This window comes from Drosophila montana, unplaced genomic scaffold (assembly GCF_035044405.1).
Source record: "Drosophila montana isolate Dmon_TW-CO22-7 unplaced genomic scaffold, ASM3504440v1 contig_3733_1, whole genome shotgun sequence".
NCBI lineage: Eukaryota > Metazoa > Arthropoda > Insecta > Diptera > Drosophilidae > Drosophila > Drosophila montana.
Genome location: NW_026998620.1, coordinates 121372 through 193460, shown reverse-complemented (window position 1 = coordinate 193460; position 72089 = coordinate 121372). Strand labels below are relative to the sequence as shown.

Sequence of the window (72089 nt, the reverse complement as noted above, 5' to 3'; positions counted from 1 at the left end):
ATGTAAATATACGAGAGAGGTCAAATACCCAATCAGAAATCACAATCGATAAGGGAAGGGGGGAGGGGGCCCATTTCAGTCTAGCTATCTCGTCATTGGCCTGTTGTGATAACCACCGCTATTTATAGAACTACCTACGAAGCAGATACCCTAAAAGTTTTCAACGTGTCAATAGGTGACAGCTGAAGCAACCTTGGACAATATACGCTGAGAGGTGTCACAGCGATAAGCTGAATGTATGTACTAGTTCACAATGCCCTGGAAATCTGATAATGCAAGTCATACCTTGAGATATTGCTGCCAGTTCCAGTACACTTAAAGAAAAAAAACTGAACATTTCTTTTCATTCAAATACAATTGTTATTAAAAGAACTGCCAAAAAGGAAGAATGTTCAATAAGAAAATAGTAAAATTGCCATTATATATGCATATTTACTTTCTTTATGTCATATTATATAAATTCATGGTGTATGTATGAGCTGTGCACTTAAATCTCATTGAAAATTATCAAAGGCAAATTACGCAAAACCGTTGAGCAAAACGACCTTATCGTATAAATTAACTTCATGTACAACAATAACATAACGCGCATTTGTAACCTATGATTACAGCAGAGACGTGAACACGTGCTGATGTCTAGCTATCTATATATGTACATACATACAAACAGACATGCATATGCGCAAGTATGTTCGTTTATTTGTAATTACAAAAACCTTAGCAATGGCAACAACAACAACAGCAACACATTCGCACAGAATTACAAAAGCTTGCTTACTTCCTAGTGCACACACACGCACACTCACAAACGCAAACACACACACTTACTCACACACGCATTCACAATGAGCGGCAGCATTAAAAATATCTTCAACAATCATTGTCTCTTTTGAATCTCTTTGCCGCTGTCGACGTCAAATGTGGCGCCATCCTTCGCACAACATTTTCACTCACCAACAGCCTCCTCTCCCTCTCCCACATCATTTGCAGCCACGCCCACTGCCACTGGCAGCCTCTCACCTTCGGTCAATCAATCGACACGAGCCTTGTGCACATCGCTCTCTCCCTCTCTCTCTTCCGCTGTGAATGTAATCGTGAGCGAGTGCTCGCTCTGCTGCTGCTGTCTACTTTCTCTCTATAAATAGTTGAAATCGAGTTCCAGGCACAAATTCAATGCAAATACAAATACAGATCGCAAGGCGTGAAAGTGACTCGGTTCGCCGCTCACCTCGCAACCAGGAGAGAGTCGTTTGTCCCTATAGGAAAATATAGCCCCGATAAACATGTGTATCGATCCCGCCCTCTCTCGCTCTCTCTCGCTAAGGTTGCAATTACAATTACAATAGTTGCAATGAGTTTTCATGGCAAGGAAATTTCGTTTTATTTCATTTCATGATAACGATCAGCCATAGCCCCGGCGGGGTCAGTAATATTTAAATATTTATCTGTCATAAGCGCTTTTGTAGTTGTTGTTGTTGTTGCGCCAGAGCATAACGGTAATTACGTCTAGGCACGGCATTGGCCCTGAATTCGAGCACACACACATACATACATACAAACATACATGTATAAATATATGTTTCCTATTAGATTCAAGCGATTAAACTCAATTTAAAAAGAATTCAAGTACAAATCAATTTTTTTGTGTATTTCTGGAATTCTTGAAAAGGAAAAAAGATTGGATATAAAAGTAGAGATGTGCGCTCTAGTTTCTTATAGTTAACATGCAAGTGCAAGACCGTTATCTTACCTGGCTAAGGCCATTCTAACATGAGAAAGCCCTCCGAGAGGCAGCGCAATTGCATCCACTTTGAAAGATTTTCTTTGACAAGCGCGCCCAGCACAAAAAAACAAATCCAAAACAGGTTGCGTCACGTTTAGTTATGTATATATTTATAAACTTGTAGTTCACTGCACTATTTAATATGTGGAATTTTCAAAGTTAAATTCTTTTCAATTTGCTGCCAATATTGTTTTTTATGTTTATTTGTGTGTGTTTCAAATGAGCGTCATATTCATGCTGAACAAACATATAAATACAGACAGATATATGTATGTACATATACACATGAAGCCTTCGAAAATGCTTTGGTCTTAAGCGGAAAAGCTTTGATCAAATAACAATCATAACAATAACAACAACAGCAAGAAAGGGGGGTAAAAGTGAAAAAAGCACACATCAAATTTATCACAGCCAATTCAGGGGAGTACGTGTGTCATCATATTAAAGCCAAGCTGATACTCCCGGTACTACGTGATATTTGTGCGTGAAATTGTCAAAGAGCAGCAAAAAGCCAAAGCCAAAGCAGCAAAAAAGCACACATAACAAATACACATACATATGAATATAAATATAAATATGTATATGTATATGTATAAATGTATAAAAGAAGGGTGAAGAAACCAGAAAGCAATGTTCAATGCCATCGAAACAAAAAAAAAAGCAAAAACAACAAGCAAAAATATGATTCGAAACAAAAAAAAGAAGCGAGCGAACTTATCAGTATTGTGTGATAAGCAACGAAATTAAACAAAGGCAACGGTAACGGCCACAGCAACAACAAGAACAACAAGAACAACAACAACAAGAACAAGAACAACGGCAACAACAAGAACATGAACAACAGCAGCAGCAATGGCAGCAGAAATTGCTGACTCTACTGTGCTGCCCCCCCCCCCCCCCCCCTCGGTTTGTCCATTTGCACATGGCCCGGCAAAGGGATTGAGAAAAGCCTCCAAAGCAAAAAGAGAAAAAAATAAACAAGGAACAGCAAACTTTGGGATGCCAAAGTTTGAATACCCTTGCTGACGTCTATCAGATGTGCGGTAAAATGTACCGTTATACAAACGTATACAGTGCATATAAGCGATAAATCAATATTCGTTTATTTCGACTGTTGTTGATTATGAATTTACATACATATATACTTCATTGAGTCGGAGATGTCGCCTCCACGTTACACAATTGGTAAAAAAGGGATTATACCTTTTGCAAGGGCATACAAAGAAAATCAATAACTGTGCACCGGGCACAGCGAGGTCAACATTGACACCCAGATGAGCCAGATGAGCAAATGTACAGATGAGCACCTTCACATTACCCCATGGGGCAGGAAAGGGACGATTGGAAGGTCTTTTGGGCATCTTTGCATGTGACTTTAGAATAGGTGCACAGTGCACCCAAACAAAACGTAATGTGAATGCGAATGTGAGTGTGAATGTGAGTGTGTAGTAATCACAGCAGAAACAACAACAACAACAACAACAACGGCCACAGCGGGCAGCATTGAGAAGTGCAAACGAGAAGAGAGGAAAAAACTACTAACTAAATTCCATTCCATAGTCATGAGAGTACACAAGGTTCTTCCTATATCAGTCGAATTGACTTCAATGTGTGTGCGTGTGTGTGTGTGTGTGTGTCTATATACACATATGTAGCGTACGTGTGTACGAGTGTATACAAAAAAGCTAAAGCACAACGAAAAGCCAAAAACCTGCGCAGCAATAAAAAGCTTGCGTTTACTTTTGACTTTGCACAAGCACAGAAACTTGAAGCGCTCACTCGCTCACTCTGCCGCCACCCGCTCACTCACACTCTCTCGCTCACTCACTTGCTCACGAGCAACGAGGCAAAACCTGCACCGGCGAGGGTCGTTTGATAGCAGCAGTAAATAGCGGTGGGTGTTTCGTCTTTTTGACTATTGAGCGCTGAGCATGACCTCAGCGAGAGAAATAGTGCAAAGTGGGGAGAGCGCAAGCGAGCGAGTGAATTAGTGAGTGAGAGCGCAGCTGAGCTTGATAAGTGCGCTCATTTATAAACAATAAACAAAATAGTGGCGCACATGTTTTTAATTGCATTTTACTTTGCACGGCCCCAGCAAGGCAAAATCAAAACATGTGTTGTGTGCGCGAGCGAGACAAATCGACTAATACATATTTACGTACATACATACATACGTACGCAAGAATATACATATATGTATATGTATATTAAGAGAGAGAACCAGCTCGAGAATTTCAATGCTGACTGCAGTGGCTATTACTGTTGTTGGCAAGCGTTTATTTTATTTTGTTAAAAAATTTGCACAAACCTGGCAACGCTTTTAAACAAACAACTTTGAATGCGGCGGAATTTTTTATATTCATTTCTGTTAGCAATATTCTATAAGAATGAAACTGTTCATTTGCGTCACTCAGATTAAGAGAGAGCAAATTACTCTTGAGTGCGATTCGTTTAAAGCCGCTTGAGGTAATAAATTTAATGTAGCCAAGCATCAATTGTTGTTGTTGTTATTTGATTTGTTTTGTTGCCTGGTGCGTACTTGAAGAATGACCTCAAACGACCAAAAATTCAAGAGTACTACAAAGTGGTCGTTGCCAGATTGAGGAAGTTATCTATGTAGTTCTCATTGCTCTTCTTCTTCTTGCTGCTGTTATTGTTGTAAAGCTCTCTGCTCGTTCGCTTTTTGTGTTTAATTGCGCGTGTCTCTTGTTCGAGGCTTGCTTGTATTTAGCTCTGATATTATTTGTTTAAATTAAGGTCACAGTTATACAGCAATGGTAAAGCACGCGCGCTCAGGTCACGCTATGGCCGGCAGTTACAAATTGATTGAAAACGTAAAGCGACGCCCGTCCGCCCGACCTTTACACACCTTGGCAAACCGAAATCAGCTTCTTCCACAACGGATTACGCGTAGTTTATAGTTTTTAGCCAAATTGTTTAGACTGGGTTAGACGCGTTCTGCGAGACAGCGACAGCGACAGCGAGAGGAAAAGCACATAAACTTCACGCTACGCGCAGCAGCTGACGACTGAGGGAGCTTTTTTCTTGGCTTTTTCGCTGTTGTTGCCGCTACCTTTGCGTTTGCTTCTGTCTTTGTTTGTCTTTGCGGCTTGAGCTTTTTATGTTTTCGCTCTCAGCTGTCGCCGCACGTAACGAGAAGTTCTCCAACACAGGGGGAGAAAGGATTTTTTTATAGTTGGAAAACTGCTTCGATTTGAGGTGATGGTCCACCCATATAGGAAATCATCTAAAATATAGCTCGACGCAAAAAGAAATTACAGTGAAACCTCCCCTGGGCGGACAACTCAACAACAAATCGATAGCCGGCGCAATCAAACAAGCACTAAAACTATTCTATTTCCTTTTACAGGTATGAGATAACTCACCTTCTTTAACTGTTGACAGCCAGCGCTGTCCCGTAACCGAGCAACCCAATTTGTATGTAGATTGTTGTGTAAGCAGCAATCGGAGTCTGTAAACAAATTAAATAAATTTTAAATACGAATCAATTAGAAATAGATATTCATTTAAATGCGGAGCAGAAGTGCACATCAACTGAAATGGAAAAAGCCATTGCAACAGCTTTCCATTTCCATTCCATTCCGTGCATTTACTTTGCTTTTGCATAAAAATACAAAATTAACGAATTAAAAATGCGCAAATCGGTCTTTGACTTTTTGCCGCGCTGTTGTTGTTGTTCCCTTTGTGTGTTGCATTCATTCCCCTCGGAATTTAAAAAGATTCGTAAAAAAAAAAAACACCAAAAGTAAATCAGCCGAAAATACGAGTGAGTCGAGAGTGCTCGACTACGAAATACCCATTACACAGTTCCAGGTGAAAAAACCATCACCAAAGAGACGAATACTAATTGCATTTGACCCCGTTTACCAAAATATAATTAAATAAAATACCTAATTTAGAAGGTAATGTTTTCTGTAGGTATACAATTTAAAACAAATTATTATATATGCCGTATAAAACGAAACAGTGTAAATGTAAACAGTTTGCCAGACATTGCCCTGTTGCCTATCGATATATATTTTTTATTGATATCGATTAATTTTGTTTTCCAATTTTGTGCTCGATATATATTGAAATAATATAAACAATCAACCCATGCAACAGACAAGGGGGGGGGGGGGCATTAATCAATTTGCATGACCACAGAGCATGGAGACAACGATTGGATTCCTGCATTTTCCGAAAACACACACACGCGCGCGCTTGCATGCAAGTGTGTTGTAGTTTTGCCTATACGTATATATGCACATGTATGCATTAATACACCCAAAGAATCTCACGTACCTTTGTAGATAGTTATTTTTCTTGATTGCGTACCGTCAATTCGATTTACATAAGTCGACGCAATACGAAAATTAGCTAAGCATTTGTTTTGTTGACAAAATTATATGGATTTTAGTACACAACACAATATGGCGATATTGCTTCTTTCACTTTTTTTCAGGCCAACTTGTATAAACTGCGCCACACACGCACACACGTTCGATGACAACGACAACGACGACGACGATGGGCCGAAATGCATCGGTTATTGCACTGCACTTGACTATATTCTTGATACGCGGTATTTGGGATTATTGCATCGCAGATTCTGTGCGCCTTCTATTATTATTTTTTTATTATAAATAAATACGAGACGAATTAAGCCAGCGAACGCGCTGCGCTTTTCATTCCATGCTGCGGCGCTCACAAACACACACACACACACACACACTTACGTACGGCAAATGTATTAAAGTCTAAATGTAGTGGGCGATCTGGCAGCACTCTTGGTGAAAGCAACCCTGAAACCAGCTGTCAGAGGCAATTAGAAGTTATCGAATCAATAATTAATGTTTATGCACATCACCATTATCAATTTGTCAACAAGGGCACACACACGAGATGTGCCCAGCAATATCAAATTGTTCGCAATAAAATTATTGCAAGTCAGTGTGCGCTTTCACCTCACGTCCAGGCCGATAGATTATGGTGGCACGGCGATAGATCGATAAATCCTTTTGCAAAGTGATGAAAAAGTCAACGAAACGCAGTAAAATCAATTAAATTAGAGAGCTGAGCTGGCCGTCTAGTTAATATAATATAAAGAAAAAAAAAAACTGGGTATTTAATTGGCCAGGCAGCTCATGTGCACTCTTAGATTAAACAAACAATTAGTAGCAAAAAACTGCTAAAGACCACGGCAGGCTGTGTGTGTGTGTGTATTAGTACGAGCTCCAAAATCGTCTGTGTATTTAGTATACCAATACACGCGCAAATCTCAACTATTTATTGCACCTGCATAGTGCCCCTTGACCACGTATCAACGTGTCGACTAGCACAACTACAGCAGCCATGGAGGGCAACAAAGACGAGGCGCAGCGATGTATCGATATGGCTGAGCAGGCGTATGCCGAGGGGCGGACCGAAAAGGCGGAAAAGCTGCTCCTAAAAGCGGAAAGACTTTACCCCACGGAGAAGGCAAAGCGTGAGTGTGGCAAATTTTTCGCAATCAATTTGCATACAAAGATTGACCAACTTTTCAGAGCTGCTGACGAAGGTGAAAAGCTCGCCCGGCAATGCCGGCAATGGCAAAGAGCGTCCCGCAGCTGGTGCAGATGCGGACACTGGTCCGCGAAAGCGTGTCAACTCGGATTCCAGGAACCATGCACCTGAGTACACCAACGATCAGCTGGAGTCGGTGCGAAAAGTTAAAAAGTATGTGTGCGATAGTCGCTGTTCAATTCGATTTTCTTAACTGAATAATGTCTGTTGCAGGTGCAAGGACTACTATGAAGTGCTGGGCGTGACCAAAGCGGCCACAGATTCGGAGATTAAGAAGGCGTACAAGAAGCTCGCCCTGCAGCTGCATCCGGACAAGAACAAGGCTCCAGGTGCTGTCGAGGCATTCAAAACCTTGAGCAATGCTGCTGGCGTTTTAACCGATGTCGAAAAGCGAAAGAATTACGATCTATATGGCATCAACGAGTCGCAAAGCGGACACGGCAATAGGGCAGGACACCATGGACATGGCCAGCACTACAATGATTATGGCGGCTTCCAGGCCGACATCAGTCCCGAGGAACTCTTCAATATGTTCTTCAACGGCGGCTTCTCCCAGCAGAATGTCTACATGCGGCAGCAGCGACGCCGTCAGCATGCGCGTGAGGAGAGAGACGTGAGAATATACTATGAAATAAAGCAACAAATTAATAACTACATTTATTTATTGCTTGCAGACGAACAACTCCTCTGCCTTGATCAACTTGCTGCCCATTTTACTGCTCATCGGCTTGTCCATGATGTCCTCCTTCTTCATATCGGATCCCATGTACAGTCTGACGCCCTCGCAGTGAGTTTTAGTTGATCCATTTTCTTGGCTTAAATTAATTGATTTGCTTAATCCGCCAGTAAATACTCTGTGAAGCGCGAAACAAACGGCCTGAAGATTCCGTACTATGTCAAGGACAATTTCTATTCGGAGTATCAGGGCTCAGTGGCGCGTCTAGAGGAATCGGTGGAGGAAGATTTTATCAATCATTTGAAGCACTCCTGCAGTCGAGAGCGAAATTATCGTAATTATCTTTAACTTTTTTCAAATTGATTTTGAATTTGAACTGGAATTTTTGCATTGCAGGCGACTCCATGCTGGCCAAGGCTCGCACGTTTGGTGACCGGGATCTGTATCGAAAGGCTCAGAACATAAATACGCCGTCGTGCGAGAATCTGCAAAAGTATTTAATCACATGATTTCAATACGCTCCGCCATACGCTCGCTATGAAATTTAAACGTGATTTAAACATTTATTCGTTTTGGTTCTAGTTTTTTTGCTGTCTGCCTAGTTGTTATAAAATGAGTTTTGTTTTAATTAATTTGTTATAGTTTATGCCTTTTTTACACACAGACAGACAGACAGACGGACACCACATCAAATCAAACTAATCATATTTATGCATAGATTTAATGAGGAACAGCTGACTTCGGAAAATCTTAACTCAAGCAATATCCAAATGTCAATTTCGGATTATGCTAGCTAGACTAATTATTTTCATTCATATAAAAAAAATTGAACGGCATACAGTGAAAACTCGCTAAAGATGAGAGCTTTCACTGTACATTGCTGGATCGTTAGTCAAATTTGCAAAGGTTTTACCAGGACCGGAGAGAAAGAAGCAAAAAATGGGCCGTGCTCTAAATAAATACATTAAATATAATAAACAAAATATGAAACCTTTTTTAATGGAACCCCCTTAAAATGCGTCTATGATAAAATCGAGTATTACAATTAACTAGAGCTCAAATTAAGAGGCCGGAAATATGTTAATTAGTTTAAAATTCAACTGTTTCCGGATGAACAACTTGAACATGGCAAAATCGCTCTACAAATAGATATTCCTTTTGTTTTTCTTTACTAGTTATAAATGTACAAATAAAGCATTGTTATGCTAAGTAAAAGAAACAGACGGCGGCGACCTTTAGTCGTGTCCAGGCTGGGTCCAGCCGGGTCAGCCGGCGTCTCAATTGCTGATGATGGCCTCCAGGGCGGCCACGACGTCGCCGCTCTGCTCCCGCAGCACCTTCTCGGCCTGGGCCTTGCTCACGAGCAGCTCGTTCATCTGCAGGGGAAAGGAGTGTTCATTGGATCTGTACATGTGATTATGGGATATACTCACGATCAGTTCGATGTCCTCCTTCTTCACCTGCACCTTTTGCAGCTCCTTCTCCTTGGCCACGCGCAGCTCGTTTTCTTTGCTGCGCTGATTGCCGAACTGTTCCACGGCCTGAAAGTCAACAATTTCCATTTAAATCCGAATCTTTACCATTAATATTTGACTCTTGCTTACGCTCGATATATTTGCGGCTGAAATTTCCTTCTCCTCGGCGTAGTCTGTCACGCGTTCCAGGTCGGCGGCGCCGCCGTCGTGACGCGTTTGCTTCTTTTGCTTGATGTCCTCGTCCTGGCCATCCTCCTCGACCTCGGTGCCATTGACCTCAACCTCTGGCTCTGTTTCCGCCATGCTGTTTTGCCTTTTTGTTTCAATTAACTGATATATATTTAATTTTGCTTTGTCGCCTCGTGCGAGTGTTGACTTTTTTTTTTTGTTTTTTCAACACTACAAGTTGCTACAGTGTTATTAATCGACTGACCGACACCGACACTGTCAACTTGACTCCACACTTAACGAAACAAATTCATTGCATGACAGCAAAAGCGATGGTGTGTGTATTGGCTAGAATCATAGGCAATTCTTGTTGTTCTTGTCAATGGTTTCTAGTTTTGTGTAGAGTTGAGTTTCTTACTTGACATGTAAAAAGTATATTTCGTAAGTTTTGAGCGCGCCAACAGTGGAATTTGAGGAATTTTAAATGTTGCATAGAAATCAAGCTTGAAAAGAAAAAAAAAGGTTGGATATTTAAGACAAAAAGTATATTAATAATAAGTTTTTAGTAGCTGGCCAACAGAATAAAAGAAAATGTCGACAAAATTATGTAGAGATGCGTGCCGTTTGGGTTCGTGTCATCTCTAGTTCTGAGAGTTGATTAATTGGTTTTAACATTTTTTCATATTTAAACAACATTAATTGGCATTTATTAGCGATCTTTAAAGCATCAATTTGGACACCTTTCTTATAACCCTTATATATTATATTATTTCGACTATTTTTGAAATTTAAAACATAAAATAAATTCATAATTAGTTTTTAGCGGCCGTCCAACAAAATTAGACAAAATAAAAAAAAAGGTAGACACAACTATGTAGAGATGCGTGCCGTTTGGGTTCGTGTCATCGCTAGTTCTGAGAGTTGATTAATTTGTTTTTAACATTTTGCAACAACCTTTCCTATATCCCCTTTAAATTTTAAGCATGGAATGTAAAAAACCGCAAAACTAATTAAAAATAACTCTAGCATAAAGTTCACACTTGCTTGCGGTCAAATACAGTTTTTTTTTTTATATCTTTAGACACTTTTTTTTTCTGTTGTTGAAGCTCCATAACTCTTGCCTAGTTTGCGAATTTTGTTGCGGTCAAAATGTTAATTATAAGTTTTATAGCAGACATAATGAGATTCCAAATGTGGAAACCATCAGCAGAAGTAGCCTTCCCCCCTCGTTACCCCTTCCCCTGCCTAGTTGTCCACTCGCGCTGCGGGCGTCCTGCTCCATGTCCTGCTCCATGTCCATCTGCATGTCCTGCTGCTCCTCCTGTTGACATAATCGTTTGCCATCATGATTAATTTAATTGTCACTTTGACGCAAGCGACTTTCGCCCAAGCGACTTCTACGGCAAAATCAAGATTAATTAACAGCTCGACCCGCGGGCGGTCAACATCATTTGTTAGTGTAGAGACCATATGTGTGTGAGAGTATTTGTGTGTGTGTCGGTTGCAATTTTAATTTAATTCGATTTCCCTTCGGCATCGCTCATCAGCGATTTTTGCTTGGCTTTAACTGTGGCTGCAGCAGCTGGAGACACGCCTCCGTATTTGGATTTTCCGGCCCGGCTCTGGGCGTCATTTCCCATGCAGGACACGCGAGCAGCCCCCAAAAAAAAACTGGATTTGTTTGTCGCCGTGCGCCAGCATATGAGGCAACATATTGCTTTGCATACACCTGAAGAAAATACTAAGTCATATTGAATCAAGTTGCTCAAATCAAGTGCGAAAATCCAGCTAAGATCTTTTTGGTTTCAAAATTCATAATTTAAAATCTGATATAGTTTATTTGGTATTTTATGAAAGCTTTTGTTTTATATATAGTATATATAGTATTTTATAGTATATTTAGTATATAAAGTAAGCTCTTGTTTTAAGAATTATCTACTTTTTATTTTGTTAATTTTAATTTAAATTTTTTTATTTTTATTTTTAATTTTTATTAATTTTGAACCAATGAACTCTTTTTGAGCCCAATGTAAATGTAAATTCTTGCAGTAAGAATATTAAATATTTTTTTTTTTGGTTTAACAACATAAATGATTAATTTTGAAAGCAAGAACAGTTAATACTTGATTTAAGAATTTTCTACTCAATAATAGTTTTTTATTTCAATTTTTAAGTAAAAACTCTTAAGCTCTAGTTTTGAGAATTTTATCTTTTATTCTTATTATTATTGATAATTATGATTTAATAGAAGAACAATTAATAGAAGATTTTTGTTTGGAATTTGTGTTCATTTTGAACTTAAGAACTTTTCTTGAGCAAAATGTAAATTTAATTCCTTGCAGTAAGAATATTAATTAGTTATATTATTTATTTAATTTAAAACCTAATTTAAGATTTTTATTCTGGTTGATTTCTACATACTACAGACTAGAGCATTATTTTTCTCTGAGTGTATATATCGGTGTGTGTTTGTGCGTGTGTGTGTGTGTGTGTGTGTGTGGCGCAACAGGCCGCTCATTTAAAATGTTTGCAACCATTGCCAGCGCCAGCTTCCAATTGGAAGTCTGCCTAAAGTCGAGGCTCAGCTCCGCACTGCGTTGCCAATTGCCAATTGGGAATTAAATTATGCCGCTAATTAGCAGTGGCAAAGTCCAAACACACAAACACACACACACACACACACACACACGCACATGCACATGCACATAAATTATGTTGGCAATTTTGGGGCTCATTGTGGTTTTGGCCCGCGCTGCATATTTTCAGGCGCCATTTCCACAGCCATTTCCACTTCCTTTTCCACTTCCTTTTGCCATTTCCACTTTTTCCATTTCCACTTTCATTTTGCATGTGCCACTGAACGCCCGAATTCACACAGTAAATTTTGGCTTTTGCATTTCTCGAATTTGAGGGTAGCAGCAGCTAGAGGGGAGGGGGGATGTGTGGGGGGGGGGGGGGGAGGCGGTGTAACAGACTCTGCCAGGGTTGCCATTCGTCAGCGTCGGCATTTGGCCGCGTGCTCCAATTGAGTTGCATTGTTTTTTATCGCCCTGTCGGCAGGGGAGAGACCGAAGGGAGGAGTGGAGGGAGAGGGGGAGGGGTTTGTGATTAGGGTAGGGCGGAATTTATCTTTGTTTTGCCTGTGCGGGTTAATTTCATGTTTTCACATTTGTTTCGCCGCGCGTGGTTAAAGAGCTTTGCTTGGGTATTCGCAGGGTTGAGGTTGAGTAAAAAAAATAATGTTGCCAAATTTAGATGCCAAATTGATTAAGAGGTCAAAACATGAAGAAAGAGGCAAACCTAATGAAAATCGGATAAGATTTGACCGAGTTATGGGAATGGGAAATTTTGACTTACATATGTCTGTATAGGATATTTGAGGGTACTATTTGAACATGAATTTCGACCAAAAATAATGTTGCCAGATTTAGATGTCAAATTGATCTAGATGCCAATCCATGAATAAAAAAATAAACCTCGTGAGAATCGGATGAGATTTGACCGAGTTATATGGGTGGGAAGTTTTGACCTATCTCTATGATTTTTGACCCATGTCTATATAGGATATTTGACGGTAGCTTTTTCATATGAATTTCGGCCAAAAATAATGTTGCCGGATTTAAATGCCAAATTGATTTAGAGGTCAAACCATGAACAAAAAGGGAAACTTTATGGAAATCGGATAAGATTTGACCGAGTTATGGGACAGGGAAATTTTTACCTATTTTTACCTATCTCCTATTTGGAGATACAATTTTTACATGAATTTCGACCAGAAATAAAGTTACCAGATTTGTATGCCAAATTGATTTAGAGGACAACCCATTAACAAAAAGCTAAATTTTATGAAAATGGGTTGAATTTTGACTGAGTTATGGGCGTGGGAAATTTGGACCTACATATGTGCCAAATTGGTCTAGAGGGAGCTGGGTAATTTCGACCTATGTCTATATAGGATATTTGTGATTCACAAGCATAAATTTATTTAATACATTTTTTATATTTATTTATATAAATAGTTAAGGAAGGGCAATTTAGACCTGGTAACGGGCTTTATCTATATTTGATTGGGATATCCAACTGTCTGCTGATGACTGTTTTGCTGTTTGAAAAAGTAATACACCTTATTCTACAGTTATAAACCGAACTGAGAGATCTCTCGATTGGATGAAGATCTCCTTCTTCGCAATCCTCCAATATGATGAAGAAGAGGTCTAACCCGTCAATTGGCAGGATTTCCCTGGTTGATCTTTGGTCCCTTTCCATAGGTTGCATGTTGAGTCCATAAATAAATTGCCCCAGCTGCGCTGCTGTTCTTGGGAATTCCCATCTATTTTTGGCCACAAACTCAATTGTTCCATTGATTAAAGCCAAAATTGCAGCTGCAGTTTTCAGAATTTCACTTCGCCAGAAGTTTCATTGAGCAAATTTTGGTAAAATCTCATTTCGCAATGAAATCTCTGATTCCTACGCCAGTTCATTGAAGGATGCAACGATACGTGCCGCACGCGAGTGTGGGCGTGGCAGGGTGAGGAGGGGGTCGGGGGGGGGGGTCGGGGGTTGTGGGTGGGCAGACAATCGATTTGTATGCGCAGCCTTGTTGCATGTCCTCCCGACTCGTGTTGGCCGTGTCAATGGCCATTTCCCCATTTTGGCCCGGTTCGACATGCACAGTCAATAAATAAATTTGCATAGCAAATAAATTAAGAAAATGCAATTTTGCAAGAACTGTTGCAACACAGAATGCGGCTCGAACTTGTGCATTAAATGGAAATGAAAATCAAGGAGTCCAGAGGAATCGCCTAGGAATCGCCCAGGAATCGCCTAGGAATCGCCTAGGAATCGCCAGGAATCGCATTGGAATCGCCTAGGAATCGCCTAGGAATCGCCAGGAATCGCCAGGAATCGCCTAGGAATCGCCTAGGAATCGCCTAGGAATCGCAAGGAATCGCCAGGAATCCCTAGGTCGAATCCCTTTAAGCCATCGCATGCATAATTGGCCGGCAGCTCAATTAGGCTAATAACAATCGAGTTTGAATGTGGCACAAGCTTCTGCTTGTGTGTCCTGTGTGTCCTGTTTGTCCTTACGGATATTTTGTGTCCCGGCAAACTTTCGGTTTATTCGCAAATTGTCCAACCAAAAATAATTGAGCCATTGACTGGCGCTCGATTTGGTCAAACAAAGTTGAACAACTGTAAGCGATACAAGAAAACTTGCTCCTTGCTTCGAAAGGAGATGCCAAAAAGGATGTTGTGCGTGTGTGTGTGTGTGTGTGTGTGTGTGTGTGTGTGTGTGTGTGTGTGTGCCCGGCGACCTATTGACGACCTTTATCGCGCTCTGTACATAAAGCATAATCGCAATTGGCCGAAGTGGCCGCCACTCGACATTGCCACGGCATTGTCATGCTTGGCCGGAGCAGGACACACACTAACACACACACTAACACACACACGCACACACACACATACATAAGCAGGACTGGCCAGTGTAACGCATTGAACGGAAGCGCTGCTCATTCATTTAAAACTTGTCCGCAAGTTGCCAAGTTCCCAATCACCTCCCCCTCTCCCCCCCCGACACACACACACGGGGAGAAGGTGCAATCGTAAAGTCCTTGCTTCCGCTTCTGAGTGGGCCATCCCCCCCCCCCCTCTGATCCGCCCCCCGTCCCGCCCTGCTGCTGTCATTTTGCAAGTTTTGCGTTTAACAATTCTCGCTTCCTTCCGCTTTTTGGCTAAAACGGCGCCAGGTTGTCGTGGAAATTTTCGTTTTAATCGTCATCTTACGCCATCCTACGTAAGCAAGGTTCGTTGACGTCCTTCCCCCTTACCTCCTCCCCCCTTACCCTGCCCTCTTCCGACCGCTTTTGAGTTTGGGTCGCTTCGCTTATCGATGGCCCGTTCAATATTTTATTAGTGTCCTTAGCTGGAGCGACTCCTTGAGCAGCCGGTGGCGCCACATCCTTTCCTCTACACCTTCCGCACAAGTACTCCCCGCCCCTTTGGAGGGGGGGGGGGGTGTCTAAGTTTTCTGCATGCCTTTGCCTTTGCCATTTGCCCGGCACTTTGATTTCTTGCTCTTGAGCGCGCAATAAATATTTATTTGCCTGTAAAGGACTCCAGCTCCAACTCCTCCTCGCCAGCTGCTCCTCCTCCTCCTCCTCGACTAAAATCGGCCATTTAGCGAGCTTACCTAATGGCACTCTGTCCGACTTTCGGGGACCTGTGCTCCCTCCCTACACACATAAGATAGTCGCAAGAATAAATTATATTATGCCTCAATAGACTATAAAGTGGAGTACTTGCTCTTTTGGCATTTTATAAATTTAGAAGGAAGAAAAAACTTAAATAAATTAGTTGAAAAAAAAGTATTAATTAATTAACTTTTATTATTATTATTTTTGCTATTGGCATTTTAATACATTTAGAAGGAAAAAAACTTGTATAAATTAGTTGCAAAAAAAATTGTATTAATTAATTATATTTTTTTTATTATAATCATTATTAATAATATTATTATTATTATTAATATTATTATTATTATTATTATGATTATTATGATTATTAGTATTATTATGATTATTATTATTATTATGATTACTATTATTATTATTATTATGATTATTATTATTATTACTATATAAAAAAATAGTATTAATTAATTATATTTTTATTATTATTATTATTATTATTATTATTATTATTATTATTATTATTATTATTATTATTATCATTATTATTATTATTATTATTATTATTGTTATTATTATTATTATTATTATTATTATTATTATTATTATTATTATTATTATTATTATTATTATATAAACATTCTCAAATAGATTTTTTTGTATCTAAAAATTAATTTTCTTTTTAAAGCGGAATTCGGGCTCTCAAAATTTTGTAAATTTAGAAGAAAAAGCAATTAAAAAAATTAATTGTAAAAAAAATGATTAATTAAAAGAGTAGAAAAAAAAGAGAACAAAGGTTCACAAATACGTTTTGTTATCGTAAAAATTCTTTTTCCTCTTTCTTCGAGTGTGAAAACTTTTGCACTTTCCCCCTGCCCCCGCCCCTGCCCCTGCCTCCTCCCCCCTGACAGCGCATATCTGAAATGCACTTTGGATCATTCTCTTATCAATGAGCTGTTGCACTTTGGCTAGATACCCCCACCTCCCCCTCCCCTCTCAAGCTCCCCTTGAGAGTGGAGCGCATATTTTCGTACACTTTACAGCCCGGCTACAATAAAACTGTCTGTCTATTGTCTGTAGCACACCCCTTCCCCCCCTTCTTGCTCCCCGCACACTTAACTCTAAACGTTATTATTGTCGCCTGACAGTCTCCACAATTTGGCGTAATGTGTAATATTTCTTCTTTATAACTACGACTACGCATCCGCATCCGTACTCCGTACTTAAAAGGTGTATCCATAAAATGGCCAGCGAATGGAAGCGAGAGATACAGATACATTTGGCGTGTATAGGAAGGGGGAGGGGGGGATTGGATATGATAATAAAGTATAAAAACTTGTGCATACTTTTGGGCGTCTTTCTTCGGGGTTGAGCACATGCGGATATCCGTGAATATATATCATTTTATTTATAATTTTTATGCAGCTTTTCGCTGAGCGAAAAAAAAGGGGCCAGAAATTATTTCAGCATCGCTGCAAATCAATTTGATGTGAGACGAACTTGCGGCAGAAGAAGAAGAAAATGAGAAAGAAAAAAGTCGAAGAAAATGCTAAAAATTGAGTTTTTCGCTTAGGTGAAACTAATTAAAAGTGCGGCTAAGCAAGAGAGAGAGAGAGAGAGAGAGAGAGAGCAAGAGGCACAGGTGCTGAGAAGAAAAAAAAAGCATTTAATGGCCATACATCATTTGAGCAATCAATCAATTTGAGCACATTTAATCCACATGAATCATGTTACATGCGCCAGAACAGATTGAGTCAGGGCAAAAAAAATCTGAACTGGAGTTGGGGAGCAGCTCGCTGGACTTGAACTGGAAATCTTGTGATATTAATCAGTCTATTAGACACGATTTGTTCCACTGCCGACATGGCGCACGATTATTCAATCAGAGCTCCGCTAGCCGCACAGTTGGTTGCCCAGCCCCAAAGCCAGACACAGACTCAGCCCATGTCCAGCCCCGCCCAGCCCCGCCCTGGCCCTGGAGTCATGACGGAATCTGAATCTGAGGGCAGGCATTCATGTGCACATGTGTGTGTGAATACGTGTGTGCCCAGTTCCAGCGTGTGGCAAGTGCCGCGGGCTCTGTCAACGGGGGAAGGGGCATACATATGTGTATTAATGCGTTCATAAAGAATGATTGAGTTTCGGATCAGGTTAGTATGTGACCTTGACGGGCGCACATAACCCACAAAACGCAATCTTTCATCGACATGCTTTAAAGATACAAAAATACGCTTACATTTTCGGACCACGTTTTGTGGGGTGTTTTATCTCGTAATAAACGAGTCAAATGTAATGCAATATAATCTCTCTTTTTCCCTATTTCGACAGAGAATCTCTTGCTTTTTTTCTCTGACACACTTTTTCTCTTCGTCTTTCTCATGTCTCCCTTTAATCCTTTCTGAGTAGAACAACATTTTTCCTTCTCTTTCCCTTGGCCCCTCTCAAGTATCGCCTCTCTATGCGATTTTCATAAACCCAACTGACACGGATTTTCTCTCCATTTTTCTCACTCGCTTACTCCTACTAGAAATCGAATTCCTCTCTCGATGCTCTCTCTTAATCCCCATCTTTCTGACTTGATCTATTTCTGTTTATCTTTGATTTGAGCTTTCCTTACCCCCTCTCTCTTTCTCTCTCTCTCTCTCTCTCCCTATCTCTCTCTCTCTTTTTCTCCATCTATATGTTTTTCTACACCAGTCTCTTCTTATGTCTCCCTTTAATCCTTTCCAACTATAGCTCACGCTCTTTTTCCTTCTCTTTCCTTTGTATCGCCTCTCTACGCGATTTTCATAAACTCAACCTACTCTGATATTGTTCTTTATGACAATAATAATCTGTATAGCTAAATATGATTATCATTACATCGCACATCATCATGAAAACATTAAGTACATCATATATGGATCCAACTGACATAAATAAACAATTTTAAATACATTTTTGCCATCCAACTGTCAGCATGTCCATGTCATCAACACTTGGGGCCAGCTTACAGTGCCCAAGGAAGTAGAGAGAGAGCGAGAGAACTGAAAGGACGACAAGAGTCCATCGAGTCGATGTGTGTGGTGTGTATTTATAGTTTTTACTCAAAAAAAATTTTTGTTGATATCGTAAACATTTTTATGAAGTCGCTCAAAATGGCCAGCGATAGAAAGCGCATCAAAATTGATGGCAAGTGTTGGTGTCTGGTCGATTTCCAAAAGTTCTTTGATGAGTGCCTCCCCCCCCCCCCCCCCTCAATCACCTCCTCCCCAACTAGGTCGTGACTTTAAAGGATTTGATATAAAAATGAAAGACAAGCGCAATTGAGCAGCATTTGCATATTGAATGAGCCTAGGACACAATATCCTGGCTGACGCCAAGGATAACGCACATTGTATGACTTATGGCGCCCCTTCCTCCCTCTCTCGCCATCCCCCTCTCCACCCATCACGGTACACCCGCAGCGAGCATTAGACTGCGCCAGCCGTCAACTTGTTTTAGTTTTTCAATTTCATCATTCCATCCCCTACCCCTCCCCCCCTCTCCCCCTCTCCCCCCCCCCCTCAGTACATCGCCCTTCAACCCTTCATCCTGCTGTCAGCTGTTGGCGGCGCCGCGCTGCGCACTTGCAAAGATTTATTTTTATCGCCTACGATTTCCATTCAATCCAATTCATTTCGCTGGCATTTTCCTTGCTATTTCCTTGTTTTTTTTCATCTTTTCTTTTCAAAAATTTGCAGCGCGAAGACTTTGATTTTTTTTGGCCACAAGTGGGGTAAAGTGAAAGATGGCGCTGTGTGGCATTTGGTCGCAAGCAAACTATTTGACATTTCCTGGCCAGCGCCATTTCCATTTTCCATTTTCATCAACGAGTTCTGTGCCAGAGGCCGCAGTTCTTTGGCTCTCGGCTAAACCAGCTTGTTGGCAATTGATTTGGCCAGGTGCTAGCTACATTTAGAAAATAAAAAAATAAAAAACAATAATAAAACAAAAAACACGCTCGACGAGGATGGGATTCGAACCCACGCGTGCAGAGCACATTGGATTAGCAGTCCAACGCCTTAACCTCTCGGCCACCTCGTCGCCTTGATTTTCTCCGTCAAACAGCTTAACTTAAGCTTCGAGCTGATGCGAGAGTTAGTTAACTTTCATAACTTGCCAATTTTATGCTGTCTCTTGATATAGAGAAAGATAAACAGCCGTAAACAAAATTGATAAAGAGCGAGAGGCAAAGCAGCGAGTTTTTATTGGTGACTCGAGCATTATTTAGCTGTAGATCTATCAGTTATTTTATTTTATTTTAACATCCAAGACAAAACAATAAGAAAAAAAAAAGAGTTTCTGCTAATAATAATATTAATAATAACAATAATAATAATAACAATAATAACAATAATAATTATAATAATAACAATAATAATAATAATAATAATTATACTAATAATAATAATAATAATACTAATAATAATAATAATAATAATAATAATAATAATAATAATAATAATAATAATAATAATAATAATAATAATAATAATAATAAGAATAATAATAATAATAACTAAATTAATATATGTTCTCATTAGCAAAAAGATCCAATTCCGAATATTTTATAAGAATTCCCCAATTCGGAGTCTCGCAACCACAAGAATCAATTTGAATTAATTTTAACGATTTAATTTTTAGCATATTAAAGTTGCCGCAAAAAGCTTGTTAACTCATAAAATGGCTTAAAGAACGAGTTGGCCAGAGAAGTGTGACATACAGACCAAGATGAAGTCAAGAAGCATCCTGGAATTGACTTTGGCGCTTTTTTATGGAGGGCGCGTGTAGTTTTACGATCAGTTTGGATGTCCGCCCCTGGCTACAACCTATCGGGTTAACTGAGCATAAAATCGGAAAGGCGTCGGCAGCGGCATCGGCTTAAATGCTTTTATGGCCCATCCTTCACTCCTCCTCCTGCCCCAAACGGAGCTGATACTAAATGTCGCACATAAAAGTCGCAACGCATAAAAAACAAACAAAGTGCCGAAAGAGTTTTGATGAATGTGCTGCCAAAACCGTTGCGGGGGGATTATGGATGTATCTGTATCTGTATCTGTATCTGTATCTGTATCTGTATCTGTATCTGTATCTGTATCTGTATCTGTATCTGTATCTGTATCTGTATCTGTATCTGTATCTGTATCTGTATCTGTATCTGTATCTGTATCTGTATCTGTATCTGTATCTGTATCTGTATCTGTATCTGTATCTGTATCTGTATCTGTATCTGTATCTGTATCTGTATCTGTATCTGTATCTGTATCTGTATCTGTATCTGTATCTGTATCTGTATCTGTATCTGTATCTGTATCTGTATCTGTATCTGTATCTGTATCTGTATCTGTATCTGTATCTGTATCTGTATCTGTATCTGTATCTGTATCTGTATCTGTATCTGTATCTGTATCTGTATCTGTATCTGTATCTGTATCTGTATCTGTATCTGTATCTGTATCTGTATCTGTATCTGTATCTGTATCTGTATCTGTATCTGTATCTGTATCTGTATCTGTATCTGTATCTGTATCTGTATCTGTATCTGTATCTGTATCTGTATCTGTATCTGTATCTGTATCTGTATCTGTATCTGTATCTGTATCTGTATCTGTATCTGTATCTGTATCTGTATCTGTATCTGTATCTGTATCTGTATCTGTATCTGTATCTGTATCTGTATCTGTATCTGTATCTGTATCTGTATCTGTATCTGTATCTGTATCTGTATCTGTATCTGTATCTGTATCTGTATCTGTATCTGTATCTGTATCTGTATCTGTATCTGTATCTGTATCTGTATCTGTATCTGTATCTGTATCTGTATCTGTATCTGTATCTGTATCTGTATCTGTATCTGTATCTGTATCTGTATCTGTATCTGTATCTGTATCTGTATCTGTATCTGTATCTGTATCTGTATCTGTATCTGTATCTGTATCTGTATCTGTATCTGTATCTGTATCTGTATCTGTATCTGTATCTGTATCTGTATCTGTATCTGTATCTGTATCTGTATCTGTATCTGTATCTGTATCTGTATCTGTATCTGTATCTGTATCCGTGAACTGGTGTGGGGGCAGCGATAGGTTCGGTTAAGCGCCGCGCTAATTGACCATAAATCAGGCCCCGTCCGGTCTCGAGCATTTGCAAATTTACAGCCCTTGGAGGATGGATACTTTGTGCACTGCGAAATTCCTTGCGCAAAACTTTGCTAATACAAATTGCATCGACACTGAAGCGGAAGTTGGGCAAATTTTATAAAAAACTATCTCCAGCCGGCGACAAAGTGGTCAACATGCCGCAAACTTTGTTAGCAGCAGTTGCAGCTGCCAAAACGCGGCACGAAAGATTCTTGGCAGCGAGAGCCGTGTGGGCGGCGGACGGTGGACGGTGGGCGGGGTAAAAGTTGTTCGCATTTTGCAGAATTCTTCTAAAACATTTTTAAACAATTTAGCACAAGAATTAAAAATCGCAAACGCCGCGCAACATGGCAAAGTTATGCCAGAAAAAAAAGAATGAAAGAAAAGAGGCGAAAAACTTCTGTACGCAAAGTTTTCAGGGCCATAAATTATCAACCAGGGGGGTTAACCCGGCGAGGGGGGGGGGGGGGAGGCCGGGGAGGACGATACCTTTGGCACGTTTGGCACTTTTTTAAACGGATTTTCATCTCTAGCGTGGCTTTTCTTTTGCTAATGCCAGCGCCGTAGACTTTTGGCGCCAACGGGTTTGACTTGTACAAATCGCTGTGTCGACATCGACAGCGACACACACACACACACACACACACACACACACACACACACACACACGCACACACAGACAGACGCACCCGCACGCACAGTGCACAGGACTCGACGTTGTCCTGACACCGCCGCGACACATTTTGCCCCGCTTTGTTGTCCTTTTTGCGCAGCGTGTTGTACCTTTTGGCCTGGCCTGGCCCTTTGGCACTAATGGATTATCTAAGCCTTTTAGTGGCTATTTGGCTATTTGGTTGCCGTGGCAATGATTACTGACATCGGCTGATCTGGATTCCATTTTCATTGCGAAAGCAAAAGAAACGCTTTACAAGCTTCTTGTTATCTATTACGAGATGCGTTTTTCTCTTTGTCACATTTAAAAACAAATTAGATTCTAATTTTTCCAATTAAAAACAGTCAACTAGACTATACCCTTAAAATAATGTAGAAAACTCAAGAACTTTTTTCTTAATTTAAGTAACAACGTTTGATTTTCCTTTTTAAGATTGTTTTATATCGGAATACCTGAACGCAGCAGCAGCAAAGTTTTCGCCCAGTCAAGGTTGAAATTGACTTCAAACTAAAAACATTTATTTTAATACAAGTATTTTGCCCGCATGTATATATATATATGTGTGTGTGTGAGTGTAAGTGTGTGCATGCATGTGTGTATGTATTTATGTACATATGTATGCATGCATGTTTGTTTTCTAAGACCAAACGCAGCTCGAGCTTATTTGTCGCTGTTCTGCCAATTTAAAAAAAACAAATTTCTACCATGTGCTCTACTCCTCGATTCTCAAGAATTCAAGTAGGCTCTGCAGTTTTGCAAGGCTAACTAGTAGTGTAGTGTTTTTTTTTAGTATTTTTGTTGTTTTTGTTTTGTGTTATTTATTTTGTTTTTTTTTGTTTTTTGCATGTACAATGTTACATACAATGTACATATATATGTATGTGTATGTATGTATGCATGTACATATACATACATACATGCATGCATGCATGTACAACATACATACATGCATTCGTAAGATAGGTATGTAGGTATGTCTGCATGTATGAATGTATGGATGTATGTATGTTGTATGTCTGCATGTATGAATGTATGGATGTATGTATGTTGTATGTATGTATGTATGCATGTATGTATGTATGCATGTATGCATGTATGTATGTATGCATGTATGCATGTATGCATGTATGTATGCATGTATGCATGTATGTATGTATGTATGTATGTATGTATGTATGTATGTATGCATGCGTGTATGTATGTATGCATGTATGTATGTATGTATGCATGCATGTATGCATGTATGCATGTATGCATGTATGTATGTATATATGTATACATGTGTAAGTATCCGAACATGTATTCCTACATGTACGCATGCATGCAGGTTTGCATGTATGTACATGCATGCATTTATATACATATACATATATACTTAAAACTTCGCCCCTGGAATTTCCCGAGACCCCGTCTTAACGTGCACCTTCATCACATAAGGTAACGACAGTGAAAATTTCAGCTTCCTAGCTCTTACTTATGCTTATGCTTTCAAAATATTTTAAGAACAAAATGTACTATAAATTAAAAGACACATATAGTCATGCATACGTAGCTGAAATGTAACTGGATTTCTAAAAGGAAAGCGCGTTCCCAGTAGGTCGCAAGTGCTTCTGGTATGGATCAGTTGAGGCTCTGCTATCGATGTGCAACACATTCCGGAGCGCAGGCAGACTGCGATCGCCGCATTCCTTGGGGCAAGAAGCGCTATCTGCGAGGCGCCAGACACAAACCGGCACAAATGTCACTTGTCATCGGGGCATATTCACCGATATGCCGCAATAAATGTATATAATTCTATATATATAAGGCTGTGCCGTCCGATTGACTCCAGACACACGTATCTATAATTACGACAAAGAGGCTGCGCTGCTGCTGCGCTGCTGCTGCGTGTATCCGCATACATTAACATACACACATACACGTACAGTTACAATTACAGTTACAATTACTGCAACAGTCATACATTGAGAAGTGCATAAGACCAAAATGTGAATCGACAGACAGGCACACATGTGTGCGTGCGTGTGTGTGTGTGTGTGCACATAATCAGCAAGGCCGAGAAATATGTGAGACGATAGCTCGCTCACCCACCAAACTCCCCCATGCCCCATTCCATGCTGCTTGTTCTCTTCCTCTCTCCATCTCTCTCTCTCTCTCTCTGTCTTGAGCGCTCGCAAAAGTATTCTTAGTAATCACACACACACTCACATATATATATATATATGTATACAGGGCAAATATTACAGAGATAATGCAAATGTCGAGCGAAACAAAAATTTTCCAATAGCAGCGACGGCGACTGCAGCAGCAGCAGCGGCAGCAGCGACTGCAGCAGCAGCAGCAGCAGCAGCAGCGATTGCGACAGGTTCAACGTAACCATGAAAACATTGACAATTGGGTCGGTTAAAAGGGGAGGGGGGGTGGGGGGTAGCACAGGTCAAACAGAGCGATCCGCTTACCTATAAGAAAGGACTTACGGATTCTATCCGAATGTGTGTTAAGCGCAAAAATTATACCTTTTAATAAGGGGATTTTTTAAAATTGGGAAATATTTGTTACCTATATATTTTATAGGCTGCCTGCATTCCATTGTGAAGTCTTTAGCACCGAGTTATGATATAGAAAATATGGACTTAAAATGGATATTATTATAATTTTTATCGAAAATTTACGTACTTATATTTAAAACAAATATTCTACGGAAAAGTTATGTCATTTGCGTATTCGAGAATTCATATTCGAAATTTTGGGTAATTGGAAGAAGTAAAAGTTTATTTTCGAATACGAGTTTAATATTCCAAAATTTAATGCCAATAATATGAATATTCCTTGACATCCTTCACATGACTAAATCTACTTAACTCGTCCTTTTGAACCGGAATAAATCTCTTTTATGGAATCGAAAAAAAAATAAAAATAATAATAATAATAATAATGAGAACAGGGTAAAAATAGTCTTTAACAAAAACTATTACCCTAATGGAAATACGCTTTTTATAACCTGGAGAAAAAAATCATAGATCATGTTCTCAATTTCTAGTAGTATTTCTATGTTAATGCATAAGCCAAAATATTATGAGTATTATTGTTATGAGTTTAATTAACAGGTTTTTACGACTTAAGGTCAGCTAGATGGAAGTGGAAGGCGGGAGTCGAAATCACGCTTGAGATGAGGATAATGGTCGTTGCTCAATTTACTAATGGATGCTCCCGGGAGCGAGCGAGGGGCACCTGTTGATATGGCAGCGCCTTGAATGATGCTGATGATGATGGCTCTAATTTGAATGATTATTACGTGTTGATATGCGCAGCGCTGCGCTGTCGTGTTATCTGCCTATAAATGGCCAGGCAGAGATGACGCCGAGGATTACGGGCGGGTTCGGTTATAATACAAGCTGCAAACATAAACAGCCTCTCAACGTGCGTTACCTGCGTAAATACCAAAGCTGTGTGTGTGTGTGTGTGTGTGTGTGTGTGTGTGAGTGTGGCTAGGCCCAAGGACACGGTGTTAGGCTGCCTAACAACCCTCAGATTAAGCCGTCGGCAAGAGCTGAGCGAGCAGAACGCCGACGGATGTCGAGCATGGAAAGGCTCCTAGCCCGAGGAAAGCGTCTCTGTCTCTGTTGCTGCTGCCCAACCCCAGCAGGCGCCGGCGGGAGCCAACCAGGCGACAATTAAACGGCAACCTATTGGAGCACAGGACGCGCTGCGCAGACTCCTCGCCGCTAAACAGGAGCCACACCCACCGACGACGCACCGGCCCGACGGCGGCCAACAGTTAACCAACAGTTAACACGGCCGACAGCGGCCGACCGCAGCTCTGCAGCCACCCAAACGTGCCCAAACGAAAGTGTGTCAAGAAAGTCGCCCTAGCCTTGCGTTGCGTTGCGTATACGTATTACCGTTACCTGTCATAGGCAAGTCCCCGTAAATAGCCCGTCTCTGTCGTGTGCATGGCAAGGCGTTGAAGTGCGAGAGAGTCGGCGTGCAAATGCATTTCGGGGGTTGAGTGAGAGGAGCGAGCGAAGCTGCGAAAAGTTTGTAGTAAGAAGAGTACACGCATCGCAAAAGCCGAGAGAAAGTAAGTGGCCGCTGCCCGACGCCTGAGTGTGAGAGAGCGACTGTGTGTGTGTGTGGGAGAGAATTATTGTGGAGTGTAAGTCAAAATCATACAAGTGGTCTTGTGGAACATAATGGCTGTGCTAATCAGCAAAGAGCTTAATAGGTTGTAGTAGATTAATTTATTAGCTGGAAGTATTGTAATGCACACTATTGTACTAATACATGCATACAGCATGTGCATGTGTATGTATTTAAATGAATTCTAGAAAAGACTCGCATTTTTGGTGCTCACTTCTCTTTTATTCTATCTCCATCTCACTCTTTCATACGAGCCTAACTCTTTGCCTTTGCGCTATTTTATGTTCTATTTGCTTTCGTTCTTTCAGCAACATGCGATTGTGTCGTTTTTTATTTTTCTTTCTGTATTTTAAACGACGCAATTGACGCCGACTTCGCTGTCGCAGTCGGCGCCGCAAACCACGTTTTTGCGCTACTTAGTTTGTACGTGTGTGTGTGAGCTGTGTGCGAGCCTGTGTGTATGTATGTGTGAGTAGCTATGCGTGTCATTTCATACCACATTAGGTAAGGTTAGGTTTTTAATTTTGTTTTCTAACTTCGCGCCGCTTTGTAGCTGGCACTTTGCCAGACACATGTACATACATAAGGTTGTATGTAAGTCGTGTGTGTGTGTGTGTGTGTGTGTATTTCTGGTTTAGCTTCACTTTTGTGGGCGCCATTCTCCAGTGATCGCGGGCGCTTCTCTAGCGCTCTCTTTCTCTTTGCACTCCAGACAAACTACTCTGGTTTGTTTACAAAAAACCTTTCGCGTATTTGTGTTTTATTTCCGCTTTCTTTGCTTTTGTTTTTGTTTCTGTTTTCTCATTGCTGCCGGTATCCAACCTGTTAGCTGCACTCTCGGCGCTCTTGCCGTCGTTTTCATCATCGTCAGCGCTGCTGCCCCTTCCAAATATTTTCGCGTAGCATGTGGTTTTCTTCAATTCACATGGCATACATACATATGTATGTATGTATGCCCGTATTATATACACATACCTACATACATACATATGTATATCAGAGTGTCTTGTTATACGCTTTGCTCTTTTGCCTATTTTATTGCGCTCTACGTCTTGTCTATTTTCGCTAGTGAACTTGAGAGACCACGTGGTTTTATGTTGGCGAGTCGCCAGTTCGTAAAGTTTTGTGGATGTGGATGCCAAGCCTGTGCTTGTGGACTGTCGATTTTCGCTGTGGATGCCGTTCGGAAGAGCGTCGCGCTCTTTTATCTTAATATCTGGTATCTGCTGTCTTCTAGCAGCATCAGGAAGTGCTTCATCAAATTTACATACACACAAATACAGTTAAGTCTGTGTGTGTGTGCCTGTATAACACTCGGCCTCAGGCCCCGGCGACATTTGCATATGAAACGACGTCATCAGCGAACGTTCCGCTCCGCTCCGAGAAGTACCAGTTCCATAGACTCAAACTAAGTCGCACTTTCATTGACGTCTTTGAGGATGTCGATGGATGCGGAGATGCGGCGATGCGGGAATGCAGCGGCTGGAAATACAAGTTTTCTTTCAATTGCGTTAATTCTTGGGCTGTGCGCTAATGTGTGATTGCATCAATTGCGCCGCTTAATTAATCACAATGCATTAATTTCATTAGTTTAGTTCAAGTTAAAGTATTGCGCAATTTATCGCTCGGTTTGGAGGATTTAAATAGACACCCATCAAATAATGTACCACAGAAGCTTTTTGATTCCGTTTAAGAACGATTTGTATGCTTCTATATTTCGCATAAATAACAGTAATAAATATTTGATTCCTACTCATTTCGCATTCACCACACACACACAGAGAAACAGCCAATACTATAAGCCAGAGGTACCAAGTAACCAATCTATATTCCAGTTTAGACTCTATCAAGCCAACAAATTGTTAGTACCCATATTCAAATTGGATTTGCAATACATACACACGCACACACACAGCGGCACACTGAAAGCAAACATTCTAGACACAGCCAAACAGACATCAGGCGAGTTAGCTCTCTTCTCCAGTTGCCCTTCTCTCCCCTCCCCACTCCCCCCACCCCCTCTCATCGCATACCAGTCAGCGCGCACAGGCGAACCATTAAACAGAAATTATAATTTTTTGAAGGCCAGTCGACGACTGATATCATTACTCCCTCCATCTAATTCCAATTGAGCCGACGTCGCGCTAATTTTTTACTACGTCGTCAATTGCTGGAGCGCAGCTTTGGACCTGGCTCTGCCGGCAGCGGCAGCGACAGCGGCGCATGCGCCGTGGTAGCTAACGTGGGCGCGGTGGATACGCCATATTCGCCGTGCCGAGCGGTACTTGCTGTCCGCTTGTGACGTCACAAATCGCGCTGAGAACATTCGTCACTTTTTTCGCTCATTGGGACATTGGGAAGTCAGACGACATTTGACGTCTATGTGAAACCTTATTTAACACCTTGTGCCGATTTTGGTTGCGATTAGAAGTCGATGATGACGCCGACGTTCGGACTTGAATATTCGACACGCGCCAGCTCGGATCTGTTGATCTCTGATTTATATTAAACAAACTTTAGAAAAACCAAACATTTGCGAATGTATTATGCGAGGTTTGTTGATGTTAACATTTATAACAAATTGTTTTTAACAAGTTCAAACTCCAGTCCTATCCGGTTTCATATGGCAAAGAGGCATATGAAGGTTCTTCTCAATGTTCCGAAAAGAATTTGTAAACTCTTGAACTGGTTCACTTGCTTCATCATGAACCTGAACGAGCTCGCAACATTTTATATTCCAGACAAGGGAAATTTATGTACTGCAGTTGGCAAAGTATGAATGCCAGATTATAACGCGGCAGAACACGGATAGAACTAAAAATTGATCAACGCCTCATAAATTCTGATCTGAGCACTTTTGCGACTCGCAACTGTGAGCCGTGTCTGGGCTGGAGTCTGGGCCATAAACCGCCTGAGGCTTACTTAAGCTCAAACGTCTAGACTTCATTAGCAGCGTAATTTGTGGAATTTATGTGGCAGTCACATTAAAAACTCAAATGTCCAAATGTCCGAATGAACCAGTCTAGGCGACAAACTGGTTCCGAGCGCGGGGCGGGGCGGGGCGGTAAATAAAATTCGTGTTATGAATGCGCGTGCCTAGCGCATTGCAAAATGCAGCGCTTTCCTTATCAGAGTGCAATTTCGGAAAATTTCCCACAGAGTGTGCGACGCGCGCAGATAACAGCGCTGCCCCATTTGCCGCTTATCAGCAACGGTGGAAACTGGATTCGACTCTGCGCGATTCGCTACCAGATTCAGATCGACTGCCAAGAAGATGGCAGGCAAAACAAAATAGCAAAAAATTCACGAAAAAATCATTTAGAGCCCACATACACACACACACACACACACACACAAGTATACGCAATCTATGAGCTTTATTACTCAATTGATGTGCGTGTGTGTGTGCAAGAGTGTTCGTAAGTATGTGCTGTAAAAATATGTGAGCGCCAAAATACAAAACGTGCATTTTTGTGGAACTCAAATGTGGATTTCAAAATACTCACACACACACACTCGCACATTTGTAAGAGAGCTTTGTCTCTCGGCGCTCACCATCTATGACCCACACCACTAAGCGAGAGACGAGCCGGGCTGGCTGGTTGCTGGCTGCTGGCTGGCGGCTAGCTGTTCGTGTCGCTTCGTCGTTGTCGTTGTCGCTGTCGCTGTCGCCGTCGCTGTTGCCGACGCTGTCGTTTGCCGCTGCTTCGTTTTGTGGCGTTTCGTATACCAATCAGTTGTCAGTTCGCATCCAACTAGAAAGCAGTTAACGAGCAGAGTCCGTTGCGTTTGCGGTTAAAAGCCACGAGGTCGATCAGCGTTAAGCGCGCTACTTAACCCCAACGTCACCAAATTCTTTCGAGCCCAACCCAAGCCGTTTGATCACGTGTTGACCCGCCCCCTGCCCCCCGCCCCGCTACCAATCGACAATCGTATTACTACTGCGAACGATGAGTGCTCTGAAAAGTGAATAGTTCTGCAAAATTCCAAATCAAAACATTTACATACATACATACATACATGTGAAAAAGTGAACACAGCATAATACAAAATACACACACACACACGCAAGCGAGCTAGAATAAATAAGAAATAGCGTATGAAGAATGCGTAGTAAGAAATTAAATCAAATAGCGTAGCAAGACCTGGAAATGATCTCTTCCCATTGGGGGCTTTGCGTGCTTTAGAAACTTACTGCTGCCGGCAGCTACGCGCGTATAATCACACACACACACACACATACGCACCAGTGCAAAATCAAAATAGCTGCTCAAATTCAAATTTGAGCAAAGCAAGAATAAAAAATAAACAGTAAACGTGCTTATATACATATATGTGTACATACGTACATACATCCATATACATATCAATTTTTCCATTTGAACTTTAAACATACACAAGCACACACACGTATCTATATACATGTGTATATATATATGTATATTATGTATTTATCTACATAAGCTCACACATATGCTTGCTTATGTATATGTATGCTGCTGTAGATCGTTAGTGTGTGTGTGTTGCGCCGTCGTCGACTGCGGCGCACGCTTTCATTGAATTCTTATACGAATTCCAATTAATTTTTGTATGCGTCCAATTGGCATGAATTGGTGACGTGACGCGATCTCACGCTCACTCTCTCTTTTGTTTCCACTCCCTCTCTTCGGCACCAACAACGGCGCGCTCTTCATAAAGCTTTTTAACATATTTACATTCATACATAACTTGCTCTTGGTTTTTGTTTTTTTTTTTTTGTTATATTTGTATTATTATTCCTTAAGTAAATACAGTTTTAATTTGTATGTTTATAGCTCAAGCAACAGCAGAAGCCGCCCACAAAAAAACCAACAACAAGTGTATAAATACATAAGTGTGTGTGCTTGTTTGTACATACATACATACATATGTACATTCTTATCTGTATGCGGAATCGATGCACGTAACTGTGTGTGCGTGCGTGTGTGTGTGAGCAAGAAATTATGCCAGTTAGCCTTAAAACGAAGCTTAATAATAATTAATACACAAAACCGGCAAAAGTTCTGCTCAAAACAACAACAAAAAAAAAACATCGCATTTTAAGAGTAAATAAATGCACAACAAAGAGACTCCCGCAAAAGTGTTGACAACAACTAAATCATAAAGTGCACAATTTCAACTAACAACAAGAATACAACTAACAACAAGTTAACAAGGAGCAGCTGCAACAACAACAACAACAACAACAACAACAACAACAAACAGGAACAGCAACAACATCAGGAGCCAGCAAAGCTTCAACTCAATTTCTGATTAGACCAACACAGGTAAATAGAAAAAAATTCCATTAAACATATGCCTCAGATATGTTTAAGACTTTTGTCCAATTAACGCCTACAAAAGGCGGACCAGAGTCTTACTTGATTATGAAATTGTGTGCGTGTGTGCGTGTCCATATTTGTGTATGTATGTACACATGTACATTAGAACTCCAATTGGAGATATTTGATTCTATTGGACAAACCGAACTTGCGCTTCTTTTGCCTTGATCTATATATCTGTGTATGCATAACTCCAATTGGAGATTTTGGATTCTAACGGACTAATCGAACTTGCGCTTCTCTTGTCTTACTTGAGTATGCCTGCACTATAACTCCAATTGGAGATCTTTGCTTCTATTGGACTTATTGAACTTGCGCTTCGTTTTGGGGGGCTGCAGAGCTGCGATTTTGATTAGTGAGCATTTTGTTTGAAAGCCCAGTGCAGAGATCTTAATTAGAGCACGGCTGATAATGCGTCTAAAAATAGCACGCGCTGCTGATAGCGGCGACTACAGCGCGTGTCGCGGACCGCTGTCGCTGTCGCAGTCGCAGTCGCTGATGTCGCTGTCGCTTGCTCTTTTTTTTTTTGTTACCCTTCCAGCAAGTGTGACTTATTAGCTGCGACACACAGGTCGAACGGCTGGGATCCCATCAAAATATAAATGGGCTCAGAAAGAAATTTTGAAGATTATTAAATTAAGTATAACTTGTTTCTTTCTTTTTTCCAATTTATTGTATTTTCTTAAATAATATACCAAATTAAGATATTAAATAAGTCATCTAATCGAAATCTTAAAACTTTTTGCAATTAATTAATTTTGAAAATAAAATGCAAGGCGCACAGCATTTCTTATAAGAAGAAATTTTAAATATTATTGAATTAAGTATAACTTCTTTCTTTCGTTTTTTCCAATTTTTTTTTTTTTCTTAAATAATATACCAAATTAAGATATTAAATAAGTCATCTAATCGAAATCTTAAAACTTTTTGCAATTATTTAAGTTTGAAAAGAAATGCAAGGCGCACAGCATTTCTTATAAGAAGTCCTGCATATTGGAAGTTCTTGACTTAATTTTAATATTGATTTAATATTGTTTTTTTACTGTCGTCGTTTTCTAGTTTCTCAACAGAATATTGACATTGAAATGTGATTAGGTCTAATGATTTTATTAAATGGGTCGATTCTCCGGCGATCAGCGATAAGTATAAAATATAAATGTCTATGTAAATGTCTTATCTATAGCCGCTGGTGGTAGTTGGAGCTCATGAATTTATGGCTCCTCTTGGCCATATTTTGGCATATCTTGAGTGTTTGTGCTGCAGATAGTGTCTGAAATAGGTTTGCCAAATTATTCATTTTAAATGACATAAATCAAATGAATTTATTTAAGTGAATTCAAGGAAAATTTTCGCCTCTTTGGCGGGGAAAGCCGCGGGAAAAGTGTTGGCACTTTAGCTATTTTCTGGCTAAATTAAAATTTTAAACAAACTGAAATACTTCTCTTCATTTTTAGATATTCTATATATCCTATATAAAGAATGTACTTAAGATATAACAAAGTCAGAATATAATCTCGGTTAAAATGATTTATTTCTGGGATTTTAATTTTACATTTTTGTCAAATTTGATGCCTAAGAAAAGTGTTTTTTTTCGATTGTTTTTCGAGTCTAGTTTTTTACTTTGATCAGCAGGACTAAACTAAATTAGTTAGTTTATTATTAAAAATGTCGCTTGATCTATCTATAATACTGCATCTGTCTATAAAGTAGTTTCAATCATTTGTTGATCGATCGATAGGCGATTTCCTATAACCCAAAGCGCCTTTGATTTTTATAATAAAATAATAATAAATAATCATTGCAATACTCTTGCGGACTTTTTCCGCTCCCCTTCCCCTTCGAGCGGATCGCGCGTGTTTCTCTCTTTTGACCTTCCTCGCGGCACGTGTAAAGCTCCGTCTCCGCCAAAACGAGTGCGAAAGAGACGGCGAATTGCACTTTCAATAAGCTTTTATTTGAATGCGCTTCCGCGATAATTGAGTTCATAAATTAATAACAAATAAGATTAGCCTAGGCGACAGCGCGATGCTCTACTCTTGCATATAGTTAGCTAAAGTGGACAAATCGCATTTCCTAATAGATTTGCCCGCTTGACGGGTAGGGTATAAGCAGCAGCAGCAGCATATGATAACCAGAATGCGGCGATTTGGTGCTTTCCCTGCATTGTGCGGCGCGTGGGGCGAAGAGAGCGTGCGAGAGCGAGAGGGAGAGTGGGAAGAGCGGGGAGAGGGGCGGAGTGCATGGGCGCGTGCAGGGTCGAGATGATTTACTTAAGACCAGCAGCTAATGAAAAGTAATGACAGAAACATGCAAAACTACACACGCACACAGACAACTAAACGAGCGTGCGTGTGTGTGTGAGGATTGACATTATGTGCAAGAGAAAAAGGCATCGAAAAAAAAGGTACTTTTGCTCTTTCTGTTGTGCTAGGCTTTAGTCCGGGGAATGCCGCGTGTGATAAGCTACATGCATACATATGTACATACATACATAAATATATATATATATATGTGTATGTATGACAGACATTTGTATAGCTGGGAAAACTGGACTGTTGCTGGCCACAGATAATATACTCTCTGTGTGGGTGTGTTATCTTAATACGTGTGTGATAAGAGAGCGTCGTGAAGCGTTAACATTTTTTTGAGTGCATCAAATGCCAAAAGGCGAGTGAAGCGCGGGTTAACATAACATAACATAACGGTAACACAAGGATCAAAATTTTATTATTTTTTAAGAGGGGATAAAAAACAAGAATTTTTGGTAACAAATTTCAGTTACAAATAGTTTTATTTACCCTGAAAAACTTTCATGTTAACATATTTTACACTTAATCTAAGAAGTTTTCAATTTCAATTCATATTCAATTTAAGAATTGTCTACAACAAAATGTTTTTAACATATTTTGCACTAAATCCAAGAAGTTTTGCAATTTTAATTCATATTTAATTTAAGAATTGTCTACAACAAAATGTTTTTACAATCTGAAGATATGAAGGATCGGATATTAAGGGGAAAAAACAAGAATTTTTTAGTCTTAATTCAGTTATAAATAGATTTATTTACCCTGAACTAGTTTCATGTAAGAATATTTTACACTTAATCCAAGCGTTTTCAATGCCAATTTATATTTAATTTAAGAATTGTCAAAAGAAAATCTTAAGATATGATTTGTAAACTGGTTATACCAAAAATTTACCAACAGCGACTTTTACTTTTAAAAAACTTTTGACTAAGATTTTATTACTAGCTAGAAGCTCGGCATGAGAGAAAATACCAATCAGAATTTCTGCAGGATATGAATTTAGGTTATGAAAATCTGTTGCCATCATCTAGGGAAAGTTGTAAAAGCGCGCAGCTATGGATTTCACTTTCGCCAGATGAACGGGAAATGCTAATCGGCCTAAAAGGTCGCCCGATCCGAGTGTGACCAGAGTCCAATCTGGCCCAATCCAACTGCAACGCGGTAACAAGTGAACGGCTTTTCGGCCCGGTGTCAGCATCTTTGTCATTTACATCTGGGGCCGAGGTGTTGGCCTGGCCGAGACCAGTTGACCAGCTGTCAGCTTTATATTTTTTTTTTCCCCCCTCCCCCCCGTCCGAGGGCCGCCTCGCCTTGCTCGAGATGCTGTCTTTAAAGCAAAGCCAGCGCACTGACATACTTTGCTTAATAATCCTGTTTGACGAGTTATGCCATGCATCTGTATGTGTGCGCGCGTGTACCCTGTATCTCTGTGTGTGCGTGTGTGTGTGTATATTCTTTATATGTGCGTGTGTGGGTCCGATCTTTTACTTCCACGTAACTGAACCTGGCCATGTGTGAGGGGTTGGCCGATTCGGTCGCATAATCAAATCGCTTGAGCAACGGGAGCAGTGTTGTCAAAGTGGCCGAATTCAGTGTTAAAATTAGCTGAAAAAAGCAGCATTTTGCTTTCTCAGCACTAAAAGTAGTCAAATTTAGCCGGAAATTATCTGGCCACGCTGATCAGAGGATTTGAGTTGAGCAACGGGAACAGTGTTGTCAAAGTAGAAGAATCCAGTGTTAAAAATAGCTGAAAAAAGCAGCATAATCATCGGGAGCAGTGTTGTCAACTGCCTCTTCAAAAAAGAAGCCGAATCTAGTGTTAAAAATAGCTGAAAAAAACTGATTTTGCTATCTGAGTCTTGCTAGATTTGTTATTGAGATGCCACAAAATAGTTTCTACGCTGTAAAAGTAGTCAAATTTAGCCGGAAATTATCTGAATTGGCCACACTGATCAGAGGATCTGAGTTAAGCAACGGGAGCAGTGTTGTTAAATGTCGCTTCAAAAAAGTAGCCGTATTCAGTGTTAAAACTAGCTGAAAAAGGTATGAGTATCAGGAGCAGAGTTGTCAGCTGCCGCTTTAAAATATCCAGTGTTTAAAATAGGCTAAATTTTGCTTTCCGAGCACTAAAAGTAGCCAAATTTAGCCAGAAGGATCTAAGTTGAGCATCGAGAGCAGTGTTGTCGATTGCCGCTTCAAAAAAATACCCTAATCCAGTGTTAAAAATAACTGAAAAAACGCTGCATTTTGCTTTTTGAGCACTGAAAGTTTTGCTAGATTTGTTATTGAGATGCCACAAATAATACGCTATAAAAGTTGCCAAATTTAGCGAAAAATTATCTGAATTGGCCACACTTATCAGAGTTGAGCATCGGGAGCAGTGTTGTCAACTGGCGCTTCAAAAAAGTATACGAATCCAGTGTTAAAAATAGCTGAAAAAAGCTGAATTTTGCTTTCCGAGCACTAAAAGTTTATCTAAATTTTGTTGTTGAGATGCCATAAAATAGTTTCCACCCAACGACCTCTAAAAGTAGCCAAATTTAGCCAAAAATTATGTGAATTGGCCACACTGATTTAGGAGAGAGCTGCACAGTTGGGAGCTACTTGGCTCAGTCTGATAAGCAGCATATAAATGTTTCTTACCAGATAGATGCATATACAACAAACTCTCTCTAGTTTTTTGCTTATCACTTGATCCAGTCAAACTCTAAATACATGTGTGTGTGTGTGTGTGTGTGTGTGTTGTTACTCTTGAGAATATCGGACAAAAGCAAAAAATAAAGAAGTAAAGCGTTAGAAATATTACGTAACAAGTTTTAAGTTATTTTTGTGCTTGCGTCTTTCTTATTCTGCTTTTTTTATACTCTTAACAGGGGTATCATAACTTTTACACGGATTGTGAGTCGCATTGACTTTATAGAGAAATTCTTAGTTAAAATACCTGAGATTTTCTCTATGTATCTATGGGAGAATATATGGGAGAAGTTTGTCTAATGGGATCTGTAAGTTTTATAGCTTGATAATAAAGGAATTATCTTAGTTCTTCCATAAAAAATCTGAGTTGTTTCTAGTTATCTTTACCAAAAACTCAGCAGATTAGAAATTTTACATTTTGGCAAGAGATTTTCTCTATGTATATGTCCCTATATATAAGGAAAGTTTGCCTGGTCGGATCTGTAAGTTATATAGCTGGAATAAAGGAATAATCTGTAGAAAAAATCACAAAATCTTTTCTGGCTTTCAATATATCTTTACCAACAACTCAGCAAATTAGAAATTGCCCAAATCATACGACCTTATCATAGAGCTGTAAAAGCAAAGGGTATTTGATATTCGCTTCGTTCTACTTTTCGTTTTTTTATGATGTGTGCTTTTTTGTTGTTTATTGCTTTCATTTTCTTGTTTATTTGCTCGCCACTTGTTTTCTTGCCTTTTATTATTATTATTAAATTTCGTTCAAATATTTATGCACTATATTCCCCCCCCCCCCTCTCTCTCTCTCTCTCTCTCTCTCTCGCTCTCTCTCTGAGAGAGAAGAGATCCATATATAGAATTTTTGCTAATGAGTTTGCTGTCAAAGCGAACTTTTCCTTTCCGTTTTGGTGACATTGAAAATGGAAATTTTTTTTGGCAAATTCTCACGGCACAGTTCCATTTTGGGAGAATTGTGTAATACTCAGAATTAGAACTACGTAGTAAAAATTTTTGAGATGCTAATTTTTCGCCCACACACACAACATTTTTTTTCTCGGTTCTTTTAAAAAAAATTGTGGCCCACTTTGAGAACCGATTCTGACTCACTTTCAGGTGGCAATAATGCCCGATATGTGTGTTATATATACATATAAATATATATATATCGCTTCAATATGCGCGTTAGTCTATATGGCATAGGTCTATGTATATGCTTTTTGTTGGGCAGGTTTTTGTGTGTTTTGATCTTGTAAACAAATCACATCATTTAGTTGATATCGAATTAAGTTTGCTGGAATTCGATAATCTATAGAAAAGTCTCGATGACGCAGTTTTTAAAACCCGAGAGCTGTACAATCAAAGATTTGCTTTGTTTTCGCTTTGTGTTTTTTTATTAGCCTGAACCCATTGAAAATGTGTAAAAAGGGTATCATGTATTTGTGCAAAGGTATGTTACAGGCAAAAGGAAGCATGTCTGTCCGTCCGTCTGTATAAACGCAAGGATCTCGAAACCTATAAGAGCTAGAGACTTGAAATTTTAACTGTAGGCCCGCCTAGTCCATGCGCAGATCGTTTGTTTCCGATATTCGATAACTTGCCCCGTTTTCAAGTAATCGATAAAAATCGATATCGTAATTCTGTTTTTTGAGCAAATCTCGTAAATTATAAGACCTAGAGTGACCAAACTTGAAAAGTAGCTGCTAGAAGAGTATATATATATCAAGTATCTTTAATTTTATAGCTATCGCCTGTTGCAAGAAGAGGGTTCAGGGTATCCCCTAGTCGAGGGAGCTCCCGACTAGAACCTCTTACTTGTTATTCATTTTGTTATTCGCAATAAAAAAAAATATATTTATAGCTGCACATAGTTAAGGCGTTTCCAAATGTCATTTTTATTTGCATATCAAAGAATTTTGGACTTTTATTATGCGGCAACAAGTAGCCAATCGAGCTTCTCACTTGTGCGACGCAATTTTCGAAAAAAAAAAAATATTCGAATATTTAAATATTTGGACTATTTTTAAGCACAAGGCAATTGTTAGTGCCTGCGCCTGCAAATGCATCTGAGAACAGTGCACAGTTATTAAGAATAGAGCCAATTAATAGTTTGACACATAAACCCCAAGTTGTCGTAGCTGCTTTTACTATATACTAGTGCATATAGAGTATATCTCTTAATACCCTGTATCCATTTTGTGGAAATGAGTATACCTCTTTATACCCTGAAGCCATTTTGTGGGAATTTGTGTTACACACGAAGTGAATAAATATACTCTTGATCGGAACTCAGATTTGAAATTAAAATGAAATATTCTCTTATACCTATACCTTTTATACCTTCTATTTTAATAATATTACTAAATGCACAAAAATTCGTATGTAGTGTATATATATTTCCCTCCATACCCCATAAAATGAACTAGTGTCATATTTATGCCCTGAAAATTGCCGACGGATCGGACAATAAGCACCGAAGTTAATCAAGAAATCGTTTTTAGTGTGCAGCTTTAGTGCATGTACATATGTATAATTATACTTTAGATCTGCGCTGAAACCTGAAAATTAAATTAAATATTCCCTTATACCTAATCAGCTATAGGTCCTATATTAATAATATTACTAAATGAACAAAAATTTGTATATATAAAACTCGCTCCATACCCCATAAAATGAAATAAAATGCACAAGTGTCATATTTATGCCCTGAAAATTGCCGACGGATCGGACAATAAGCACCGAAGTTAATCAAGCAATTGTTTTTAGTGTGGGGCTTTAATGTATTTATGTATAAATTGATTTTATATATATATTTTTTCATAGCAGGAATATCAACTTACAATGTATGTGTGTTTTTTATATACTTTTGTAGAGCAGGAATATAAACTGCTTGTAACAGAGTATTTAGCAGTCGGTCACTCGACGACTAGACAATGCCGTTTATTTGTTTCGTTTTTTAGCTGTAAAAGTTATGTGACGGATATAATTGGCTACAGGGTGTTTATGGCTTTTGCATTTCTGTTTTGTTTTCCATTTTTCCGTTTCGCTATTTCTCTCTGTTCTCTCTGTTTTGCTGTTTTTCTGTTTTCCCGTTCTGCCGGTGGTGTCTAAGGTCAGTTTGAGGTGCAGTTCAGTTTTGCGAGTGTGTGTGTGTTCGTGTTCGTGTGCGGTTTTTCCAGCTGTTAAAATGCAGCTAATTTCCAATTCATTCCCCATTATCTACAGAGCCATAAACTACTCGCTACAAATATTATGTAATGCCGTTCGACCTTATCTAAAAAATGGCACTATTAAAAAACTATTTCAAGGCCTTCATTTTTTTTAGCCAGCATGCGTTCCAGAGAGTTTTGTATGTACATATGTACATATGTGCGAGTTACCTGCACAGGTAGATCCCAAGCACACACACACACACACACACGAACAGCATGGTGTATGCTTAACAAGAGCAACGTTTGTTTGATACACTTCCGTGTTCTGTGCTGTTGTCTCAAGGTATATCTCTGTCGCCATCGCCACATCTGCTCCTAAATTTACATACAAACACACACACACACACGCACAGGGTAGACCTAGTGCGCCACTGTTGAAAAAAAAAACAACTACACAAAATCAAAAGAAATGTTGAACAAAAACGAAAACAAACTCAATAAAAAAAAAACCTTTGCGGCGATCAACGGCCGTTGTTTTGCGCCTCTTTCGTTCAAATTTCATTGTACATATTCAGTTTTCAATGTGTGCGTGTGTGTGTGTGTGTGTGTGTGTCTGGCGCTCTCTTCGCGAGCGTGCATAAGTGTGCGCGCGTGAGGTGTATTTTAAATCACACATATTTCAATTTGTTTACAAAGCTCTCAAAGAGAGCCGCGGCTCTCTTGCGCAGTGGGCGGCTGTGTTATCATGTGCCAATTTAAGAGAGTCTGCGACTGAGTCGAAAATGAAACTCAATGTATTTGAATACAAAGCTTTTTCTGATAAGATACATAACTACATCCATACACACATATATATGCTATATGTGTTGTACATATTTCAACAAAGAGCGCACAAATTCGGCTGCCCAAAAAAGAAGAAGAAGAAGCAGAAGCGTGATAAGAGCATTTAAAATTCGTGCAAAGTTCGTCAAGCTGCAGTCAATCTTCAGTAGCTTATCAGCGTCCCCATGCAGACAGCGCGGCCAGTGTCAATAGACTTTTGATAATGTGCACACACACACACACACGCACGCACACTTTGAATAGTGTGGTATACACACACACATATTTATATACATCATGTCTATCGACAAAAGCTTCGCAAAGCAAATGTTTGCCAGCACTTCGATGCCTCTCTTATGATTAACTTGTTAATAAGCATTATCAGTTAGTTAGTTTGGCATGCTAAATGTAGTTACAAAAGCAGCGACTTTTGCACGCACACAACCCTAATAATGGAACTCAATTGAGCAACACGCATCTGACAAGATCATAACCCAGAGCACAGTCTGGCTGATTGCGCCAACACACATACCCACCAACATGAATACCCTACGATAGTACTCTATTTTCGCTCTTAAGCACACACGCCCTCTTTTGGCTTTCGCTCTTTGTGCTGGGAATTTTCCTTATTTATATTTACAAATCTGCAAGTTGGAAAGACTGGAAATGAGTTAATAGATATTTAATTAATTAAATCATTTTAAAATAGGAAAAAATATAAATTGTTTTTTATTTATAACTTTTTTTGTCACAAAATGTTTTTCTTCTTAATATTTTAATATGAAAGTTTGGAAGGACTAAAAATGTGTTAATACAAATTTAATTGATTAAATATTTTTAAAATGTGGAAATTATAATTTTAGTTTATTTATTACGTTTTTTTTTGTCACAAATTTTTTTCTTCTTTATATTTTAATTTGAAAATTGGAAATTAATTTAATATTTATAAAATAGGCTAATTTTAATTTTATCTTATTTTTTTTTTACTAATTTTTGTCACAATTGAGCACGCTTTTTTAAAGCATAAAAATATCTTGTTGCGTAATCAATTTGCAACAGGGTTAAATTACCTGAATTGGAAAATCGAATTAGACTGGCATCATCTGCTTCTTCTTAGCATGCTAAATGTGAATGAGTATTATAATGGAATGCCAGGCCCATCATTTGTCCCATTACCCGTAAAAGCTAGTTCGTGTAACAAAATGACATGGCAAAATGATTTAATGGAATCGCAAAATGATTTAATGGAATTGCAAAATGAGGGCAATTGGCATTATGATTAACGGTTAGATCAATTGAAAGTGTGTGCGTGGAGGGATCGTTGCTAAGAGCTTCCATTTAGTTGCAATCAATTTAACTAACTCTCCCTCTCTCTCTCTCTTACTCTCTCTGCAAAATGAGGGCAATTGGCATTATAATTAACGGTAGATCAATTGAAAGTGTGTGCGTCGCTAAGAGCTTCGTTAAGTTGCGATCAATTCAACTAACTCTCCCTCTCTCGCTCTTACTCTCTCTCTGGCAGTGCTGCTTCCAGTTTTGGAGCGAGCTGAGGAAAGCCACAAAGCTGCAACTACAGGACGAACTGTTTGCCATCATGGACGGCTTCGCTCAGGACTGGCCCAATCTGCCCCGCTCGGATAACGGGCTGCATATGGATCAGCTGATCGGCGAGCTGCCAACAGATGGCGGCTTTGAGCCGCAGACGCGCGCCCGCTCCAACACGTGGCCATGTCCACGGCCCGAGAACTTTGTGGAGCCCGTCGATGAGCTGGACAGCACCAAGGCCAGCAATCAGCAGCTGGCCAGCGGCGGTAAGCAACTGATCCGACTCCGACTCTCTCTCTCTCTCTGATTCTATTTGACAAATTGTTGCTCTCACAGATCCACAGCAGGCCATGCAGAATGCGAATGCGGCCAAAAAGAACTCATCCCGTCGCAATGCATGGGGCAATCTGTCCTATGCCGATCTCATAACGCACGCCATAGGCTCCGCCACGGACAAGCGTCTAACGCTGAGCCAAATCTACGAGTGGATGGTCCAGAACGTCTCCTACTTTAAGGATAAAGGTGACTCGAATAGCAGCGCTGGCTGGAAGGTAAGTCTAAGTCATTGTTATTTACTGGAAATCTCTCTCCCTTAGCTAATTAATTCAATCGGACCCAATTGCTGTAAATTCCCTATAAGGGGACATCTTCTCTTTAAAGGGACATCTTCTCGTTAGGTTAGTTCCCTCACTTGAGCTCTTACTGTGAACGAGTTCACAATTTTTGAGCTATTGCATAATGCTAACTGGTTTATTTGACTATTGTTGTTAATTCCCCTTAAGGGGACATCTTCTCATTAAAGGGAAATCTTCACTTTAAGGAAATATCTTCCTTAGCAATAAAAAAACACATGAATCTTTGCTAGTTCGCTCATTTGAGTTTTTTCTGTTCACAAGCTCGCAATATTTTTGAGCTATTGCATAATGCTAACTGGTTTATTCGACTAGTTCCAAACACGATTCGCGGTTCTTTGTTGCGTGCGAATAAAAGAAGAAAAAAAAAGAATATGGTCAAGTTCACGGCCAAAGAGAGTGACTGATGGAGTGAAAGAGTCGGCAATCATGTGCTGTGCTTTTCGTTTTATTCTTTACTTTTTTTTTTTTGCGTGTTTGGTTTGCCTTACTTGTTGTATTCGTTTTGTGCTTATTTTTTTTCAATTTTTCGCATATTATTCTGCTCTGTTGTGTGTCGTTCGGTCAGTGGCCGTCGTCGTCTGCGTCTGCGTCTGCTGTTTGCATTGTCGTTTCCACTTGTTGTGCATGTTACTTAATAAATACATGAAATATTACACATGCTCGTCCCTGACTGCCCCCCTCCCCCCTCCGCCCCTCTGGCCTGTCTGCGTGGTCCATGTAAAGCACACAGAGTTGCAATTAATGCGCTTTTATCATTGCTCTTTTACGTTTTGTTTACATCCATTCATACGTAAATAGAAGAACAGTTACACACACACGCACACACACACAAAGAACACGTTTAATTTCCATTCATATTAAGTGAGAGGGTTTCTCTTTTATTTTCCGTTTGACCCAATGCAAGCATCTGCAATTGTGAGCGAGTTTAAAAACCGTTCACAGTTTGAATTCTGATTAAATTTTAAGCATGTACATAGTATAATTTTATTTTCGGCTGATAAGGTCACGCTCATTTTTTTTGCCAGCTATCAAATTGGCGCAAGGTCATTGACACTTGTATATCAATAAAATTGCGCTTCACACTTTGCGAATTAAATGAATTAGTTATATTTATTTTGTATTATAACCATATTATGTTTCCTAAAAGTTTCAAATGATTTTCATAAATAATAAACACAAATAAATAATACCAAACAATATTCAGCTATATTTTTATCGACACTTTAAACTGTTCCTAGAGAACAGCAGCTTATCATATTCAATAGAACTAAATCCATTCCCAGTTCCATATTCGCACGAATTGTTGTGCGTCATGCACGTGATTCCCGCTAGTTGCCACTTTCTGGCCATATCATGAATTTAGCAACCAATTTGTTTTTTTTTTTTTGCTGGTTTTCTGGTTTTTTATTTTGTGTGTGCTTTTTTTACCAGACTGACTGTCGTTGCTGTACTTTAACACCTCGCTGTCTGCGCATTTACCAAAAACCAAAGAATTTGCTGCACTGGCGACATCCGAAACCTCTTTTGTTTTTATTTTTATTTTGATATGTTCGTATTTTGATGATGATGATGTACGGGGGAATATCGCGTGATGAGCGTATTATAAATGCGAATGTGTTTTTTGTTATTGTTTACAAATGTGCCTGTTGCTATTTTCGCGGAAGTAGTCGAGTGTCGTTCCGTCGTTCCGTCGGTCCGACTGTCGTTTCGGTCCCTTTTCGGCGATTACGCGTCAAAATAACAGCCTGATAAAGAAACCGAGAACGCGAACGCACTCTGATGACGCTTTAGGCGTGAATGTGTCAGTCAGTGCGATTCGTGTTCTGGGAAAACTGACACCGACTGCTGATTGGGCAAAGAAAGTACGCAGTTGGCATAAAACACGCGCCGACTGGACTCACAGAGCAGGGCCAAAACAGGAAGACGGGCAGTCCCCAGTCCCAGTCCAGGCTCCGATTTTGTACATTCCATAATTAGGTATTAACGAGAAGGACCCCACCTTTTCATAATACTCATAATGCTTTGCACAGGGAAAATAGTTAATGACAAGTATGGTTAAGATATCTTGATAAACAAACAAGTTTTTCATACAAGAACCTACTTTTCGACCGATTGTTCCTATGGCAGCTATATGATATAGGGGTCCGATGTAAATACGACTTTGCATAAATGTAGGTAGCATAGTGAAACTTATAAATGCCGAGTTTGGTCAAAATATCTTAAAAAACAAAAAAGTTTTTTATACAACTTAATTTTCGACCGATCGTTCCTATGGCAGCTATATGATATAGTGGTCCGATGTAAATACGACTTTGCATAAATGTAGGTAGCATAGTGAAACTTATAAATGCCGAGTTTGGTCAAGATATCTAGATAAACAAAAAAGTTTTTCATACAACTTAATTTTCGACCGATCGTTCCTATGGCAGCTATATGATATAGTGGTCCGATGTCAATACGATTTTGCATAAATGTAGGTAGCATAGTGAAACTTAAAAATGCCGAGTTTGGTCAAGATATCTAGATAAACAAAAAAGTTTTTCATACAGCAACTTAATTTTCGACCGATCGTTCCTATGGCAGCTATATGATATAGTAGTCCGATTTAAATACGACTTTGCATAAATGTAGGTAGCATAGTGAAACTTATAAATGCCGAGTTTGGTCAAGATATCTAGATAAACAAAAAAGTTTTTCATACAGCAACTTAATTTTCGACCGATCGTTCCTATGGCAGCTATATGATATAGTTGTCCGATATAGATAAGATCTTGCATATATATGAGGAGCATTGTAATACGAATAAATGCCGAGTTTGGTTAAGATATCTAAAAAAACAAAAAAGTTTTTCATACAAGAATCTACAATTCGAGCGATTGTCCTATGACAGCTATATGATATAGTGTTCCGATCCAGCTGGTTCCGACATATGTACTGCGTGCAACAGAAAGAGGGACGTATGCAAAAGTTTCATAAAGATAGCTTTAAAACTGAGTATTTGAGTCTTGCATTTAGAAATTGATCGAATTTTCTCTGAGTGTACAACTGCAGCCGAACGTGTGTTGTGCACTCATGACTATTTTTAGTGCGTGCAATTTTCCGGTTATTCTGCTGAAAGGGACAGTCGACTTGCGAGATGCCTTTTATGAATTTCTCTAGAGTCTTTGGCTAATTTTATGCAACACGTTGCAATTTTCTGACATTTGCTTCCTTTGGCCCCCATCCCGCCCCTCTGCCCCGTTCTGGCACTGCAACTGCGACACCTTCGCCAGGCGCTTCCTCTTCAATAAAGAAAACAGAAAGAAAAAAGAAAAACAAACTGAAATGACATTTGTGGAATTTTAAATTTGGCTTCGCGGTCGTTCTGTGGCAACGTTCGCGTTTGCGTTTGCGTTTTTCTTCATTCCCAGCGACGATTGGCCATTGAACCTGTGCCAAGTTTTTTTTTTGCTCTTTAGTGCTACTTTTTTTTTTTATATTTCTCGAAATAAAACTTGTAGTTTTCATATGTACTCGTGTGTGTTCTCTTGTATAAATATATTTTTATATTTTTTTCTTTTGGCTGCGATCCTAAAAGTGTTAACATATTTTTGGCCCAACATTTTGCAGTTTTTATAAGTCGTTGTAGTAATTAAATGAGGACTGATTTATAGCCAAAGGGACGTGAGCTGCAGCTGGGATATATTTTCCAACTATTTAAATGACGCTTCAAAATTAAACTTGATTTAATCTTTTCCGTTGAAAGCATTTGGTGGTTATCTATAGATAGTTAAATAGTCATTGTAACTGTAATTTCGTTTATCAATACACATTATCAGCTCAGTCCTCAAGTGGCCAATTCGCACTTCGCTTTTGTAGCCTAAGTACATAAGACATTTGTCCTTATCTCAGTGCATTGTGTGAGTGATTACCTTGCCAGGGAGGGGAGGGGGGGGGGGGCACTATCAAGATTGGAACTAGTTCCGTTACAATCGGCTGCATTTCTTGCCTGTCTCTATATATGGGGGGAATTACAAAAGAACGGAGCTCATTATGCATACAATTGCAGTACACGTGCCCCGTTCATTTCACCGCAAGGTGGGCTAAGTAATTCCATTCATTAACTGCGTTTAACCAATGTCGCTTGCGTAATCAATTTGACACTTGGAGCAGCCACTTGGAAGGAGAGCGGAGAGCGGAGCGGAGCGGGGCCCATGTGACATGTGCCGAGTCGAACTGCGTCTTAGCAAAGTTGCAAAAGGAAATACAAAAAAAAACAACAAAAATAAATGAATGCAGCTGCGCTCTTGCGAGAATTTATCAAAGCGAGACAGCATGCAAACAAGAAGCAACGGCAGAAAAGAGAAGCGAGATCTAGAAGGAGAGAGGGAGAATGAGTAGTAGAACCTGTAAACGCCAACGATTAACAACAACAAAAATATTTTGCACGCTAGTTAAGCGCGCGCGTTAAGCATACGCCGCATTAACCCTCGTTCGCCCAGCTCCGTTTATGTGCTTAGCGGCGCATTTTGTGAGAAACAATAACAAAAACAATAACTAGTTCGAACACACAATGAAACCAATAAGTGGGAAAGAGGGGGGGGTATTGTGTGTGTGTGTGTGGGCTACGAGAAGCGGTAGCAAAGTCAAAATGAAGCAAAATATTTTTGTTTTCCTTTACATTTGGCAAATCCAATAAAATGAAACGTGCAAATACTGGAATAATTGTGCACAGCAGAAATCTTGAAAAACAGACAGATAGGAGTGAGAAAAAGAGAGATGAGAGAGTGACATAGAAGACGGGAGAGAGAGAGAGAGAGAGAGCGAGAGCGTGCTAAACACATGAGAGCAATCAGTCGCATCTATAATATTTGATTTATAAATAAATAATAACCTTGCACGAGCCCCCCTTCCCGAACGCCGTTGATCTCTACTTATGTATCTCTCTCTCTCGCTCTCCCGCTCTCTCGCTCTCTACACCCGCTGTAGCCAGACTGTGGCAGGCTACTTATTTTGATGGTCTTCGTTCGGTTCTTGTATATGTTGTTGTTCCTGCTGCTGCTGACATGTCGTTGTTGTTGTTGCTGCTGGTGTCGTGTCTCGTCTAACTGTACCCGGCAATTGCGTAGTAGACGCTTGGCCTGACACACGCCCACTTTTCGCTGCTGACAGCGACGTCAGCAGCTGGCGGCAACGACGGCGGCAGCGTTGGCGACGCGGAAGCAGCCGTGCCTCCCTTTGGCAAATGATTTTTGCTGTGGGTTTTTTTTTTTTTTTTTTTTTTTTGCTTTTTATGCATGTGTTAGTTTCAGTTACAGTTATTTATTAACATTTTAATTGCAGGCCGTTTGTTAAAGTGCCCCCATTTAATTATATATCTTTACTGATAAGCCGCAAATATGTATGTGCGTATTTAGTACATGTATTAGCACACCAAGTATGTATATTAAGGCACTTGCAGTAAGAATCTGAACCAAATACTTTATTAAGAAGAAAGAAAGAGCTTGAGTTTTAAGGAAAATTAATGGCATTCAGCGAAAAGCTTTAAGCTCAATGTGCTTTCGAAATTATTGATCCTTTAACATAATAGAATACTTTTAAGAGAATACTTTTAAATTTCGTGCTTTACTATTGAATTTCTCGGAAGCTTCTCTTCAATATCTGTTTAATGTGCTTTCGCAATTATTGATCCTTTAACATAATGGAATACTTTTAAGAGAATACTTTGAAATTTCGTGCTTTACTATTGAATTTCTCGGAAGCTTTCCAAATTGTTGCTTCTCTTCAATATCTCAAGTATGACTAATAACAATAATAATTATATGGCGAATATTTTACAATTGCTCGATTAGTTGAATCTGATTGTGAGGTTGATCTAATAGACCTTAAACACGTAATAGTTTTTTTTTTATTTTTTTATAGCCGCTTCTAATTCTGTTTCCAATTGCAATTGCGTCGCACTGAATTTTGCATTGTCCGAGGTTAGTGGCATTTGTTGCACTATTTCCACTCGAAATACTCGGAATTTTTACGGCGAGTTTGTTGCACTTATTAACGCCCAACGTCGTCTGCCTTAGGCCGTAAAATTGTAATGTTTTTTTTTTGCTTGGCTCTCGCACTAAAATGCAAAATAAAGCTACTTTTCTGAATGCTGCGCGATTTATGCGCCAAATATTGTCTGGCATTCGCGAGCGTGTCTGGCAGCCCAGCCAGAATAACAGACACACAGACACCCACACATAGACACACACGCACGCACACACACACATGTACTTATATTCACCGGAATATAGCCAAAGTGCGCAGTAGGCTTTTGTGTGGATTGCAAAGCGATATTTGAGAACGGTTAGGAACATGTCCTTGCCTCGAATAGTTTTATCATACTCCATATAAAATGGGTCAAAGGGGTATAATGCATTTGTGCAGAAGGAAGCATCTCCGAGCCCATAAAGTCTATATATTCTTGATCAGCATCAATAGCAGAGTCGATCTAGCCATGTCCGTCCGCCTGTCCGTATCTATGAGCGCTAGGATCTCAGAACCTATAAGAGCTAGAGACTTGAAATTTGGTACGTAGGTCCTCCTAGTCCCCGCGCAGCACGAGTTTGTTTCCGATAATCGATAACTTTCCCCGTTTCCAAGTTATCGATAAAAATCTATATCGAAATCGGGTTTTTGAGCAAATCTCGTAAATTTTAAGAGCCAGAGTCACCAAACTTGACAAGCAGCTTCATGAGTACTATATATACATATATATATCAAGTATTTTTCACATATAGCCATAAATCGAGTAAATTAACCAATTTAATTCAAAATTTTAATGCAATTATCCTTTTGGAAGCACACGAAGCACAAAGTCGGTATTAATTGGCTTCTCTATGTTCCTAATATGAGAGCCAAATCTTTTGAACAACCCGATCTCTAAACAGGAACGATAAGTCAAAAGAAGTTTTCGCCAAACAAAAAATTATATAATTTACCCAAACTTGGCAAATGAGCCAAATGTTGCGCTTATATAAAGCTTCAGTTCAGTTCATAAGATTAATAGTATAAATTATTTTTTGATCAGCTCACATACATATACACATATATATTATACATACAAAGTACCAAAGTTTGGCATTTAATGAACTTGAAGAATTATAAATAATTCCAAACTGGTTTCGAATTGCCAACAGAAAAAAAAAAGTAATAATAAAATAAATTAAAAAATTTTATTGAGAAATTATCTCATAGAGAAAAATGCCAACCGGCAATAAATAATAATGCAATAATAATCAGAAACGCCAATAAAAATAAAAAAAAAACTGAAGCAGCAAACCCGATACAAGAAAGAAACAATAAAAACTTGGCCATAAGAGAAACTGTTTCGGCCCGGAGATTGTGTGTGGAGCATCTCTCCGACTTGGTTGGTCTTGGACCAGACGGACGGACGGACGGACGGACTGAGGATAATAAAATTATATATTTTGTGAACTTGAAGCTAAACGTGTTGCAACCTCGAGAACCTGTCTCTGTTTATGTGGGCGTGGCCAGAACTGAGTAGGACACAAGGAGCCAGGCGGAGCACGTTCATCATTTGAATGGCCAATTCCAATGGCCAGCTAATGGCCAGGGCGTGGGCCAGCTGCCCATAAATTTGCCGATTGGGTTGAAATGATGGCTAAATAATTATGGAATTTAAGTCCACGCGATTCTCTTTAAGCCCGTCGCCTTAAACCTTAATCAATCACGAGCTAAGCGCGCTGACCAGCGCGTGGATTTGTCGAGTACTTAATGAATGTCGAATGTCATCATCATCGACAGACAGACAAACAAAACTACTTGCCACAAATTGTGGCACAAGCTGAATTCAATTCGCGCTGCCATTTCGCATTGCATACATTTTGGGGCAATGTCCTCCTTCGCACAAATTGTACATAATTTGGCTTGATTTTGTTGTTGTTGCAGCCACTTGAATGGAAAAAGTTTTTCTGTTTTTCTTTTATTTTTCTCCCTTTTGGCCATTCAGTTTGTTGCGTCGAGACACTTATGAACTGTTTATGGAGTGCATTCCCCTCCTGCTGCTGCTCCTTCTTGGTAGACAGACAGGACGATCAGATCCTTATTTTTGTGGCTTGCCATTTGTTGGCCATTTTATTATGTGGCTTTTCTTAAAGTCCTGCAGGTGCAATTGCAATTGCGCCTGCGACTGCAGGTTGAGAATTTCAGCACAGCTTCCGGTTACAGCTAGCTTCCGGTTTTTATTTCCGCCGCAGTCGCAGTCGCCGTCTCTGCTGTGGTCTCTGCCGGCAGGCGCCATTTCTCCAGCGATTAATCGCAAACTTTGCTTTTGGCTTTGTCGCCAACTCAAATTCATAAAAGTTTGCCCACATACACACAAGAAAAACTAAAAAGAAAAAGAGCTGCGAAAAACTTTTGCTTTTCTTTATATCATATCATGGCCGTATCATCACATCATCATCGGCTCGATAATGCTGCCAGTTTTATGTTCGCATATCTTTTGGATATTTTTGGACAACTTTCGGAGAAGGGGCTGGAAATGGATGGGCCATATCAGCATCATTCGGCTTTGCTCAATTCCAATTTGATAGTCGGCTTTCCCTTAAAGTTTTTCCCAGCTCAAATGGCATTTCACAAGTTTCCGTCGACCTCGAAATCATTTTTTGATACACAAACTGTAACAATATTGATTTAGCTTGGGCCTAAAAAGTGACTCCATGAATGTAAATAAAAAATAAATGAAGCCTTAACTCTTTTTGTTATATGGAAGGGAAGGAAGGAGGAAAGGCGGGAGGGAAGGACTTTAAGCCCATTAATTATTTGAGGCGAAACTTAAAAGGGATAAATTGGGTCAAGCTAAAATTTGGAGCTAACAATTTCTGTACCTAAATGACATGCTAATATTTTTTAGTAAATACTGCAAAATTAATAAATAATTTTTTTTAATATATTAGCTTGAATTTTTCTATTGAATTTTGGCTAGTTAATGTTGCTTGTAGGAATAAGATGTAGCTAAAATTTGGAGCTAACAATTTTTTACCCAAATGACTTATGCTAATTTATTTTATTTTTTTTTTTAGTAAATACTGCAAAATTAATAAATAATTTTTGTATATAAAATGTTAATATGTATATTAGATTGAATTTTTCTATTGAATTTTGGCTAGTTAATGTTGCTTGTAGGAATAAGATCTAGCTAAAATTTGGAGCTAACAATTTAATTTACTAAAGAGTTTCAATTCACGAAAATGTTGTTTTTTTTTTGTAAATATTGCAAAATTAATAAATAAATAGAATTTATATTATATATTGTATATTAGATTTAATTGTTTTATGGAAATGTGGTTAAATAGTTTTTTCATGGATGTTGACTGAAAATTTGTTTTACAAAGCGATCTTTGAATCGGGTTATTGCTTTGAGCCGTGAAAGAACCAAACCAAATTCGTTGCTTTGGCCTTTTATCAGATATTCCCTTGCATTAGCTAATATATTGTTTATCTAATCAGAGAGAGAGCTGCTGACGTCCTTACCATCCATTACAAATTAAGCCAAAAAATTACCTTTGCTAAATTACCGTTGAATAGGTGACTGATAGGCCGCCAAATGAGAGGCATTGCTCTAACATATAAGTAGGCCCGATTTACAACAAAAGGTGAACGATAAATGGCCGTTAATTAATGGCGTGTGTCAAAAGCAACGATAATGACGAATTGAAAATGCAAATGCAAATGCGATAACCCGATTCCACATATACCATATATGCATGTACCATGTATGCATGCCCACCCTCCACTTGCCCAGCTTTGAGAAGACGCCACATTTGAAGTCAAGAGCAGAGAGAGAGTAAGAAAAAGGATGTTTATACAATTAATTAGCCTAAAGTAAACATAAACATGCGAGCGCGCTGCGCTCCAGTCGAGAGAGGCCATCAAAAAAATGTATCTCATGGATACACGAATTTTTGTTTAGTCTTCGTTGTCGAAGTGTTTACAAAAAATTTGTTATAACAATTGAATTCATTGAAGAAACGAAAAACACGTCGAGTTGTAGGCGTTCCGAACTAGGGGCGTGGCAGTTTTGGAGTATGGCAAATTAAATTGTAACTGCATTGAACTTGGCTAGCTCGTGCCGCAATTAGTGGCAGGACATGTTGTGGGGCAGGCTGTGGGAGGGTTGAGGGGGGTGGGGCAGTCTGTGTATGGGGCAGGCTGTGTGTGTGTGTGTGTGTGTTTGTGTGTGGCAAGCTGAACAACCTGTGCATGGTTTTGCCGTTTCAAAAATTTATATCTCAATTTCACATCTAAATGCGAATAATCTTTTTTTCTCCATTTATTCTTTATTTTTTGTTGTGCTTTTTTTCTGTGTGTTGGGGTTCAGCGCTGGGTTCATTTGATTTGTGTGTGAGAATTGCCGCAGCTGTTTAACATTCGAGCGCGATTTCTTTTTATAGTAGCACAATGCACACACACACACACACACACACACACACCTTTGTAAATATATCTATATCTATAGCTTGTGCCGATATGGATCTGCGCTTTGCCGTTTTATTCTGATTTTGGCCGGCTAAACTGGCATTTAGTTCACTCGACAGCGACAATTTTATTTTATTTTGCTGCCAATCTGTTTTTGGGAGCCAGTCCCAACCCCCCCCCCCCCTCCCCCCTCTTCCCCCCAAACAATTGCCACTGCGTATAATTTTTAATATTATTCATTAGAATACATATATACATATATATATATATGTATATATTAAACGGAACACGACATCAAATACTTGTTTCAAGTTCTTTTCATTTGGACATTGAATAAAACTAATTGAGCTGCATTTAAATGAAACATATTTGATTTATGCGTGAATATCCTTGGATTAGCTCACCTTAGAGGTGTCCTGTTTGACTATCTAACATGGGGACTGTACACTGCGAGAAATGTTTGTTCTTTAGCAAAACCATTCATAGAATACGTACATATATATATTCATAAGTTAAACGGAACACGATCTCAAATACTTGTTTTATTCGTCTAATTCAAGTTCTTTTGAATGAATAAAACTGATTGAGCTGCATTTAAATGAAATATATGTGATTTATGCACGAATATCCTTCGATTGGCTCAGCTCTGAGTTAAATCCTTTTTTGATTCGTCTAATTCAGGTTCTTTTTTTTATAACGGATTGAGCTGCATTTAAATGAAACATATCTGAAACATATCTGATATATATAATATAACGGATTGAGCTGCATTTAAATGTCTGATAAATTTAAATATCTGAAACATATATGAAACATATCGGAAACATATCTCCTTCGATTGGCTCTCCTCTGAGGTGTTTTAACACTGTGAGAAATGTTTGTTCTTTGGCTTCAACTTGAGTGCGTTGCATGTTGCCACATGGCGGCATTTGTGGCTGCCACAAGCGGCTCAATAAGCCACTCGAAATGTGAAATGTGTGCATATATGATGCCGCGATGAGGGCGCATTATCGCGGGGTCGCGGGGTCGTGGGGTCGCAGAGGTCGCGGGGGTTGATTGCTCCCGGAAGCAGAGAAAAGCTAGCTGAATGGGAACGCGACTCGGGTAGATTTCGCATATATATAATACTATATATATTGTGGAACTGGAATCTCCCCCAACTGTGAACCAATTACTCTGATAAATTATGGAGAAATCAGAATCAAGGCTAATAAATAAAAACTGTGTGTCTAATAAATGTAATTGCCAACTAGTTCTGCATAACTGGGTCAAATTGTGAGCCGCCTGGCAACCAGTTGGGGTAGGGGGCAGGGGGCAGGAGTTAGAGGGAGGGGGGGGGGATGCTGTTTCATTGTAATTCACGCTCGGTGCACATTAATTGTGTGTGTACACAAAAGGACATGCGAATATATCCTTGGCGACAAATGGACTTGTGCTCATATACGTCGTATTAAATTTCCATTTCGGAATTTTCGCCCATTTCTGAATTTTCGCCTATTTTCTGTGTGTTGCAAGCAAATTCAATGAGAAGCCTTAAGAGCTGCCATTTCGCCATAGTTTCTGCTTCTTTCGCTTTTCCTTTTTTTTTTCGCCCAGTCTTTTTTTCTTTTCATATTTGTGGGGGAGTGTGACCCACATACGCACATCTCCTCCTCCTCCTCTCCCCCCTGGTTAGCACATAATGCAGCGCCCTGGCAACTGCCCCCCACCCCCGCCGCCACCGCCGGTTGCCTTTACTGGAGTATCTTGTACTCGGCTGGAAGTCTTTTCTATATAATGTACACACACATATCTTGCAAGTTTATAGCGCCAATTAGTTAGATGAATTGAATTTTTTTGCTGCCAGCTTTAAGTTTATGAATATTCAATGAAGTGTGTGCCATAAATTATGAATGCCCATTTGTTAGCATTTCGTGTAGTAGGTTTTCTAAGGGCCCCAACTAGAGATGCGTGTTTGTCGTGTTTTCTGGCGTGACACGAAAAAATCTACTTTCTGCACTTTAAAACTACCAAGTCAAAACTTAACTGGTTATATCCCTGAACAGGGTATTATAACTTTGTCGTGAAACGTGTAACGCACAGAAGGAGACATCTCCAACCCCGTTAAGTATATATATTCTTAATCAGAAACAACAGCCGAGTCGATATAGCCATGTCCGTCTGTCGTTTCCATGCGAACTAGTCTCTCGGTTTTAAAGCTTTCTTTATGAAACTTTGCAGAAGTGCTTCTTTCTGTTTCATGCAGTACATATGTCTAAACCAGCTAAATTGGACCTCTATATCATATAGCTGCCATAGGAACGATCGGTCGAAAAGTAGATTCTTGTATGAAAAACTTTTTTGTTTTTCAAGATATCTTGACCAAACTCTGCATTTATTAGTTTTACCTTGCTCCTCATATATTTGCAAAATCCCATCAACATCGGATCACTATATCATATAGCTGCCATAGGAACGATCGGTCGAGAATGAAGTTGTTGTATGGAATACTTTTTTGTTTATCAAGATATCTTGACCAAACTCAGCATTTATTAGTTTTACTATGTTTCCTACATTCATCGAAAATCTTATTTATATCGGACCACTATATCACATAGCTGCCATAGGAACGATCGGTCGAAAAGTAGGTTCTTGTATGGAAAACTTTTTTGTTTATCAAGATATTTTAACCATGTGCTTCTGTGCTTCTTGGATACGGGCAGAGCATTATGAAAAGGTTGGGTCTGCTAGGGTATAAAATGTTCGGCGTGCCGAAGATAGCCCTTCTTTCTCGTTTTAACTTGGGCATCGTTTCTCTGCTTTTATTGATTCCACATCTTAAATGATTAAGTTCCCGAATTCCAAGTAATGTTCAAGATGTTGCTTCTTAGTAGAGCTGAATGTATTTGAATCTCTGTTAATCGAGCTGGAGCCAGCACAAGGATAAGGAACGTATTTATAGACTTAGCAGCTTAATCCTTTGGCCATGACATGTGGCAGCTTAATCGGAACTAATTTATGCATGTTATGCCAATCGAATGGTTCCTGTCCAGCGAATTGTAAGATAATTTCCTCTAGGCGTATTAGCATAATAAAAACGTTTCGCTCCTTAAATTATTGCCAAGCATGTTTGCAAATGCCAGACATTAAGTACGGCGGGGCTTTTGGGCCAAAGGACGCACTTAAACATTTAAATAAAAATGATAACTTTATGCAAGAGCCAGTCAGCAGAAGGGGTAAAGTGTGTGTGGGTGTGTGTGGGTGTGGGTGTGGGTGTGTGGGTGTAAAACCGAAATGTCATTACGACGACGCCAGGAGACGCCAACAGGACTCGACTGTCGCCAAGTAAAAGTTTTTCGACTCGCAAAAAAAAAAAAGTATTATAAGGTCTGGCGATGTGTGTTGCTCCTGTCTGCCCAATCTCTCGTGTGTCGTCTGCTGTCTGTTGTCTGCGCACAGGTTTAGTCGTCAGGCGTACTTCCACACACACCCACACCCACACACACACACACACACACATGTGCTGTGGCAACGGTGATAAATGGCGCCAATCTGCCGCCTGAAGTCGCGACGCATCGCATTTGGTTGGGAGTTGAGCTCGGGAATCTGCGGCTGCCTTGCTTTTCGGTTAGTTTAGCTTGTAATGCTCCCATTTAGTGTGCAGAGAAATCCCCCTTTTTTTTTATATAACTATATATAGATTCGCCCAAAATATTGTAACCGATGACAAATCCGCTCTAAACGTGTTTGATTCTTTTTGGTTGTGTTTCGTGTGTAATTGTTGTGCTTCTTTTTTCATACCCTGAACCCATTGAAAATGGGTGAAAAGGGGTATAATGTTTTTGTGCAAATGTATGTAACAGGCAGAAGGAAGCATCTCCGACCCCATAAAGTCTATATAGTCTTGATCAGCATCAATAGCCGAGTCGATCTAGCCATGTCCGTCTGTCTGTCCGTCCGAAAGGACGAAAGGATCTCGAAACCTATAAGAGCTAGAGACTTGAAATTATAGCTGTAGGTCCTCCTAGTGCACGCGCAGATCGAGTTTGTTTCCGATATTCGATAACTTGCCCCGTTTCCAAGTAATCGAAAAAATCGATGAATCAAAATCCTGTTTTTTAAGCAAATCTCGTAAATAATAAGAGCTAGAGTCAGCAAACTTGACATGTAGCTTCTAGAATAGTTTATATATATCAAGTATCTTTCATTTTATACCTATCGGGTGTCGGAAGAAGAAGCTTCAGGGTATCCCCTAGTCGGGAGCAACCGACTAGAACCTCTTACTTGTTTTTTTTTCCACCTCCTGTCAGAGGACTCTAGTCTCCCAGTTGTGTTCCTGGTCTGTCTGCTCGTCGATTTGCTGTCATTACGTTGCGCATGACGATATTTATGACTATTGTTATAAAATATGAATTGACAGCTTAAGCGACAGGCAACGACGACGACGACGACTACAACACGGAGCACCAAGAACGACAGCCAAGTGAAGACAACTTCCAATTAGAGACCGTGTGTGTGCGCGCGCTCTCTAAAACCCATAAAAATGTCGTCAGACAATTGAATGGCAAACCGGGAAAAAAGGAAACATAGCACAAGACCTTATCCTTATCGAGTTGCCCCCCAACAGGAAGTTAACGCAATTGCTTACAAATCGTTACATCGGCGCGACTTGTGGCGAATTGCTTAACCCGCAAACGCAAAGATTTGCAAATTCCGCAAAACAGAAACCAACTCAAATCGGCCTCATTAATTGCCACGTTTCTTTTTTCCCACCCTTTACAGAACTCCATCCGGCACAATCTGTCGCTGCACAATCGGTTTATGCGCGTGCAGAACGAGGGAACTGGGAAGTCGTCCTGGTGGATGCTCAATCCGGAGGCCAAGCCTGGCAAATCGGTGCGACGTCGTGCCGCCTCCATGGAGACATCGCGCTACGAGAAGCGTCGCGGACGGGCCAAGAAGCGCGTCGAGGCTTTGCGTCAGGGCGGAGTTGTTGGTCTCAACGATGCCACGCCCTCGCCGAGCAGCAGCGTCAGCGAGGGGCTCGATCATTTTCCAGAGAGTCCGCTTCACAGGTAACTATTTACAATTGAGAAAACAAAACGCAGGTAGATTAGCTTCAGTTACAATCAATTATCGCAATTTAGTAGATCCTTTAGATATTTCGCTATCGATTTATTCACATAATCTAGACAAGATAGATATTAGATACAGAAAATAGAATAACGAAACAAGTTTTTAAATTGTAAAAACATGGTGAATTAACAAAAGACATCAAATGGTGCAAAAGGCAAAACCACTTATTAAAATAAAAAAAACAAAAAAAAAAAAAAAAAGATATCTAGAAATCAAATATATAAGATCTTTTGAATTACTTTGTAAGTCCTGCCAGAGGTATTAGTATTTTGTTAATATATTTGTCAGGATATTTGTCAAGATATTTGAAGAAATCATAGATAAAGTATAATTTTAATCAGGATAATGTTCTTATACGACATAGCTCGGTTCGTCTGTCTGTCTAAAGCTTCTCCTTTTAAAATCGAAGCTGATGAAACTTCACAAAGTTTTGCCTTTTTGCTGACAGGCAAAATTAACACAATTGGTCCAAGTATAAGTTTCTGTATATATATCTTAATCAAAAATCTTGACGAGCTACTATTTCGCATAGATTTTATTGGATAAGCAACCCAAAAGTTCTAGGAGAGTTCTAGTATAGAAACGAATGCATCTGGTAAATGTCTGCAGAGGTATTAATTTATGAGACCCCGAAGAGAACTGAGTTTAAGTTTTAAATTTAAAGTCTTTAGCTCTTATAGACTCTGATTATTCAGAGGGAAGACAGACAGACGGACTTGTCTAGATCCGGTTCGAATATGGCTCCTGTTTTTCCAAAATAAATATAATACCCTTTATACCCGCTTTAATAATGAGCATGCTGCGCTTAATCCTCACGTAGTTTACAGATTTGGCAATTGACGCGTGCTTCGCATATCCTTATAAACACTTTGAGTAGTTTTGAATGCTGCCTTTTATCCGTAGAGTACTCAAAAGTCTGAGCTGCTTATGATTTGGATATTATGAGTATTTTCGTTTATTATGAGTACATTTGTTTTTGATTACATTTTTAATTTTGTATTGTTTGTCTTGTTTTTTCTTTACATTTTAACTATCGTTTTGCGGTTCAGCGGCGGCTTTCAATTGTCGCCCGATTTCCGTCAGCGCGCCTCATCGAATGCCAGCTCCTGCGGCCGTCTCAGTCCGATACGGGCATTGGATCTCGAGCCCGACTGGGGCTACTCGGTTGACTATCAGAGCACGACAATGACGCAGGCCCAGGCCCAGCAGCTTGACCAGCTGGCCGGCTCCATGGCGGAAGAGCTCAAACTCCAGAGCGACATGTTGCAGCAGCAAGGGTCAGTTGTGTGTGTGTGTCCGTGTGTGTGTATCTGTGTGTGTGTGTGTGGGCCGCCTTTTTTTATACGTTCGTTTCACAAGCTTTGCATGCTCCAAATTCTATATACATATTCCTATCTCTATCCTCACTTGTAATTTAACTGCTCTATAAAGTCAACGTTTGTTTTTTGTATTTGCAACCCAACGATCGTACGGCTGGAGCAGGTTCAGCGCCGCATCTGGCCTGCCCACCCATCAGCCGCCGCCGCCGCCCTATCAGCCGCCGCCGCAGCTGCAGCCACAAAGCTATTCCCTCAATGGACCAGGATATGCAACAATGCAGCCGCAGGCGCAGCCTCAGCCTCAGCAGTGCCTGCTGCATCGCTCGCTCAACTGCGGCTGCCTGCACAGCGGCCCAGTGCGAGATGTGAGTTGCCCCTCCTCAACAAAGTTCAATCTCCTTAAATTGCCAATTGTTTCTCCTACTCCTCTCTTGGCAGGGCCTGTCGCCCAACTCAGTTACCACCACAATGTCGCCTGCGTATCCCAATAGCGAGCCCTCGTCCGACTCCCTCAACACATACAGCAACGTTCTGCTCGACGGCTCCTCCGATAATGCTGCACTTCTTCAACAGCATCAACAGCAACAGCAGCAGCAGCAGCAGCAGCAGCAGCAGGGTAAGTGCCAAGACATCTCCTTTCCGTCTTATTCTATTCCTCTATTATCTATTATCTACTGTCTATGTCTGTCGCTGCTTGAACAGATAATAACTGCGCCTCTACTTTGATAGGGCAATGCCTGGAGGCGCTCAACAGCGAGCAAATTGACGAATTTAATCTGGAGGACTTTCAGGGCGGGCTCGAGTGCAACGTCGAGGAGGTAAGCCCAAAATACATCTCACAGAGATCGCAGCCAATCCTCAACTGCTTCTGTTCTTCCAGCTGCTGCAGCAGGAGATGCGATACGACGGACTGCTGGACATTAATATACCGCTGGCAGCGGTCAACACGAATACCAACAATGTGATCTTAACCAATAATAGTACAAACAGCAGCAGCAGCAGCAGCAACAGCGCCGCCGCCGCAGCCGGCTCCAACAGCAGCGCAAATGTTCAGCTCAATCAGTTGCAGGCGCAGCTCCAATTGCAGCAGCAACAACAGCAACAACAGCAGCAGCAACAGCAACAGCAGCAACAGTTGCTGTTAAGCAACAACAATAATAACAACAACAACAACAACAACAGCCTGGAACTGGCCACACAAACGGCGACGGCAAATCTAAACGCCCGCGTCCAGTACTCACAGCCCAGCGTGGTCACCTCGCCGCCCTCCTGGGTGCATTAAGGTAGTTGAGCTCAGCTCGGATCGAGTTGAAGACGACGCGGCTGGGCCCTAATCTAAGGACAATATTGTGTACACTTTAAACTAGCAGGAGGATGGCAGGCAGCTCTCGCCGCAGCCCCACAACAGTTTACAAAGTGAGTAGATGCAGCTCCGACTCCGACTGCGATTCGGTTTCAATTAGCATCAAGCCTAAAAGCCATTCAATGTGACAGTTATGCATAAATTATGTTAATAATGTCAAAAATCACAGCGCATAAAGCGATACATTATGAATATGGAGAAAACCCAGAGCACGACAGAAGGGGAGCAGAGCTAACCCCCCCAAGTTGCCCACGCTCCACAAATTTCTTTTCACTCTGATTTTTTTGTGCCGTGTCCTGTTTTTATAAGCATTTTGTATACAATATATATACAAATCGCCTTAGTTTAGTCGCCATTTCCCTGCCTGTCCTCCATGAATCTTTCATGGCGATTCCATTTGCTGGATGCCTGCCTTCCGTGCTGGCTTTTCAATTGCCGACTGCTGGCTTTTCGTCTTGAGGGCAATTACACGCGTTCAATTATCATAATACAATGTCAAGTGCGCCTCCGCCCCGCCCCCAAAATAAGAAATAGCCGCAAAAAAAAACAATTTTAAAGTATTTTAGATATTTTTTCAATTTTCCAAACTTTAAAGCGGCGCGTGCTGCGGAAAATTAAGTCCATTTACCGGGGGCCCATAAAATATGTAAGAGCTGGCCACCGGCATTCAAGTGTCCTTATGGACTACACCCCTCCCCCCCTCACAGCCCCTCCCCCCTCCCTTTCCACTTCTATTTCGCCCACGTAATGGCGGCGCTAATTTGGTTGGGCAAGCGGCCCGAGGCTGCCTTTGCAAGTCCTTTGGCGACCGCGGCGGACAAATTCGTCAAGGCAACCTCTACCTGCCTCCTCAGTGTGTGTGTGTGTGTGTGTGTGTGTGTGGCAACAGCAAATGCTGAAAAATTAATTACGTCCTTAGGGTGACTTATGTCCCTAATATTGCTGCTGCTGCTCCTGTTGTTGTTGTTGTTTTCCTATGGCTATTTACCTGTTTGCCGCGCTCAAATCAAGCGTGTTAAGTGCAGCTAATAGTGAAAAATTACCTACAGTTTTTTTTCGCATATTTTACAAAGGTGTGCGCAGCCTTTAACCCTTCGCTTTGACAAAGTTCAGCAAAGTTCGTCGAGAAAAGGAGCTCAGCTCCTTCCTTTTTGCCAGCCAACTCTTTTGTTCACTTTTACATATTACAGGGTATTAAATAGTCGTTGCTTTTACTTGCGCTACCTTTTTCTCCCTCTTCAATTGTTGCCGGGTTTTTTTCAATGTCAGTTAAGCTGTCAGTGTGCATTTTTGCTTTGTGCTCAAGTTTTGTGGCGGGGGAGGGGAGAGGGGGGAGGGGTGGGGACAGTGGACAGCGGGGCGACAAAAAACCCAATGAAGTGCCAGGAAAAACTTTTTGAAATGCCACGCCCCTCCGCCTGCGCCTGGTGCAGTACGCACAAAATTGAATTCCACATTAAGTTTTGTGTAAGCCAACAATTAGAAAACAGCAAAGCGACCAGCAAAAAAAATCCCCCAAGACTAAGTTGTCAAGGGGTGGGGGAGGGGGTGATAGAGAGAGAGGGAGAGAGGGGCGAAGGGGGGAGAGAGAGGGAGAGGTAGCCAGCGCCAGGACAAAGTTGAAACTTTGTCAAGTTGTGGCGCCAATCGTGTGATGTGCTAATAAAATAAAATCAAATCGTCTTTGTCATGGGGCAAGCAGCGTGCCAGGGGGAGGGGGCGGGGTAGGAGAGGGGTAGGGGGGGATTGGTGGAAATTTATGCCAAGTGCAAAAACTTTTGTGTTTGGCCGCCGCCGTCGCCGTCGCTTCATTTGAGTGAATAATTTGAATTGCAGCCAACAATTCGAGGCGCGATTTCCATTTTTTCCATTTATCCATCTTACACTTTTTTTTTTTGGTTTTTTTTTTTTTTTGTTCATAATTCCGTCCAACTGACAGATCTACTTAGGAAAGTATTTCTCATATCTGGAATTTAGAATTTATTATGCAAATGCGGGCAAAATGCTGTGGCATGCTTTAAAGTTGCCAGCCGCATGTTGCATATTTAATAGAATATAAAATAGAAGGACACACACACACACGCACGCACACACACATATTTATATATATAGTACACGTTTGTCTAATAAGCCGCCGCCTCCAGCGCGACACATGTCAATAAACGGCTAAAGTTGCCGCTGCAAGATGTGAGCTGCTCCACAATTTCCACGTCGTTGTCGTCGTCCGCAGATTGACTCACTTGACACATAATAAAGTCGCACAAATTATGGCTGCAGCTGCTGCTGTGGGGCAAGGCAGAGGAGGGTGGAGGGGGGAGGGTGGACCCGCTGTTGCTGCCTTTGGTTGCCCCGGTGAAAGCGCGCGTGAAACACAAAAGCATTTTGGGCCAATTTATTAGTGGAAAAAAAAAAGAATGTTAAAAGAAAAAAGAAAAGCCTCACATTGAGGTTGACATTCGGAGGCCTACTCCTAGGCAGCGTGGGGGAAGGGGGGAGGGGTCTAGATCGAAAAGTTTTTTCGTTAAGTTTCCATTTCTCGAGGTGTTGCAACTTCGCCCGCAACTCGCTTAATAATTCAAGAAAGTCAAGTCAAGAAGTTTTGTCGACCACTTTACTATTTTTGTGCGCCTTTTTGTATTTTTTTCGGGGCACATTTGATTAAATTTTAATGGCCGCGCATCATTAATAAATGTCCGGGGAATTTGCTGCGAGTAGCGGAATAAATTGAGTTAGCCAGGCATTGCCCAGGAGAGCAGCTATGCTCGCTGCTCCTTGTCAGGACGGACAGCTAATTGTGCAACTGCAAATCTGATTATCCGTAAGCCAAGGTGACAGACAGACGGACGGACGGACTAACTGACAAGGCAGGCGGCATCAATTTGCCAGCGCAGAATTTATAATGATGATACAAATTGTCAGCAATTGTGAATAGCAGCATTTTTAAGGAAGCTCTCAAAATGCCAAAGGACACAAATGGGGGGGAAACCACATTTACACACACTTAACTCGACGGGCGGAGAGCTTGGCAGGAGCCGGAGCAGGACACAGAGCTTGGCAGGAGACGCCTTGAAGCAAGTGTCGGAAAACAATTGCCAAGTGTGGCGCAGGCAAAGGACACGAGCAGCAGGCTGCGAGAGCGAGAGCGAGACAGCAAGTGAAAGGGCTTGTGCAAAAGCTGCTTAAGGATCCGCAAGGATTTGTGTGCCTGTCCCACACACACACACGCACACACACACGCACACTCCAGTACACACGGCAAACAAAGCGCCGGGATTGAAACACTTGTTGCACGGACAAAGCATAATGACGTGACAGACATGAACACACACACACACACACACACACACACACGCTTGCGGTGTGTGCAATAAGTAATAAAGCAAACAAGCGACACGCCTGTAATAAACTGCAAGGCCTGCAGGACTTAGCAGAGGCAAAGGAATTCAGCAGCTACAGTGTGTGCCGAGTGCAAATATGCCTGGGGGGAGGGGGGGGCGTGGCAACTAATCAGCAAGGAGGCGCAGTCAAGCAGTCAGGCGAAATGAATGCGCCCTCAAGGGCGCGGCAATAAACTTATTTGACGGCGCCCATAAGTAGGCTATGATATTTTTCGTGTCAAAGGGCGCGCATAAAATTCAATTGCTGGCCATAAAAATTGCGCCTGATCAACATATACAAATATATACATATTTATATATCTTCTTTTTTTTTAAGCCGAAACTAATAAAACGGCTGATAAGCGTTGAGTTTTGATTTTTATGCTGAGCAACAACAATTTGAGAGAAAATTTATTGTTATAGCCGAAAGCGCGAAGCAGCTAAATTCTCGTTTTAAATGCTTAGGCTGTCGCTTTTTATGACACAATTTGCGCCCGATTTTTGTAGTTTTCCATTTTCGGCTTCTCTTTTTCTCCCAGTCGCACAATTTGCATAAAAATTGCCAGGCTGAGGCTCATCTCTCACATTTGCTTATCGCTTATGAATATTTTGACGCCAAGTGTCGAGTGCCTAAATGAATAAATTAGCACCCATTCGGGCAAGGACTCTGCTGCTGGGCAGTTTGCAGAAGCTGCTTGCTGATTGTCCCTTTATGAAGTGTTGATTGGAATTTGGAGGACTCTCCAATACAAACAAATAAGAGGTTCTACTCGGGTGCTCCCGACTAGCGGATACCCTGAACCCGATAGGCGATAGGTATAAAATGATAGATACTTGATATATATACACTATTCTAGAAGCTACATGTCAAGTTTGGCGACTCTAGCTCTTATTATTTACGAGATTTGCTCAAAAAACACGATTTCGATATCGATTTTTATCGATTACTTGGAAACGGGGCAAGTTATCGAATATCGGAAATAAATTCGATCTGCGCGGGCACTTCAGGACCTTCAGCTTAAATTTCAAGCCTCTAGCTCTTATAGGTTTCGAGATCCTTGCGTTCATACAGACGGACAGACAGACGGACATGGGTAGATCGACTCGGCTGTTGATGCTGATCAAGAATATATATAGTTTATGGAGATGCTTCCTTCTGCCTGTTACATACATTTGCACAAACACATTATACCCTCTTTGCCCATTTTCAATGGGTTCAGGGTATAAAAATGATGTGTTGATGGGCTCAGTAAGAGTCCATTTTTATTTCGATTACTGTAAGAACTTATAAGAACTTGATTTTCTTTCGTTGCAGGATTTATCTGGTCGCTTCTAATTTAAAATATACACACATAAATACACACACACACACACACATACATACACACATACATACGTATAGCATATAGAAACGCGTAAACTTAACTGCATAGTGACATAGAAACTAATATACAATGTTTAGCGCTTATAATTAGTAGAATTCTCTGTGCATGGAAAATGTAATTCATATTAACAAACGAACGCAAAAACAAGTAAAATGCAAAATTACATTGAAATTTCTTTGAAAGAAATTCAACAACAACAACAACAATAATAATAACAACCCTTTGCAAATATTTGCTAGTTAGTAAGTCATTTTATGTACATATTAATTTTAATACCCTTAGCATAAAGTGAACCACAAATAACAAAGCGTAAAACGTACAGAAAAAAAAATAAACAACAAAAAATTGATGTTCCAAAATATTCAACTAAAAGAGCGACAAGTAAACAAAAAAAATAAACAAATAATAAGATGAAAACTTAAAAAACCAATTAGCACAATTATGTAATAATTTATGCCCAATGTATTTAATTGAAAATATTTGTCCACATATATTACATGCGTGTAATTGTAATTGTAATTTGTACATTTTTTGTAGAATGCTTAAAACAAAGTCTTTAAATCATATATGTATGTATATTATGCTTAGGATTCGCAATGGAATACGTAATATTCTCTGGTACTACTCTATGTATGCAAATAGCTCGGCCCGAATGGCTAACGAGAGATTTTCTTTTTGTGAAAAGTCGTTAATCCAATGGAAAACTGAAACTGGGCTATTTACGTTTGTTATAGATAGTAATCATACAAGTTAATCAAAACACACAAACAAACAAACAAACAAATTGAATGTAATTCATAAAATATTAATCTAAGTAAATGTAAATGTTGCTAGGCAAATAAACGTAAACGAAAACAAAAAATATAACAAATAAATTTATATTACCTAACTATACCTATGCGCATATTTGTGTACTATTATGGGCTAAATGTTAATTATTAATTAGATTGTACAATTCAAATGTAGTTCATAATATTTAAAACAATTACAAAATATATATAAACACACATATATATAGATAACGATGATAATAAAAAACAACAACAAACGTAGAAATTCATGATTTAAACATACCAGATTTGGCATGATGTTTGACATTTTAGTTAACAGAGAATTTGTTTATCCGTAAAACTAAACAATTTGAACTGTTTTGATATTTTTTGCGAAGCGCCATCTGTTGGCTGGTAGCTTCACACAAAATGCTTTTGTAACATTGTTAGTCTTACTATCACACATAGAGGGCGCTTTTGAATTTAGAAGCCGCTTTGAGAGCAACTGTTGTCGAAAGCTCATTGCACAGTTTTAGATCCAAACTGTGATTGTTGTTGTTTTTGCTGTTTCTTTTAAATTTAAATACGTTTATTTGCCAAATTCTGTTCAAAGTACTCTCTAACTTAAGTCTATATAAATTACTTTAATTTCAATAGACTTAGAGATAAGTTTTGATAGAGTCAGCAATTCGAATTGTAGGCAACCATCTGGAGCTTTAATTATGTGCAATTATTTCGTTTGACATTGTTATAACAAACATCTGGCTAAGACGGCACTTGGTGCTGCTGCTGCTCGATATCTTTACACACACACAGAGCGAGCACAAAAAGCCGTAAGATGTCTTTGTTTGTGGGCATTATTTAATGTAATAACCGATGAGCCAAATCAACAGGTGTGTTGCGGTTCAATAGCCCAGCCAAGCAGCCAGCTTGCCAAAGACGATTCATCTGAGGGGTGTGTGTGTGTGTGTGTGTTTGGGTGTGTATAAAGCGGGAGTAATTCAATGGAGGCGTGGCAGCAGCAGCAGCAGGCAGACCAGGAACAAGGAACAAGTCCTGTTGCGTAATCAACGTCCTTTGCAGGCAGCGCACGTTTCATGTTCTTTTCAGCTCATGTTTGCCCGTGGCCAACTCAAGTCAAGTCAAGTCGCTTCATCTTCCTATCTGTGTGTGCGGCTGTGTGTGTGTGTGTGTGTGTGCCTGCGCGTGCAGCAATTTGAGCCGGATCTGTGCGTGGACTTATGGCCAAGTCCGCGTCAAGACGGAAGTCTGCGTTGTCGCTTGAATCGCCTTTGAAATCGTTTGGTGCTTTAACACTTTCGTCTTGGCCAGCTTTGGCTTTGGCCTTAATTTGCGTTTTTATTATGGCCCTGGCTGCTGCTGCTGCTGCTGCTCATCATAAATGCAAAACCCAAATAAATTCTTTGGAAATTTTTGCGGATGCAAATTCTTGACCTCAGCCAGGCAAAGGCCACCAAGCTGAAACAACAACAACAAGGCAGCCGCAATTTGAGTAAATTTAATTGAAACCCTTCGCTGCTTATTTATGCATATTTATGGAATACTGGACCGGGGCATTAAAACTCAGCAACAGTTGCCCAGGACAGTTGCCCCAGAAGAAAACACATTTGGAAGGCACAGTTGCCACGGCAAACAAAGAAGCAACAACAAAAGCGCTAAAACAAAGTTGCAGGCAACTAAACTCAATTTCCACTCAGCGCCATTCTATGCCATTATGCTAATGCGGGCCAGGCAGCAACAACAGCAACAACAGCAACAACAACAGCAACAACAACTTGGCTGTGGCGTCTCCTGTTGCTGCACAATTGTCAAGGTGAGCTGCGTCTTCGTCTTCGTTTTTTTTTCTTTCGAATTGGCAATAAAAGGGCGCTAGAAGCTCGCCTGGTCGCAGCAGCTGCCGTTGCTTATCGCGCTGACTTTTTGCTTCCGGTCTTGCGTCGGACAGGACGACGACGACGACGACGACGTCCGCCTGCCAGTCTAACGTCGTATAACAAGTCGTCTCTCTTCGCTCTTCAACAAATTGTTGCGCTGCTCGCTGCGTAACCGATTCGCTCTCCCTCCCTCTCTCCCTCTCTCTCTCGCGCTCTCTCTTTTGGTAGCTGGGAAAAATTGCGCACACGCCGTGTGCGTCGCTTTGTAGCCCACTGTGCTGAAACTGTGCTACGCGTCGGCAGCGGCGTATAACAGTGTGCCTGTTGAAATTCCAGCTGCTCGGCACGCACAGTTCGTTGACAGTTCTCGTCCTGGTGGCACGTTTGCACGCGGCAAAACGCACTCTTAACGCACAACCAATTTAAATAGCAGTAGCAGCAGCCAGAAGAGGGGCTGAGCACCAACTCCAAAAGCCTGCAACTTGCACACAGTTGTTCGGTTATGTCAGCTCAGTTTTAAGCGCGTTTTCTGTGTCTGTTCTCGCGCGTTCACCTTGGCAACGCTCACCTTTAAAGGCTGCTGCAACTGAAGGTGGCTCGATCAGCCTCCCCTCCTCCCCTCCAAATCAAAACTCAGTGTGTTAGTGTGAGCCGGAAGTGTTTGCCGTGCAAGAGCAACAGTTACCCATATTGTCTTTGGGCTGTGTGTGTGTGCATAATTAGAGCGCGCAGCAGAAATCCTTGCGCAAGGATTTACGCACGGCCACGCGGCATAAAATGATAAGTAAGTTAACAATTTTTGGCGACTCCACTTTTCCACACTTCTTCTCCATACAGGCTGTTGCTCCTTATCCTTTGTCGCTGCTTCCTTCCATGTGCTTATTATGCTAATAAATGTGGGACTCTGCTCTGCTCGCTTCTCCCTTGTTTGCTTTTAAACGCATTTGCTGCTTTTGTTGCTGTTGTTGTTGTTGATCTTGATTCCCCCTCAATACCGCATATTGTGTCCTGTTAAACGCCACTTAATGTCCTTTATATACTTACTTTTCAGAGTAAGTGTTTTTCTTTTTGAGTTTTTGCTTGTCTGCCGACATCTGACAAGTGCACAAAGCGCGCATCAGATCTGCTCCATACACACGGAAAATCCAGACAGACGGACAGACAGACAGACAGACAGTGCGAAATAGAGAAATTGTCACGACGTGGAACAAAAACCAAACTAAAAACGACAAAAAAGTTCTTTAACAGCCGAGAAAAGCTGCTAACAAAGTTGGTCAGCAACCAACAAGTACAATTTTTGGCGAGAAACAGCATTAATTCATGTAACAACAACGTGTCACGTACGTAGAAAAAGACCAAAAAGAAAAACCAAAAGAAAAACCAAAAGAACTGCATGCCTAGCTCAGATAGAAGGAGAACTGTAAGGATCGAGCGGCAGGTGTTCGCTTCTGATAATCAATGCACTTTTTTCTATTGAACCCATTTTTTTTTTTAAATTGAGATATTGTGGAGCAGGTGACAGGCTATGTGACCAAATCTTAAGCTACTTAAAAAATCTGCCTTTGCCCTTTCGCTAAGTGATAAAAAGGCGTCTGCAATTATAACTTATTTCCTCTTAAGCATCCGCAGCAGGATTTACTCGGCTTAAGACACGAGCGACGAGTAAATCAACGGACTGCTTAAGTCCTTGCAAGAGTGCCTCTGTTTGTGCCTGTGTGTGTGTGTGTGTGTCTCCTTGGGATAAGCGTGCATTGATTTCCATAAGCGAAAAAAGGGCTCGTAAAATGTTTGCAAGTTCCGGGAGCATGTGGAGCCCCCAGAACCAAAGTCTTTGCTGCAGAGCTAATGGAACATTGCAAGCGCTTTAAAAATCTTCCATCCCCCTCACCCCCTCACGGCCCCCTTACCCCCCTCACGCCCCGCAATTTGTGTACATTTTTATGAGGCCTGCTGCCGACATTTTGTGCTTTTTCACTTTTGCTTTTCGCCGTATTTTCATATACTCACTTTAAATAGAGTACAACGTGGTATATGCAATGCTATAAAAACTTAAAAAAAAATTAATTAAATACAAAATATCGAATGCCAAGCTAATGTCTTCTATTTCACAAATATATAGTGCCCATAAGATAACTCAGCTGCTCAGATGTGGCATTAAAGGGTATATTTAAATACATGTATATTTGAAAAAAAATTAATTTAATTCAAAATATCTAAAGCCAATCGAATACTTTCTATTTCACTAATATATAGTACTCATAAGAAACTCTGCTAATTAAATGAGTCTTTGGCTGTATAATAGTCGTGGCATTAAATAGGGTATATTCCAGTACATGCAAATTAAAAAAAAGAAATTAATTTAATTCAGAATGTCGAATACCAAGCTAATACTTCCTATTTCATATATACTAATATAAGTACTTAAAAAAACTTAGCTTGTTAGATGTGTCTCTGCCTGTACAATAGTCGTTGCTTTCAAGAGGGTATATTCAAGTCGAGCATTTCTTTTGCCTCATTCTACTCGCTTTTATTTGACAGTCGTTTTCATGTATGACTTTTTGGTTCTGTACATTTTCGCCTTCTTCTTCTTCTTGTTGTTGTTGTTGTTGCCAGGCTTGAATTGAAATTTGTTGAGATTTACGCATATATATTGCATGAAAATTGTATTCCTTGTGCACGGTCGGAGTTCCGGCTCGGAGTTGGGTCGAAAAACTCAATTGCGGCTTTTTTATGCGTAATTCTCCTCTCGTTGTCGTCCTTCAGTCACTGTCGCTGCTCTTCGTTGTTTTCTTGATATTATTTTTTAATTTATCTTTTATATTCGGGCTTATGCCATATTCTTACCCGCCTTCCTGTTCAACTTGTCTCTGTGCTTTTATGGGACCACTTTCTTCGTGACTCTACGCACAATATATTTAATGGGGCAATTTCACAAAAATTTGCTTGATTTTTTTATTAAAATTGATTTAAATGTGGCTCGCATTGAGCAAGTCCTGTCCGCGAGGACCAGCACAGATAATGCTGGGAACAACAACAACAACAACAGCGGCTTATGTCAATGAAT

The 72089-nt window shown here is 40.2% G+C and overlaps 3 protein-coding genes and 1 non-coding gene across 8 annotated transcripts; 2 read left to right on the top strand and 2 right to left on the bottom strand.

The window, feature by feature from the left end:
* The first annotated feature begins 6815 nt into the window (after positions 1-6815).
* On the top strand, positions 6816-8656 carry LOC135437273 (dnaJ homolog subfamily B member 12). Its single transcript, XM_064695181.1, has 6 exons — positions 6816-7271; positions 7330-7501; positions 7562-7961; positions 8023-8135; positions 8195-8358; positions 8421-8656. The coding sequence occupies exons 1-6, from the start codon at positions 7139-7141 to the stop codon at positions 8531-8533; spliced, it is 1095 nt and encodes a 364-aa protein (XP_064551251.1). The 5' UTR covers positions 6816-7138; the 3' UTR covers positions 8534-8656.
* A 520-nt stretch (positions 8657-9176) lies between these two features.
* Positions 9177-9895, bottom strand: LOC135437274 (huntingtin-interacting protein K). Its single transcript, XM_064695182.1, has 3 exons — positions 9629-9895; positions 9458-9565; positions 9177-9400 (listed from the first exon to the last, which is right to left on the bottom strand). Exons 1-3 carry the CDS (start codon positions 9800-9802, stop codon positions 9302-9304), a joined length of 381 nt encoding a protein of 126 aa, XP_064551252.1. The 5' UTR covers positions 9803-9895; the 3' UTR covers positions 9177-9301.
* A 9946-nt stretch (positions 9896-19841) lies between these two features.
* On the bottom strand, positions 19842-19923 carry TRNAS-GCU (transfer RNA serine (anticodon GCU)). The gene has a single exon. It is a non-coding gene; the product is annotated as a tRNA-Ser (tRNA).
* A 10575-nt stretch (positions 19924-30498) lies between these two features.
* On the top strand, positions 30499-67250 carry foxo (forkhead box, sub-group O). Of its 5 annotated transcripts, none has more exons than XM_064693798.1 (11): positions 30499-30641; positions 31647-32138; positions 42686-42974; positions 43045-43259; positions 58563-58855; positions 59966-60193; positions 60399-60600; positions 60674-60844; positions 60964-61053; positions 61116-61651; positions 66291-67250. In XM_064693798.1, the coding sequence occupies exons 3-10, from the start codon at positions 42758-42760 to the stop codon at positions 61515-61517; spliced, it is 1818 nt and encodes a 605-aa protein (XP_064549868.1). In that variant the 5' UTR covers positions 30499-30641; positions 31647-32138; positions 42686-42757; the 3' UTR covers positions 61518-61651; positions 66291-67250. The 5 variants fall into 5 exon arrangements, with proteins under 5 accessions (XP_064549868.1, XP_064549867.1, XP_064549865.1 ...); XM_064693797.1 differs by having other exon boundaries at positions 60674-60847; XM_064693795.1 differs by having other exon boundaries at positions 60674-60847; positions 60937-61053.
* The last annotated feature ends 4839 nt before the right edge of the window (positions 67251-72089 follow it).

Bases quoted from the DNA above. Each gene is read 5' to 3' on its own strand.
- LOC135437273 (XM_064695181.1), top strand. From the start codon at position 7,139: ATGGAGGGCAACAAAGACGAGGCGCAGCGATGTATCGATATGGCTGAG. The intron at 7,502-7,561 runs GTATGTGTGCGA...TGTCTGTTGCAG, and splicing joins TCGGTGCGAAAAGTTAAAAA to GTGCAAGGACTACTATGAAG. The intron at 8,359-8,420 runs GTAATTATCTTT...TTTGCATTGCAG, and splicing joins CAGTCGAGAGCGAAATTATC to GCGACTCCATGCTGGCCAAG.
- LOC135437274 (XM_064695182.1), bottom strand. From the start codon at position 9,802: ATGGCGGAAACAGAGCCAGAGGTTGAGGTCAATGGCACCGAGGTCGAG. The intron at 9,566-9,628 runs GTAAGCAAGAGT...GTTGACTTTCAG, and splicing joins CAGCCGCAAATATATCGAGC to GCCGTGGAACAGTTCGGCAA. The intron at 9,401-9,457 runs GTGAGTATATCC...TTTCCCCTGCAG, and splicing joins AGGAGGACATCGAACTGATC to ATGAACGAGCTGCTCGTGAG.
- foxo (XM_064693793.1), top strand. From the start codon at position 42,758: ATGGACGGCTTCGCTCAGGACTGGCCCAATCTGCCCCGCTCGGATAAC. The intron at 58,856-59,965 runs GTAACTATTTAC...TTTGCGGTTCAG, and splicing joins CCAGAGAGTCCGCTTCACAG to CGGCGGCTTTCAATTGTCGC. The intron at 60,852-60,937 runs GTAAGTGCCAAG...CTGCTTGAACAG, and splicing joins GCAGCAGCAGCAGCAGCAGG to ATAATAACTGCGCCTCTACT.